Below are 66,530 nucleotides of genomic sequence, written 5' to 3'. Positions count from 1 at the left end.
TAAGTGCACAAAAGAACAAGAACAAGACCTTGAGACGTGCACAGAAAAAGAAAACAAGACCTTAATAAGTGCACAGAAAAAAAATAAGACCTTGATAAGTGCACCGAAGAAGAAAAACAAGACCTTGATAAGTGCACAGAAGAAGAAGAACAAGACGTTGATAAGTGTACAGAAGAAGAAGAACAAGACCTTGATAAGTGGACCGAAGAAAAAGAACAAGACCTTGATAAGTGCACAGAAGAAAAAGAACGAGACCTTGATAACTGCACAGAAGAAAAAAAACAAGACCTTGAGAAATGCACAGAAGAAAAGAACCTCACCTTGATATGTTTACAAAAGAACAAGAATAAACCTTTATAAGTGCACAGAGGAAGTAGAACCAGACCTTGATAAGTGCACAGAAGAAGAAGAACAAGACCTTGATAAGTGCACAGAAGAAGAAGAACAAGACCTTGGTAAGTGCACAGAAGAAAAGAAGACCTTGATAAGTGCACAGAAGAAAAAGAACAAGATCTTGATAAGTGTATAAAAAAAAGACAAGACCATGATAAGTGCACAGAAGAAGAAAAAGAAGTCCTTGATATGTGCACAGAAAAAAAGGATAAGACCTTGATAAGTGCACAGAAGAAGAAGAACAAGACCTTGATAACTGCACAGAAGAAGAAGAACAAGACCTTGAGAAATGCACAGAAGAAAAGAACCTCACCTTGATATGTTTACAAAAGAACAAGAATAAACCTTGATAAGTGCACAGAGGAAGTAGAACCAGACCTTGATAAGTGCACAGAAAAAGAAGAACAAGACCTTGATAAGTGCACAGAAGAAGAAGAACAAGACCTTGGTAAGTGCACAGAAGAAAAGAAGACCTTGATAAGTGCACAGAAGAAAAAGAACAAGATCTTGATAAGTGTATAAAAAAAAGACAAGACCATGATAAGTGCACAGAAGAAGAAAAAGAAGTCCTTGATATGTGCACAGAAAAAAAGGATAAGACCTTGATAAGTGCACAGAAGAAGAAGAACAAGACCTTGATAACTGCACAGAAGAAGAAGAACAAGACCTTGAGAAATGCACAGAAGAAAAGAACCTCACCTTGATATGTTTACAAAAGAACAATAATAAACCTTGATAAGTGCACAGAGGAAGTAGAACCAGACCTTGATAAGTGCACAGAAGAAGAAGAACAAGACCTTGATAAGTGCACAGAAGAAGAAGAACAAGACCTTGGTAAGTGCACAGAAGAAAAGAAGACCTTGATAAGTGCACAGAAGAAAAAGAACAAGATCTTGATCAGTGTATAAAAAAAAGACAAGACCATGATAAGTGCACAGAAGAAGAAAAAGAAGTCCTTGATATGTGCACAGAAAAAAAGGATAAGACCTTGATAAGTGCACAGAAGAAGAAGAACAAGACCTTGATAAGTGTACAGAAAAAGAAGAATAAAACCTTGATAAGTGCACAGAAGAAGAAGAACAAGACCTTGATTAGTGCAAAGAAGAAGAAGTACAAGACCTTCTTAAGTGTACAGAAGAAGAAGAAAAGGCCTCGATAAGTGGACAGAGGAAGAAGAACAAGTCCTTGATCAGTGCACAGAAAAAAAAGAATGAGACCTTGATAAGTGGACAGAAGAAAAAGAACAAGACCTTGATAAGTGCACAGAAGAAGAAGAACAAGACCTTGGTAAGTGCACAGAAGAAAAGAAGACCTTGATAAGTGCACAGAAGAAGGAGAACAAGACCTTGATAAGTGTACAGAAAAAGAAGAATAAGACCTTGATAAGTGCACAGAAGCAAAAGAACAAGACCTTGATAACTGCACAGAAGAAGAAGAACAAGACCTTGAGAATTGCACAGAAAAAGAAGAACAACACCTTGATATGTTTACAAAAGAACAAGAATAAAGCTTGATAAGTGCACAGAGGAAGTAGAACAAGACCTTGATAAGTGGACAGAGGAAGAAGAACAAGACCTTGATAAGTGCACAGAAGAAGAAGAACAAGACCTTGATAAGTGCACAGAAGAAAAGAAGACCTTGATAAGTGCACAGAAGAAAAAGAACAAGATCTTGATAAGTGTATAAAAGAAAAAGACAAGACCATGATAAGTGCACAGAAGAAGAAGAACAAGACCTTGATAAGTGTACAGAAAAAGAAGAATAAGACCTTGTTAAGTGCACAGAAGAAAAAGAACAAGACCTTGATAACTGTACAGAAGAGGAAGAACAAGACCTTGATAAGTGCACAGAAGAAGCAGAACAAGAACTTGATAAGTTTACAGAAGAAGAAGAAGAAGACCTTGATAATTGTACAGAAAAAGAAAAACAAGCCCTTGATAAGTGCACAGAAAAAGAAGAACAAGACCTTGATAAGTGCACAGAACAAGAAGAACAAGACCTTGATAAGTGTACAGAAGAAGAAGAACAAGACCTTGATAAGTGCACAGAAGAAGGAGAACAAGACCTTGATAAGTGTACAGAAAAAGAAGAATAAGACCTTGATAAGTGCACAGAAGAAGAAGAACAAGACCTTGATTAGTGCAAAGAAGAAGAAGTACAAGACCTTCATAAGTGTACAGAAGAAGAAGAAAAGGCCTCGATAAGTGGACAGAGGAAAAAGAACAAGTCCTTGATCAGTGCACAGAAAAAAAAGAATGAGACCTTGATAAGTGGACAGAAGAAAAAGAACAAGACCTTGATAAGTGCACAGAAGAAAAAGAACAAGACCATGATAACTGCACAGAAGAAGAAGAACAAGACCTTGAGAATTGCACAGAAGAAGAAGAACAACACCTTGATATGTTTACAAAAGAACAAGAATAAACCTTGATAAGTGCACAGAGGAAGTAGAACAAGAACTTGACAAGTGCACAGAGGAAGAAGAACAAGACCTTGATAAGTGCACAGAAGAAGAAGAGCAAGACCTTGATAAGTGCACAGAAGAAGAAGAACAAGACCTTGAGAAGTGCACAGAAGAAGAAGAACAACACCTTGATATGTTTACAAAAGAACAAGAATAAACCTTGATAAGTGCACAGAGGAAGTAGAACAAGACCTTTTATAAGTGCACAGAGGAAGTAGAACAAGACCTTGATAAGTGCACAGAAGAAGAAGGACAAGACCTTGGTAAGTGCAGAGAAGAAGAAGAACAAGACCTTGATAAGTACACAGAAGAAAAGAAGACCTTGATAAGTGCACAGAAGAAGAAGAATAAGAACTTGATAACTGCACAGAAGAGGAAGAACAAGACTTTGATAAGTGCACAGAAGAAGAAGAACAAGACCTTGGTAAGTGCACAGAAGAAAAGAAGACCTTGATAAGTGCACAGAAGAAAAAGAACAAGATCTTGATAAGTGTATAAAAAAAAGACAAGACCATGATAAGTGCACAGAAGAAGAAAAAGAAGTCCTTGATATGTGCACAGAAAAAAAGGATAAGACCTTGATAAGTGCACAGAAGAAGAAGAACAAGACCTTGATAACTGCACAGAAGAAGAAGAACAAGACCTTGAGAAATGCACAGAAGAAAAGAACCTCACCTTGATATGTTTACAAAAGAACAAGAATAAACCTTGATAAGTGCACAGAGGAAGTAGAACCAGACCTTGATAAGTGCACAGAAGAAGAAGAACAAGACCTTGATAAGTGCACAGAAGAAGAAGAACAAGACCTTGGTAAGTGCACAGAAGAAAAGAAGACCTTGATAAGTGCACAGAAGAAAAAGAACAAGATCTTGATAAGTGTATAAAAAAAAGACAAGACCATGATAAGTGCACAGAAGAAGAAAAAGAAGTCCTTGATATGTGCACAGAAAAAAAGGATAAGACCTTGATAAGTGCACAGAAGAAGAAGAACAAGACCATGATAACTGCACAGAAGAAGAAGAACAAGACCTTGAGAATTGCACAGAAGAAGAAGAACAACACCTTGATAAGTGCACAGAAGAAGCAGAACAAGAACTTGATAAGTTTACAGAAGAAGAAGAAGAAGACCTTGATAATTGTACAGAAAAAGAAAAACAAGCCCTTGATAAGTGCACAGAAAAAGAAGAACAAGACCTTGATAAGTGCACAGAACAAGAAGAACAAGACCTTGATAAGTGTACAGAAGAAGAAGAACAAGACCTTGATAAGTGCACAGAAGAAGGAGAACAAGACCTTGATAAGTGTACAGAAAAAGAAGAATAAGACCTTGATAAGTGCACAGAAGAAGAAGAACAAGACCTTGATTAGTGCAAAGAAGAAGAAGTACAAGACCTTCATAAGTGTACAGAAGAAGAAGAAAAGGCCTCGATAAGTGGACAGAGGAAAAAGAACAAGTCCTTGATCAGTGCACAGAAAAAAAAGAATGAGACCTTGATAAGTGGACAGAAGAAAAAGAACAAGACCTTGATAAGTGCACAGAAGAAAAAGAACAAGACCATGATAACTGCACAGAAGAAGAAGAACAAGACCTTGAGAATTGCACAGAAGAAGAAGAACAACACCTTGATATGTTTACAAAAGAACAAGAATAAACCTTGATAAGTGCACAGAGGAAGTAGAACAAGAACTTGACAAGTGCACAGAGGAAGAAGAACAAGACCTTGATAAGTGCACAGAAGAAGAAGAGCAAGACCTTGATAAGTGCACAGAAGAAGAAGAACAAGACCTTGAGAAGTGCACAGAAGAAGAAGAACAACACCTTGATATGTTTACAAAAGAACAAGAATAAACCTTGATAAGTGCACAGAGGAAGTAGAACAAGACCTTTTATAAGTGCACAGAGGAAGTAGAACAAGACCTTGATAAGTGCACAGAAGAAGAAGGACAAGACCTTGGTAAGTGCAGGGAAGAAGAAGAACAAGACCTTGATAAGTACACAGAAGAAAAGAAGACCTTGATAAGTGCACAGAAGAAGAAGAATAAGAACTTGATAACTGCACAGAAGAGGAAGAACAAGACTTTGATAAGTGCACAGAAGAAGAAGAACAAGACCTTGGTAAGTGCACAGAAGAAAAGAAGACCTTGATAAGTGCACAGAAGAAAAAGAACAAGATCTTGATAAGTGTATAAAAAAAAGACAAGACCATGATAAGTGCACAGAAGAAGAAAAAGAAGTCCTTGATATGTGCACAGAAAAAAAGGATAAGACCTTGATAAGTGCACAGAAGAAGAAGAACAAGACCTTGATAACTGCACAGAAGAAGAAGAACAAGACCTTGAGAAATGCACAGAAGAAAAGAACCTCACCTTGATATGTTTACAAAAGAACAAGAATAAACCTTGATAAGTGCACAGAGGAAGTAGAACCAGACCTTGATAAGTGCACAGAAGAAGAAGAACAAGACCTTGATAAGTGCACAGAAGAAGAAGAACAAGACCTTGGTAAGTGCACAGAAGAAAAGAAGACCTTGATAAGTGCACAGAAGAAAAAGAACAAGATCTTGATAAGTGTATAAAAAAAAGACAAGACCATGATAAGTGCACAGAAGAAGAAAAAGAAGTCCTTGATATGTGCACAGAAAAAAAGGATAAGACCTTGATAAGTGCACAGAAGAAGAAGAACAAGACCTTGATAACTGCACAGAAGAAGAAGAACAAGACCTTGAGAAATGCACAGAAGAAAAGAACCTCACCTTGATATGTTTACAAAAGAACAATAATAAACCTTGATAAGTGCACAGAGGAAGTAGAACCAGACCTTGATAAGTGCACAGAAGAAGAAGAACAAGACCTTGATAAGTGCACAGAAGAAGAAGAACAAGACCTTGGTAAGTGCACAGAAGAAAAGAAGACCTTGATAAGTGCACAGAAGAAAAAGAACAAGATCTTGATCAGTGTATAAAAAAAAGACAAGACCATGATAAGTGCACAGAAGAAGAAAAAGAAGTCCTTGATATGTGCACAGAAAAAAAGGATAAGACCTTGATAAGTGCACAGAAGAAGAAGAACAAGACCTTGATAAGTGTACAGAAAAAGAAGAATAAGACCTTGATAAGTGCACAGAAGAAGAAGAACAAGACCTTGATTAGTGCAAAGAAGAAGAAGTACAAGACCTTCATAAGTGTACAGAAGAAGAAGAAAAGGCCTCGATAAGTGGACAGAGGAAGAAGAACAAGTCCTTGATCAGTGCACAGAAAAAAAAGAATGAGACCTTGATAAGTGGACAGAAGAAAAAGAACAAGACCTTGATAAGTGCACAGAAGAAAAAGAACAAGACCTTGATAACTGCACAGAAGAAGGAGAACAAGACCTTGAGAATTGCACAGAAGAAGAAGAACAACACCTTGATATGTTTACAAAAGAACAAGAATAAACCTTGATAAGTGCACAGAGGAAGTAGAACAAGACCTTGACAAGTGCACAGAGGAAGAAGAACAAGACCTTGATAAGTGCAGAGAAGAAGAAGAGCAAGACCTTGATAAGTGCACAGAAGAAGAAGAACAAGACCTTGAGAAGTGCACAGAAGAAGAAGAACAACACCTTGATATGTTTACAAAAGAACAAGAATAAACCTTGATAAGTTCACAGAGGAAGTAGAACAAGACCTTTTATAAGTGCACAGAGGAAGTAGAACAAGACCTTGATAAGTGCACAGAAGAAGAAGGACAAGACCTTGGTAAGTGCAGAGAAGAAGAAGAACAAGACCTTGATAAGTACACAGAAGAAAAGAAGACCTTGATAAGTGCACAGAAGAAGAAGAATAAGAACATGATAACTGCACAGAAGAGGAAGAACAAGACTTTGAGAAGTGCACAAAAGCAGAAAACAAGACCTTGATAAGTGCACAAAAGAACAAGAACAAGACCTTGAGACGTGCACAGAAAAAGAAAACAAGACCTTAATAAGTGCACAGAAAAAAAATAAGACCTTGATAAGTGCACCGAAGAAGAAAAACAAGACCTTGATAAGTGCACAGAAGAAGAAGAACAAGACGTTGATAAGTGTACAGAAGAAGAAGAACAAGACCTTGATAAGTGGACAGAAGAAAAAGAACAAGACCTTGATAAGTGCACAGAAGAAAAAGAACGAGACCTTGATAACTGCACAGAAGAAAAAAAACAAGACCTTGAGAAATGCACAGAAGAAGAAGAACCTCACCTTGATATGTTTACAAAAGAACAAGAATAAACCTTTATAAGTGCACAGAGGAAGTAGAACCAGACCTTGATAAGTGCACAGAAGAAGAAGAACAAGACCTTGATAAGTGCACAGAAGAAGAAGAACAAGACCTTGGTAAGTGCACAGAAGAAAAGAAGACCTTGATAAGTGCACAGAAGAAAAAGAACAAGATCTTGATAAGTGTATAAAAAAAAGACAAGACCATGATAAGTGCACAGAAGAAGAAAAAGAAGTCCTTGATATGTGCACAGAAAAAAAGAATAAGACCTTGATAAGTGCACAGAAGAAGAAGAACAAGACCTTGATAACTGCACAGAAGAAGAAGAACAAGACCTTGAGAAATGCACAGAAGAAAAGAACCTCACCTTGATATGTTTACAAAAGAACAATAATAAACCTTGATAAGTGCACAGAGGAAGTAGAACCAGACCTTGATAAGTGCACAGAAGAAGAAGAACAAGACCTTGATAAGTGCACAGAAGAAGAAGAACAAGACCTTGGTAAGTGCACAGAAGAAAAGAAGACCTTGATAAGTGCACAGAAGAAAAAGAACAAGATCTTGATCAGTGTATAAAAAAAAGACAAGACCATGATAAGTGCACAGAAGAAGAAAAAGAAGTCCTTGATATGTGCACAGAAAAAAAGGATAAGACCTTGATAAGTGCACAGAAGAAGAAGAACAAGACCTTGATAAGTGTACAGAAAAAGAAGAATAAGACCTTGATAAGTGCACAGAAGAAGAAGAACAAGACCTTGATTAGTGCAAAGAAGAAGAAGTACAAGACCTTCATAAGTGTACAGAAGAAGAAGAAAAGGCCTCGATAAGTGGACAGAGGAAGAAGAACAAGTCCTTGATCAGTGCACAGAAAAAAAAGAATGAGACCTTGATAAGTGGACAGAAGAAAAAGAACAAGACCTTGATAAGTGCACAGAAGAAAAAGAACAAGACCTTGATAACTGCACAGAAGAAGAAGAACAAGACCTTGAGAATTGCAAAGAAGAAGAAGAACAACACCTTGATATGTTTACAAAAGAACAAGAATAAACCTTGATAAGTGCACAGAGGAAGTAGAACAAGACCTTGACAAGTGCACAGAGGAAGAAGAACAAGACCTTGATAAGTGCAGAGAAGAAGAAGAACAACACCTTGATATGTTTACAAAAGAACAAGAATAAACCTTGATAAGTGCACAGAAGAAGTAGAACAAGACCTTTTATAAGTGCACAGAGGAAGTAGAACAAGACCTTGATAAGTGCACAGAAGAAGAAGGACAAGACCTTGGTAAGTGCAGAGAAGAAGAAGAACAAGACCTTGATAAGTACACAGAAGAAAAGAAGACCTTGATAAGTGCACAGAAGAAGAAGAATAAGAACTTGATAACTGCACAGAAGAGGAAGAACAAGACTTTGAGAAGTGCACAAAAGCAGAAAACAAGACCTTGATAAGTGCACAAAAGAACAAGAACAAGACCTTGAGACGTGCACAGAAAAAGAAAACAAGACCTTAATAAGTGCACAGAAAAAAAATAAGACCTTGATAAGTGCACCGAAGAAGAAAAACAAGACCTTGATAAGTGCACAGAAGAAGAAGAACAAGACGTTGATAAGTGTACAGAAGAAGAAGAACAAGACCTTGATAAGTGGACAGAAGAAAAAGAACAAGACCTTGATAGGTGCACAGAAGAAAAAGAACGAGACCTTGATAACTGCACAGAAGAAAAAAAACAAGACCTTGAGAAATGCACAGAAGAAGAAGAACCTCACCTTGATATGTTTACAAAAGAACAAGAATAAACCTTTATAAGTGCACAGAGGAAGTAGAACCAGACCTTGATAAGTGCACAGAAGAAGAAGAACAACACCTTGATATGTTTACAAAAGAACAAGAATAAACCTTGATAAGTGCACAGAGGAAGTAGAACAAGACCTTGATAAGTGCACAGAGGAAGAAGAACAAGACCTTGTTAAGTGTACAGAAAAAGAAGAATAAGACCTTGATAAGTGCACAGAAGAAGAAGAACAAGACCTTGAGAAGTGCACAGAAGAAGAAGAACAACACCTTGATATGTTTACAAAAGAACAAGAATAAACCTTGATAAGTGCACAGAGGAAATAGAACAAGACCTTTTATAAGTGCACAGAGGAAGTAGAACAAGACCTTGATAAGTGCACAGAAGAAGAAGGACAAGACCTTGATAAGTGCAGAGAAGAAGAAGAACAAGACCTTGATAAGTACACAGAAGAAAAGAAGACCTTGATAAGTGCACAGAAGAAGAAGAATAAGAACTTGATAACTGCACAGAAGAGGAAGAACAAGACTTTGAGAAGTGCACAAAAGCAGAAAAACAAGACCTTGATAAGTGCACAAAAGAACAAGAACAAGACCTTGAGACGTGCACAGAAGAAGAAAACAAGACCTTAATAAGTGCACAGAAAAAAAATAAGACCTTGATAAGTGCACCGAAGAAGAAGAACAAGACCTTGATAAGTGCACAGAAGAAGAAGAACAAGTCGTTGATAAGTGCACAGAAGAAGAAGAACAAGACCTTGATTAGTGCAAAGAAGAAGAAGTACAAGACCTTCATAAGTGTACAGAAGAAGAAGAAAAGGCCTCGATAAGTGGACAGAGGAAGAAGAACAAGTCCTTGATCAGTGCACAGAAAAAAAAGAATAAGACCTTGATAAGTGGACAGAAGAAAAAGAACAAGACCTTGATAAGTGCACAGAAGAAAAAGAACAAGACCTTGATAACTGCACAGAAGAAGAAGAACAAGACCTTGAGAATTGCACAGAAGAAGAAGAACAACACCTTGATATGTTTACAAAAGAACAAGAATAAACCTTGATAAGTGCACAGAGGAAGTAGAACAAGACCTTGATAAGTGCACAGAGGAAGAAGAACAAGACCTTGATAAGTGTACAGAAAAAGAAGAATAAGACCTTGATAAGTGCACAGAAGAACAAGAACAACACCTTGATATGTTTACAAAAGAACAAGAATAAACCTTGATAAGTGCACAGAGGAAATAGAACAAGACCTTTTATAAGTGCACAGAGGAAGTAGAACAAGACCTTGATAAGTGCACAGAAGAGGAAGGACAAGACCTTGATAAGTGCAGAGAAGAAGAAGAACAAGACCTTGATAAGTACACAGAAGAAAAGAAGACCTTGATAAGTGCACAGAAGAAGAAGAATAAGAACTTGATAACTGCACAGAAGAGGAAAAACAAGTCGTTGATAAGTGTACAGAGGAAGAAGAACAAGACCTTGATAAGTGTACAGAAAAAGAAGAACAAGACCTTGAGAAGTGCACAGAAGAAGAAGAACAACACCTTGATATGTTTACAAAAGAACAAGAATAAACCTTGATAAGTGCACAGAGGAAATAGAACAAGACCTTTTATAAGTGCACAGAGGAAGTAGAACAAGACCTTGATAAGTGCACAGAAGAAGAAGGACAAGACCTTGATAAGTGCAGAGAAGAAGAAGAACAAGACCTTGATAAGTACACAGAAGAAAAGAAGACCTTGATAAGTGAACAGAAGAAGAAGAATAAGAACTTGATAACTGCACAGAAGAGGAAAAACAAGACCTTGATAAGTGCACAAAAGAACAAGAACAAGACCTTGAGACGTGCACAGAAGAAGAAAACAAGACCTTAATAAGTGCACAGAAAAAAAATAAGACCTTGATAAGTGCACCGAAGAAGAAGAACAAGACCTTGATAAGTGCACAGAAGAAGAAGAACAAGTCGTTGATAAGTGTACAGAAGAAGAAGAACAAGACCTTGATAAGTGGACAGAAGAAAAAGAACAAGACCTTGATAAGTGCACAGAAGAAAAAGAACGAGACCTTGATAACTGCACAGAAGAAGAAAAACAAGACCTTGAGAAATGCACAGAAGAAGAAGAACCTCACCTTGATATGTTTACAAAAGAACAAGAATAAACCTTTATAAGTGCACAGAGGAAGTAGAACCAGACCTTGATAAGTGCACAGAAGAAGAAGAACAAGACCTTGATAAGTGCACAGAAGAAGAAGAACAAGACCTTGATAAGTGCACAGAAGAAAAGAAGACCTTGATAAGTGCACAGAAGAAAAAGAACAAGATCTTGATAAGTGTATAAAAGAAAAGACAAGACCATGATAAGTGCACAGAAGAAGAAAAAGAAGTCCTTGATATGTGCACAGAAAAAAAGGATAAGACCTTGATAAGTGCACAGAAGAAGAAGAACAAGACCTTGATAAGTGTACAGAAAAAGAAGAATGAGACCTTGATAAGTGCACAGAAGAAGAAGAACAAGACCTTGATTAGTGCAAAGAAGAAGAAGTACAAGACCTTCATAAGTGTACAGAAGAAGAAGAAAAGGCCTCGATAAGTGGACAGAGGAAGAAGAACAAGTCCTTGATCAGTGCACAGAAAAAAAAGAATAAGACCTTGATAAGTGGACAGAAGAAAAAGAACAAGACCTTGATAAGTGCACAGAAGAAAAAGAACAAGACCTTGATAACTGCACAGAAGAAGAAGAACAAGACCTTGAGAATTGCACAGAAGAAGAAGAACAACACCTTGATATGTTTACAAAAGAACAAGAATAAACCTTGATAAGTGCACAGAGGAAGTAGAACAAGACCTTGATAAGTGCACAGAGGAAGAAGAACAAGACCTTGATAAGTGTACAGAAAAAGAAGAATAAGACCTTGATAAGTGCACAGAAGAAGAAGAACAAGACCTTGAGAAGTGCACAGAAGAAGAAGAACAACACCTTGATATGTTTACAAAAGAACAAGAATAAACCTTGATAAGTGCACAGAGGAAATAGAACAAGACCTTTTATAAGTGCACAGAGGAAGTAGAACAAGACCTTGATAAGTGCACAGAAGAAGAAGGATAAAACCTTGATAAGTGCAGAGAAGAAGAAGAACAAGACCTTGATAAGTACACAGAAGAAAAGAAGACCTTGATAAGTGCACAGAAGAAGAAGAATAAGAACTTGATAACTGCACAGAAGAGGAAGAACAAGACTTTGAGAAGTGCACAAAAGCAGAAAAACAAGACCTTGATAAGTGCACAAAAGAACAAGAACAAGACCTTGAGACGTGCACAGAAGAAGAAAACAAGACCTTAATAAGTGCACAGAAAAAAAATAAGACCTTGATAGGTGCACCGAAGAAGAAGAACAAGACCTTGATAAGTGCACAGAAGAAGAAGAACAAGTCGTTGATAAGTGCACAGAAGAAGAAGAACAAGACCTTGATTAGTGCAAAGAAGAAGAAGTACAAGACCTTCATAAGTGTACAGAAGAAGAAGAAAAGGCCTCGATAAGTGGACAGAGGAAGGAGAACAAGTCCTTGATCAGTGCACAGAAAAAAAAGAATAAGACCTTGAGAAGTGGACAGAAGAAAAAGAACAAGACCTTGATAAGTGCACAGAAGAAAAAGAACAAGACCTTGATAACTGCACAGAAGAAGAAGAACAAGACCTTGAGAATTGCACAGAAGAAGAAGAACAACACCTTGATATGTTTACAAAAGAACAAGAATAAACCTTGATAAGTGCACAGAGGAAGTAGAACAAGACCTTGATAAGTGCACAGAGGAAGAAGAACAAGACCTTGATAAGTGTACAGAAAAAGAAGAATAAGACCTTGATAAGTGCACAGAAGAACAAGAACAACACCTTGATATGTTTACAAAAGAACAAGAATAAACCTTGATAAGTGCACAGAGGAAATAGAACAAGACCTTTTATAAGTGCACAGAGGAAGTAGAACAAGACCTTGATAAGTGCACAGAAGAAGAAGGACAAGACCTTGATAAGTGCAGAGAAGAAGAAGAACAAGACCTTGATAAGTACACAGAAGAAAAGAAGACCTTGATAAGTGCACAGAAGAAGAAGAATAAGAACTTGATAACTGCACAGAAGAGGAAAAACAAGTCGTTGATAAGTGTACAGAGGAAGAAGAACAAGACCTTGATAAGTGTACAGAAAAAGAAGAACAAGACCTTGAGAAGTGCACAGAAGAAGAAAAAGAAGTCCTTGATATGTGCACAGAAAAAAAGAATAAGACCTTGATAAGTGCACAGAAGAAGAAGAACAAGACCTTGATAACTGCACAGAAGAAGAAGAACAAGACCTTGAGAAATGCACAGAAGAAAAGAACCTCACCTTGATATGTTTACAAAAGAACAATAATAAACCTTGATAAGTGCACAGAGGAAGTAGAACCAGACCTTGATAAGTGCACAGAAGAAGAAGAACAAGACCTTGATAAGTGCACAGAAGAAGAAGAACAAGACCTTGGTAAGTGCACAGAAGAAAAGAAGACCTTGATAAGTGCACAGAAGAAAAAGAACAAGATCTTGATCAGTGTATAAAAAAAAGACAAGACCATGATAAGTGCACAGAAGAAGAAAAAGAAGTCCTTGATATGTGCACAGAAAAAAAGGATAAGACCTTGATAAGTGCACAGAAGAAGAAGAACAAGACCTTGATAAGTGTACAGAAAAAGAAGAATAAGACCTTGATAAGTGCACAGAAGAAGAAGAACAAGACCTTGATTAGTGCAAAGAAGAAGAAGTACAAGACCTTCATAAGTGTACAGAAGAAGAAGAAAAGGCCTCGATAAGTGGACAGAGGAAGAAGAACAAGTCCTTGATCAGTGCACAGAAAAAAAAGAATGAGACCTTGATAAGTGGACAGAAGAAAAAGAACAAGACCTTGATAAGTGCACAGAAGAAAAAGAACAAGACCTTGATAACTGCACAGAAGAAGAAGAACAAGACCTTGAGAATTGCAAAGAAGAAGAAGAACAACACCTTGATATGTTTACAAAAGAACAAGAATAAACCTTGATAAGTGCACAGAGGAAGTAGAACAAGACCTTGACAAGTGCACAGAGGAAGAAGAACAAGACCTTGATAAGTGCAGAGAAGAAGAAGAACAACACCTTGATATGTTTACAAAAGAACAACAATAAACCTTGATAAGTGCACAGAAGAAGTAGAACAAGACCTTTTATAAGTGCACAGAGGAAGTAGAACAAGACCTTGATAAGTGCACAGAAGAAGAAGGACAAGACCTTGGTAAGTGCAGAGAAGAAGAAGAACAAGACCTTGATAAGTACACAGAAGAAAAGAAGACCTTGATAAGTGCACAGAAGAAGAAGAATAAGAACTTGATAACTGCACAGAAGAGGAAGAACAAGACTTTGAGAAGTGCACAAAAGCAGAAAACAAGACCTTGATAAGTGCACAAAAGAACAAGAACAAGACCTTGAGACGTGCACAGAAAAAGAAAACAAGACCTTAATAAGTGCACAGAAAAAAAATAAGACCTTGATAAGTGCACCGAAGAAGAAAAACAAGACCTTGATAAGTGCACAGAAGAAGAAGAACAAGACGTTGATAAGTGTACAGAAGAAGAAGAACAAGACCTTGATAAGTGGACAGAAGAAAAAGAACAAGACCTTGATAGGTGCACAGAAGAAAAAGAACGAGACCTTGATAACTGCACAGAAGAAAAAAAACAAGACCTTGAGAAATGCACAGAAGAAGAAGAACCTCACCTTGATATGTTTACAAAAGAACAAGAATAAACCTTTATAAGTGCACAGAGGAAGTAGAACCAGACCTTGATAAGTGCACAGAAGAAGAAGAACAAGACCTTGATAAGTGCACAGAAGAAGAAGAACAAGACCTTGATAAGTGCACAGAAGAAAAGAAGACCTTGATAAGTGCACAGAAGAAAAAGAACAAGATCTTGATAAGTGTATAAAAGAAAAGACAAGACCATGATAAGTGCACAGAAGAAGAAAAAGAAGTCCTTGATATGTGCACAGAAAAAAAGGATAAGACCTTGATAAGTGCACAGAAGAAGAAGAACAAGACCTTGATAAGTGTACAGAAAAAGAAGAATGAGACCTTGATAAGTGCACAGAAGAAGAAGAACAAGACCTTGATTAGTGCAAAGAAGAAGAAGTACAAGACCTTCATAAGTGTACAGAAGAAGAAGAAAAGGCCTCGATAAGTGGACAGAGGAAGAAGAACAAGTCCTTGATCAGTGCACAGAAAAAAAAGAATAAGACCTTGATAAGTGGACAGAAGAAAAAGAACAAGACCTTGATAAGTGCACAGAAGAAAAAGAACAAGACCTTGATAACTGCACAGAAGAAGAAGAACAAGACCTTGAGAATTGCACAGAAGAAGAAGAACAACACCTTGATATGTTTACAAAAGAACAAGAATAAACCTTGATAAGTGCACAGAGGAAGTAGAACAAGACCTTGATAAGTGCACAGAGGAAGAAGAACAAGACCTTGATAAGTGTACAGAAAAAGAAGAATAAGACCTTGATAAGTGCACAGAAGAAGAAGAACAAGACCTTGAGAAGTGCACAGAAGAAGAAGAACAACACCTTGATATGTTTACAAAAGAACAAGAATAAACCTTGATAAGTGCACAGAGGAAATAGAACAAGACCTTTTATAAGTGCACAGAGGAAGTAGAACAAGACCTTGATAAGTGCACAGAAGAAGAAGGATAAAACCTTGATAAGTGCAGAGAAGAAGAAGAACAAGACCTTGATAAGTACACAGAAGAAAAGAAGACCTTGATAAGTGCACAGAAGAAGAAGAATAAGAACTTGATAACTGCACAGAAGAGGAAGAACAAGACTTTGAGAAGTGCACAAAAGCAGAAAAACAAGACCTTGATAAGTGCACAAAAGAACAAGAACAAGACCTTGAGACGTGCACAGAAGAAGAAAACAAGACCTTAATAAGTGCACAGAAAAAAAATAAGACCTTGATAGGTGCACCGAAGAAGAAGAACAAGACCTTGATAAGTGCACAGAAGAAGAAGAACAAGTCGTTGATAAGTGCACAGAAGAAGAAGAACAAGACCTTGATTAGTGCAAAGAAGAAGAAGTACAAGACCTTCATAAGTGTACAGAAGAAGAAGAAAAGGCCTCGATAAGTGGACAGAGGAAGGAGAACAAGTCCTTGATCAGTGCACAGAAAAAAAAGAATAAGACCTTGAGAAGTGGACAGAAGAAAAAGAACAAGACCTTGATAAGTGCACAGAAGAAAAAGAACAAGACCTTGATAACTGCACAGAAGAAGAAGAACAAGACCTTGAGAATTGCACAGAAGAAGAAGAACAACACCTTGATATGTTTACAAAAGAACAAGAATAAACCTTGATAAGTGCACAGAGGAAGTAGAACAAGACCTTGATAAGTGCACAGAGGAAGAAGAACAAGACCTTGATAAGTGTACAGAAAAAGAAGAATAAGACCTTGATAAGTGCACAGAAGAACAAGAACAACACCTTGATATGTTTACAAAAGAACAAGAATAAACCTTGATAAGTGCACAGAGGAAATAGAACAAGACCTTTTATAAGTGCACAGAGGAAGTAGAACAAGACCTTGATAAGTGCACAGAAGAAGAAGGACAAGACCTTGATAAGTGCAGAGGAGAAGAAGAACAAGACCTTGATAAGTACACAGAAGAAAAGAAGACCTTGATAAGTGCACAGAAGAAGAAGAATAAGAACTTGATAACTGCACAGAAGAGGAAAAACAAGTCGTTGATAAGTGTACAGAGGAAGAAGAACAAGACCTTGATAAGTGTACAGAAAAAGAAGAACAAGACCTTGAGAAGTGCACAGAAGAAGAAGAACAACACCTTGATATGTTTACAAAAGAACAAGAATAAACCTTGATAAGTGCACAGAGGAAATAGAACAAGACCTTTTAAAAGTGCACAGAGGAAGTAGAACAAGACCTTGATAAGTGCACAGAAGAAGAAGGACAAGACCTTGATAAGTGCAGAGAAGAAGAAGAACAAGACCTTGATAAGTACACAGAAGAAAAGAAGACCTTGATAAGTGCACAGAAGAAGAAGAATAAGAACTTGATAACTGCACAGAAGAGGAAAAACAAGACCTTGATAAGTGCACAAAAGAACAAGAACAAGACCTTGAGACGTGCAAAGAAGAAGAAAACAAGACCTTAATAAGTGCACAGAAAAAAAATAAGACCTTGATAAGTGCACCGAAGAAGAAGAACAAGACCTTGATAAGTGCACAGAAGAAGAAGAACAAGTCGCTGATAAGTGTACAGAAGAAGAAGAACAAGACCTTGATAAGTGGACAGAAGAAAAAGAACAAGACCTTGATAAGTGCACAGAAGAAAAAGAACGAGACCTTGATAACTGCACAGAAGAAGAAAAACAAGACCTTGAGAAATGCACAGAAGAAGAAGAACCTCACCTTGATATGTTTACAAAAGAACAAGAATAAACCTTTATAAGTGCACAGAGGAAGTAGAACCAGACCTTGATAAGTGCACAGAAGAAGAAGAACAAGACCTTGATAAGTGCACAGAAGAACAAGAACAACACCTTGATATGTTTACAAAAGAACAAGAATAAACCTTGATAAGTGCACAGAGGAAATAGAACAAGACCTTTTATAAGTGCACAGAGGAAGTAGAACAAGACCTTGATAAGTGCACAGAAGAAGAAGGACAAGACCTTGATAAGTGCAGAGAAGAAGAAGAACAAGACCTTGATAAGTACACAGAAGAAAAGAAGACCTTGATAAGTGCACAGAAGAAGAAGAATAAGAACTTGATAACTGCACAGAAGAGGAAAAACAAGTCGTTGATAAGTGTACAGAGGAAGAAGAACAAGACCTTGATAAGTGTACAGAAAAAGAAGAACAAGACCTTGAGAAGTGCACAGAAGAAGAAGAACAACACCTTGATATGTTTACAAAAGAACAAGAATAAACCTTGATAAGTGCACAGAGGAAATAGAACAAGACCTTTTAAAAGTGCACAGAGGAAGTAGAACAAGACCTTGATAAGTGCACAGAAGAAGAAGGACAAGACCTTGATAAGTGCAGAGAAGAAGAAGAACAAGACCTTGATAAGTACACAGAAGAAAAGAAGACCTTGATAAGTGCACAGAAGAAGAAGAATAAGAACTTGATAACTGCACAGAAGAGGAAAAACAAGACCTTGATAAGTGCACAGAAGAAGAAGAACAAGACCTTGATAAGTGCACAGAAGAAGAAGAACAAGACCTTGATAAGTGCACAGAAGAAAAGAAGACCTTGATAAGTGCACAGAAGAAAAAGAACAAGATCTTGATAAGTTTATAAAAGAAAAGACAAGACCATGATAAGTGCACAGAAGAAGAAAAAGAAGTCCTTGATATGTGCACAGAAAAAAAGGATAAGACCTTGATAAGTGCACAGAGGAAGAAGAACAAGACCTTGATAATTGTATAGAAAAAGAAGAATAAGACCTTGTTAAGTGCACAGAAGAAGAAAAACAAGACCTTGATAAGTGTACAGAAGAGGAAGAACAAGACCTTGATAAGTGCACAGAAGAAGCAGAACAAGAACTTGATAAGTTTACAGAAGAAGAAGAACAAGACCTTGATAATTGTACAGAAAAAGAAAAACAAGCCCTTGATAAGTGCACAGAAAAAGAAGAACAAGACCTTGATAAGTGCACAGAACAAGAAGAACAAGACCTTGATAAGTGTACAGAAGAAGAAGAACAAGACCTTGATAAGTGCACAGAAGAAGGAGAACAAGACCTTGATAAGTGTACAGAAGAAGAAGAACAAGACCTTGAAAAGTGCAAAGAAGTAGAAGTACAAGGCCTTCATAATGGTACAGAAGAAGAAGAAAAGGCCCGATAAGTGGACAGAGGAAGAAGAACAAGTCCTTGATCAGTGCATAGAAAAAAAAGAATAAGACCTTGATAAGTGGACAGAAGAAAAAGAACAAGACCTTGATAAGTGCACAGAAGAAAAAGAACAAGACCTTGATAACTGCACAGAAGAAGAAGAACAAGACCTTGAGAAATGCACAGAAGAAGAAGAACCTCACTTTGATATGTTTACAAAAGAACAAGAATAAACCTTGATAAGTGCACAGAGGAAGTAGAACAAGACCTTGATAAGTGCACAGAGGAAGTAGAACAAGACCTTGATAAGTGCACAGAAGAAGAAGGACAAGACCTTGATAAGTGCACAGAAGAAGAAGAACAAGACCTTGATAAGTACACAGAAGAAGAAGAATAAGAACTTGATAACTGCACAGAAGAAGAAGAACAAGACCTTGAGAAATGCACAGAAGAAGAAGAACCTCACTTTGATATGTTTACAAGAGAACAAGAATAAACCTTGATAAGTGCACAGAGGAAGTAGAACAAGACCTTGATAAGTGCACAGAGGAAGTAGAACAAGACCTTGATAAGTGCACAGAAGAAGAAGGACAAGACCTTGATAAGTGCACAGAAGAAGAAGAACAAGACCTTGATAAGTACACAGAAAAAGAAGAATAAGAACTTGATAACTGCACAGAAGAGGAAGAACAAGACTTTGAGAAGTGCACAAAAGCAGAAAAACAAGACCTTGATATGTGCACAAAAGAACAAGAACAAGACCTTGAGACGTGCACAGAAGAAGAAAACAAGACCTTAATAAGTGCACAGAAAAAAGATAAGACCTTGATAAGTGCACCAAAGAAGAAGAACAACACCTTGATAAGTGCACAGAAGAAGAAGAACAAGACCTTGATAAGTGCACAGAAGAAGAAGAACAAGACCTTGATAAGTGTACAGAAAAAGAAGAATAAGACCTTGATAAGTGCACAGAAGAAGAAGAACAAGACCTTGATTAGTGCAAAGAAGAAGAAGTACAAGACCTTCATAAGTGTACAGAAGAAGAAGAAAAGGCCTCGATAAGTGGACAGAGGAAGAAGAACAAGTCCTTGATCAGTGCACAGAAAAAAAAGAATAAGACCTTGATAAGTGGACAGAAGAAAAAGAACAAGACCTTGATAAGTGCACAGAAGAAAAAGAACAAGACCTTGATAACTGCACAGAAGAAGAAGAACAAGACCTTGATAAGTGCACAAAAGAACAAGAACAAGACCTTGAGACGTGCACAGAAGAAGAAAACAAGACCTTGATAACTGCACAGAAGAAGAAAAACAAGACCTTGAGAAATGCACAGACGAAGAAGAACCTCACTTTGATATGTTTACAAAAGAACAAGAATAAACCTTGATAAGTGCACAGAGGAAGTAGAACAAGACCTTGATAAGTGCACAGAGGAAGTAGAACAAGACCTTGATAAGTGCACAGAAGAAGAAGGACAAGACCTTGATAAGTGCACAGAAGAAGAAGAACAAGACCTTGATAAGTACACAGAAGAAGAAGAATAAGAACTTGATAACTGCACAGAAGAGGAAGAACAAGACTTTGAGAAGTGCACAAAAGCAGAAAAACAAGACCTTGATAAGTGCACAAAAGAACAAGAACAAGACCTTGAGACGTGCACAGAAGAAGAAAACAAGACCTTAATAAGTGCACAGAAAAAAAATAAGACCTTGATAAGTGCACCGAAGAAGAAGAACAAGACCTTGATAAGTGCACAGAAGAAGCAGAACAAGACCTTGATAAGTGCACAGAAGAAGAAGAACAAGACCTTGATAAGTTTACAGAAAAAGAAGAATAAGACCTTGATAAGTGAACAGAAGAAGAAGAACAAGACCTTGATTAGTGCAAAGAAGAAGAAGTACAAGACCTTCATAAGTGTACAAAAGAAGAAGAAAAGGCCTCGATAAGTGGACAGAGGAAGAAGAACAAGTCCTTGATCAGTGCACAGAAAAAAAAGAATAAGACCTTGATAAGTGGACAGAAGAAAAAGAACAAGACCTTGAGAATTGCACAGAAGAAAAAGAACAAGACCTTGATAACTGCACAAAAGAAGAAGAACAAGACCTTGATAAGTGCACAAAAGAACAAGAACAAGACCTTGAGACGTGCACAGAAGAAGAAAACAAGACCTTGATAACTGCACAGAAGAAGAAAAACAAGACCTTGAGAAATGCACAGAAGAAGAAGAACCTCACCTTGATATGTTTACAAAAAAACAAGAATAAACCTTGATAAGTGCACAGAGGAAGTAAAACCAGACCTTGATAAGTGCACAGAAGAAGAAGAACAAGACCTTGATAAGTGCACAGAAGAAAAAGGACAAGACCTTGATAAGTGCACAGAAGAAGAAGAACAAGACCTTGATAAGTACACAGAAGAAGAAGAATAAGAACTTGATAACTGCACAGAAGAGGAAAAACAAGACTTTGAGAAGTGCACAAAAGCAGAAAAACAAGACCTTGATAAGTGCACAAAAGAACAAGAACAAGACCTTGAGACGTGCACAGAAGAAGAAAACAAGACCTTAATAAGTGCACAGAAAAAAAATAAGACCTTGATAAGTGCACCGAAGAAGAAGAACAAGACCTTGATAAGTGCACAGAAGAAGAAGAACAAGACGTTGATAAGTGTACAGAAGAAGAAGAACAAGACCTTGATAAGTGGACAGAAGAAAAAGAACAAGACCTTGATAAGTGCACAGAAGAAGAAGGACAAGACCTTGATAAGTGCACAGAAGAAGAAGAACAAGACCTTGATAAGTACACAGAAGAAGAAGAATAAGAACTTGATAACTGCACAGAAGAGGAAGAACAAGACTTTGAGAAGTGCACAAAAGCAGAAAAACAAGACCTTGATAAGTGCACAAAAGAACAAGAACAAGACCTTGAGACGTGCACAGAAGAAGAAAACGAGACCTTAATAAGTGCACAGAAAAAAAATAAGACCTTGATAAGTGCACCGAAGAAGAAGAACAAGACCTTGATAAGTGCACAGAAGAAGAAGAACAAGACGTTGATAAGTGTACAGAAGAAGAAGAACAAGACCTTGATAAGTGGACAGAAGAAAAAGAACAAGACCTTCATAAGTGCACAGAAGAAAAAGAACAAGACCTTGATAACTGCACAGAAAAAGAAAAACAAGACCTTGAGAAATGCACAGAAGAAGAAGAACCTCACCTTGATATGTTTACAAAAGAACAATAATAAACCTTGATAAGTGCACAGAGGAAGTAAAACCAGACCTTGATAAGTGCACAGAAGATGAAGAACAAGACCTTGATAAGTGCACAGAAGAAAAAGGACAAGACCTTGATAAGTGCACAGAAGAAGAAGAACAAGACCTTGATAAGTACACAGAAGAAGAAGAATAAGAACTTGATAACTGCACAGAAGAGGAAAAACAAGACTTTGAGAAGTGCAGAAAAGCAGAAAAACAAGACCTTGATAAGTGCACAAAAGAACAAGAACAAGACCTTGAGACGTGCACAAAAGAAGAAAACAAGACCTTAATAAGTGCACAGAAAAAAAATAAGACCTTGATAAGTGCACCGAAGAACAAGAACAAGACCTTGATAAGTGCACAGAAGAAGAAGAACAAGACGTTGATAAGTGTACAGAAGAAGAAGAGCAAGACCTTGATAAGTGGACAGAAGAAAAAGAACAAGACCTTGATAAGTGCACAGAAGAAAAAGAACAAGACCTTGATAACTGCACAGAAGAAGAAGAAGAACAAGACCTTCAGAAATGCACAGAGGAAGAAGAACCTCACCTTGATATGTTTACAAAAGAACAAGAATAAACCTTGATAAGTGCACAGAGGAAGTAGAACCATACCTTGATAAGTGCACAGAAGAAGAAGAACAAGACCTTGATAAGTGCACAGAAGAAGAAGAACAAGACCTTGATAAGTGCACAGAAGAAAAGAAGACCTTGATAAGTGCACAGAAAGAAAAGAACAAGATCTTGATAAGTGTATAAAAGAAAAAGACAAGACCATGATAAGTGCACAGAAGAAGAAAAAGAAGTCCTTGATATGTGCACAGAAAAAAAGGATAAGACCTTGATAAGTGCACAGAAGAAGAAGAACAAGACCTTGATAATTGTACAGAAAAAGAAGAATAAGACCTTGATAAGTGCACAGAAGAAGAAGAACAAGACCTTGATAAGTGTACAGAAGAGGAAGAACAAGACCTTGATAAGTGCACAGAAGAAGCAGAACAAGAACTTGATAAGTTTACAGAAGAAGAAGAACAAGACCTTGATAATTGTACTGAAAAAGAAAAACAAGCCCTTGATAAGTGCACAGAAAAAGAAGAACAAGACCTTGATAAGTGCACAGAACAAGAAGAACAAGACCTTGATAAGTGTTCAGAAGAAGAAGAACAAGACCTTGATAAGTGCACAGAAGAAGGAGAACAAGACCTTGTTAAGTGCACAGAAGAAGAAGAACAAGACCTTGATAATTGTACAGAAAAAGAAAAACAAGCCCTTGATAAGTGCACAGAAAAAGAAGAACAAGACCTTGATAAGTGCACAGAACAAGAAGAACAAGACCTTGATAAGTGTACAGAAGAAGAAGAACAAGACCTTGATAAGTGCACAGAAGAAGGAGAACAAGACCTTGATAAGTGTACAGAAGAAGAAGAACAAGACCTTGATAAGTGCAAAGAAGTAGAAGTACAAGACCTTCATAAGTGTACAGAAGAGGAAGAAAAGGCCCGATAAGTGGACAGAGGAAGAAGAACAAGTCCTTGATCAGTGCATAGAAAAAAAAGAATAAGACCTTGATAAGTGGACAGAAGAAAAAGAACAAGACCTTGATAAGTGCACAGAAGAAAAAGAACAAGACCTTGATAACTGCACAGAAGAAGAAGAACAAGACTTTGAGAAATGCACAGAAGAAGAAGAACCTCACCTTGATATGTTTACAAAAGAAGAAGAATAAACCTTGATAAGTGCACAGAGGAAGTAGAACCAGACCTTGATAAGTGCACAGAAGAAGAAGAACAAGACTTTGATAAGTGCACAGAAGAAAAGAAGACCTTGATAAGTGCACAGAAGAAGAAGAACAAGATCTTGATAAGTGTATAAAAAAAAGACAAGACCATGATAAGTGCACAGAAGAAGAAAAAGAAGTCCTTGATATGTGCACAGAAAAAAAGGATAAGACCTTGATAAGTGCACAGAAGAAGAAAAACAAGACCTTAATAAGTGCACAGAAAAAAAATAAGACCTTGATAAGTGCACCGAAGAAGAAGAACAAGACCTTGATATATGCACAGAAGAAGAAGAACAAGACGTTGATAAGTGTACAGAAGAAGAAGAACAAGACCTTGATAAGTGCACAGAAGAAGAAGAACAAGACCTTGATAAGTGCACAGAAGAAGAAGAACAAGACCTTGATAAGTGTATAGAAGAAGAAGAACAAGACCTTGATAAGTGGACAGAAGATAAAGAACGAGACCTTGATAAGTGCATAGAAGAAGAAGAACAAACCTTGATAATTGCACAGAAGAAGAAGAACAAGACGTTGATAAGTGTACAGAAGAAGAAGAACAAGACCTTGATAAGTGCACAGAAGAAGAAGAACAAGACCTTGATAAGTGCACAGAAGAAGAAGAACAAGACCTTGATAAGTGTATAGAAGAAGAAGAACAAGACTTTGATAAGTGCACAGAAAAAAAAGAATAAGACCTTGATAAGTAGACAGAAGAAGAAGTACAAGACCTTGATAAGTGCACAGAAGAAGAAGAACAAGACCTTGAAGAGAAGACCGAAGCAAAAGTTGAAATAGGAAAGTCTGAAGAGAAGTCTGAAGAAATGGATGTGGATGATTGGAGTGACCTGAATAGCAAAGCATGGGATGAACTCGATGAACCCATGGAAATTATATCTTGAAAACCTTTCTCATTAATTAATTCACCAAAGTGAACTTATTAATTGTTATTTGTTTTATTCAGAAAATAATATTAAGCTATAAAAGGATGCTATGTTTGTCTTAATTTTTTCAAAATCTTTTATTGATGCTCGAAGTGTAAGTAAAAAAGACATTATAAAAATGATTTAATTAGTTACAACTAGAAAGGATAAGCGTAGGAGGAAGAAGAGATCTGCAAATAAGAAGAAGAAGAGAAAAGTGAATCGAGAACATAAAATCACTTTAAGAAAAAGCTTTCAGGCCAAGGAGCTTGGAATAAAGCAATTAATATAATTGGAAAAACATTAATTAAAGGTGCTATAGTACCGCGCTTGTTAATGAAAGTAGCAGGATAACTTATAAAGGAGAAACGCAATCGTAAACGTTTAATTTGGTGAAAGTAAATGGGTGGAACAGCAGCAACAATAGCAATAGATGAGGGGTTAGACGCAGCATTCCAAGATGATAATGAGCTTGATAATGCTCTTAAAGTTATAGGTGGTAAAGGAAAGTATAAAAGAAGGAAGATTAAATTCCCAAGGAGAAGAAATCTAAAACTCAGCTAAACAAGCTATTAAGGAAGGGTTGAAGCAGGGAGGGAAAGCAAAAGCACGAAATGCGACAAAGAAGCATTAAAACGGGTAGCTATTGAAAGTGCTAAATCACTTGCAAAGGGAGCAGCAGCAGCAGGAGCTGGGGTAGCCGTAGATGCAAGCATTCAGAAAATTAGAGGGTCAGGGAACAGATAAAAGGAATGAAGTCACGGTCTAGAAGAAGAAAAAGCTCATGAAACAAAAGACAAAAAGAAAATCAATTAGTACAAAGGAATTGAAGATACCCTGTACTTTAAAACGAAAATTTTTTCGAGATATTTAAGAAATGTTTAAAGCAAAGATTATAAAAGCGTTTCTATTTATCTTAAGGTTCTTAGCAAATATTACTCAATGTACACTTTTTAGAGGAAGGAGACGAGATAGGATGGGTATGAGGTGTTCCATGCAAAATAAAGGAAGCTTCTTTTCAAAATGATAGTGTTACATAGCAATAGAGTTGATGTAGTTACTTAATAACAACTATGATGTAAAGTTACTAATTCAAACAGTGGACCATTGTGGAAATGATTTTTCAAACTGCATTCTGATTGGTTGATACGATTTTCACACATTCGAATTGCTGACATGATTTTTCAATGTGATATATAAGGAGTTGATTTGGATTTTAAAAACTCAGTTGAGACTTGTAACTGTGAAGAGCAGCCGTGTTTTTGAAGCTCTTCAGATTAGTGAATCAGTTGAGACTTGTAGCTATGGAGAGCAGACGTGTTTTTGAAGCCCTTCAGATTAATGAATCAGTTGAGAGTTGTAGCTGTGGAGAGCAGACGTGTTTTTTGAAGCTCTTCAAATTAGCAGGAAGCAATGGCAACTCCAAAGAAGAAGGGTGAAATGTTCAAAGTGCATTTTCATAATAATGAAAACTCTAACATGCACACAGATTTCAACATTGCATACAGTGCAGAAGATAGATGGGTGTTGACTACCGAGGATGTGTTTAAAGACAAACAAGTGAAGAAGTCTATGACATTTGATATTGACGCTCTCAAGTCATTGCTAAAAATTGTTAATGAATCATTCACACTGACAAAAGATGAGAATATCCAATATCATGATGAAGACAGCGCAACATTGATGGAGAAAACCATCAAAGTGTGATAACCAAGACATATGCAGGGCAAACCACAAAGATTCTAACTCTCTTAACACATGTACTGCAAAAGAGAGATGATGAAGCAGTTGACAAATTGGAGATTTACATTTCCAAGTATGGAGAGGGGGAATGCAAACCATGCGTGGCAGTTCGCAGATGGAAAGGTGATAAACCATCAAAGATAAGCATCACATTGAAAGAGCACATGCTTAAAGATTTCAGAGTGAAAGCAGAGTATATTCTATCATGGATTGATTCACAGGTAAATTCCAATAAGTTGAAGAGAGCATACCACACAGAAGAGCAAGAAGAGGAGGTGGTTCAAAGCTGATGAGAGTAAGCATGTTGATGATGAAGGTGTAGAAGTTGATCAACCAACCAATGATGATAAAGGTAAATCAAAGAAAGGCAAAGGTGTTAGAAAATTATCAATTCCAAAAGGGTTGGTGAAACAAAAAGTACGCAGTTTGGATGAGCGTAATGAGAAGCTGTCAGATTGCATTCAAGAAGCATATAAAGTGATTCTAATGAAGTATATTAGACTGAAAGGTGCAGAGTTTTGCCAAAAGAGATGTTCGCCCGACAACCTACACAATAATGATTGCATTGAAGTTAACGTCTTTAAGTTTGTAACATTCCATGTTTCATAAGCAAATGATAACATGCTCAACGAGGGGAGAGAACAGTTCAAAAGCAGCATGATTGGTGAACTGAAGAAGAGTAAGAAATTTGCCAGTTTGAAATCATACGACACACATGTACATACAATCCTTGATAGTGTGTATGATGGTATGACGCAGAGGAAAGGTGCTGTCTATAACATAAAGGATGCATCGACATTTCTACTCAATGTTCTTCTGAGGATGATATATTCACTAGTTGAATCACAATAACTTTACAAACAATCGTTGTTGTTGTAGCACATTTTTCTATATAAGCAAGTTGTTGTTGTAGAATAAGTTCGCTTGTTGAATATAAAAATGAATTATGATTTAAGATTCAAAGCGCCTTTTTCATTGATTCTATCTGGTGTAAATGGTAGCGGTAAAACAACGTGGGTTGAAAATTTATGAAAACATTATAATGAAATCATCAACAATGGAAGAGAGTACCTAAACTTGTTGTGGAACTCAGGAACAGAACAGCCGGATCTATTCAAGCGCGTTGAGAAGATTTTTGATGGTCATACTAGATTTATTACGAAGTTACCTGAAAACTTGTACACAGAAATTGAAAAAATGAATAAAAAATGACAATAATTATAGATGACTTAATGCATGAAATTAGTAATTTAAAAGACATTGGGAAATTATCCACCAATGAGAGATCACATTTAAATGTTAATGTAATTGTCATGATGCAGAATCCGTTCCCAAGAGGAACTGAGATGAGAAACCTTGCACTCAACACACAATATCAAGTATTATTTAAGAATCCAACAGATAGAAGACAGATAAGATTTCTAGCACAACAAACTATGCCTACATGCTCTAATACATTCTTGAACATTTATAATGATGCAACTGCGAGGTTATATTGATATTTATCATGTGATTTCACACAATCAATAGATGAAAATTTACGGTTGCGGACGAACATATTTCCTTAGGAAGCTCCTATGATTGTCTTTAGACCAAAAAACTATAAATAGCATCGCAATATGATTAAACCAAAGCGGTATTTATCACAATCGCAACAATGGGTGATTATGAAAAATTAGTTATGATACCAATGGAGAAATATAAAGTTGATTATAAGTTGAAGCGTGCAGGTAAAGTTATTAATTCTGTTAAAGCAGATGGTAAAGCAATCGAGCCTCTTAAAGAAGATGGTAAAGCTGCGAGTTCCAAATCCAATAAAGCAAAAGACAAAACTAAAGTAAAGAATAGAAGAAGAGGGGAAAAGAAACCGATAAAAGGCCGATCAGTTAGAAGCGGAAAGAAGAAGAAGAAACACGTAGCTAATGATGTTGGACAAGATCGGTTAATAGAGATGTTAATTGATTTGATATAATTATAAAGTCAAATACAATCGTTGTATTATATGTTATTTTTCTTTCAATAAAATTGACATTGAAGCGTTATATTCAAACCCTGCGATCCCCGGATCTTTGGGTGGGTTGGACCGTGCATATCGTGAATTTAAGAAATTAATTCCAAAGTTAACAAGAAAAGATGTTCAAGAATGGAGTAAGACAAGTCTACAATGCCTGCCAAAAGTCTTGGAACACTGACATCAATTTTCAAGGTCAAAACCAATCATCCCCCTCTCCCCCACGGAACAATGTTGGTTTACTATCAAACGGGTTAGGATTTTAGGAAGCACTTTCTTTTGCGCTTCTTTAATGATATTTCTCTAAATCATCAACATTGTTTGAGGGGGGAGGGGGCGGAAGTAGCAATTTTTTTTCATGAAAGGAATGAAAGATATCAAATGCAGCGTAAATAGGTGGGTGTTCCAAGTACTTTTGGCAGGCATTGTAGCATATTCCCTACATAGATCAAGTAGGAGAAAATTCAAACGTGAAAGGATAATGACGAATAACATTGATTATGTTTGGGAATGTGATCTAGTTGATATGGCACATCTGAAGAAGGAGAATGATAATGTAACATTCTTATTAACATGCATTGACACGTTTAGTAAATATGCTTGGGTTATGCCTTTGAAACGAAAAACTTCAAGTGAAGTTATTGAAGCATTCAAAGAGATCATGGCTCATGGAAGAAAACCAAAAAAATTACGATCTGATTAAGGTAGTGAGTTCATAAACAAGGATTTCCAGCAATTATTAAAGAAGCAAAACATTGCATTTTACACTGCAAACAATGAAGTTAAAGCTGCAATTGTTGAACGATTTAATAGAACATTGAAAGGACGCATGCATCGCTATTTCACAGCAAAGAATACATTAAGATATGTTGATAATCTTCAAGACTTTGTTTCATCATATAACAACACATAACATAGATCTATAGGCATGCACCCTCCGCGGTTAATGCTGAAAATGTTAGGACAGTGAGGAATAGGTTGTTCCCAGAGGTAAGAAAAAGGAGGAGGAGGAGACTAAACAATTACAATGTTGGTGATTATGTGCGAGTAAGTTTGAAGAAGAAAATGTTTGAAAAGGGGTACTAGGAGAATTTTACTGAGGAAATATTCAAGATTGCAAAGGTGTTTAACACTAGAAGTTCTACAATGCATGAAGTTGAAGATTTGAATGGTGAAAAGATATCTGATCGTTTTTACGATGATGAATTACAAAGAGTGTATTTACCCAAAACATTTTCAGTTGAGGAAATATTAAAACGCAAAAGAAAAAAGGGGAAAAATTTCTATTTAATAAGGTGGCGTGGATACCCGCCAACATTTGATGAGTGGGTTGAAGAAGGACAATTGGAAGCAATATGATTGATGAAGAATTTGATTTGGTGCTCCCATCTGGGTTTAGCAATGATGTCAATAAACTAGTTGATTATAGAGTTACATTACCACATGTGATGAAGTTTAATCCTAAACGAAGATAGGAAATGGCATTGCTCCAGATGACTTCACCTGATAGAGGGTTGGGGAGTTTACATGATCAATATTGGTTTACTCTTTCATACAAATTTTTATTGATAACTGATCCAGATGGCCGAGTAATTAGACTTAATTGAAACGGTAATCGTATGCAAAAAATTTATCTCGGCAAAGAAGCAATGGAAACGAAAGACAATATAGCAATCTAAAAAGAATTTAAGCGGCTATTCAATGAAAGAGTATTAAGCTATAAAGAATTTGGTTATACCATTAAAGACATCGTAGAAGTGCATTTATTCAATGGTCGAATTGAATTTCTCATTACAGAAGATCTTGGAAAAGCGGGGTATTGGGATGTCCCTGGTGAGAGAGCAACAATGTTACAATCAGCAAGTATTGTAATGAATTTTTCAAGACCATTAGCATATTTCCTAGGTCTAGAGGAAGACCTCGAGTTAACACCACCCATTTGAAGACAAGTGTTATTTCTTAGCAAATATGATTAATGACTTTCATTTAACGTGCTCGCTTGAAGAAGATGGTGAAGGCTTTAGTTCAAATATTAAGCTGAAAGAGCCACTTCATCTACACGGGAAATGGGAAGTTGCATTAGTAGAAATGATTTCAGAGTTAAGAAATAGAATTGAATTAAATGAAGCAAATACCTCTGCGAATTATTGGGGTTATAATATGTTTTTGTAGTTGGTACTGTAAAAGCTGGTTATGATGATGTGAATGTGAGAATTGCAATTTCCGATGAATACACTAAAATGTGGAACCAAGCCGCTGATAAAAGAGGGCATTATACTGTTTTAAGAAAACTAGCAGGAGCTCTTAGAAATAAACCAGCATCAGGCACAGCACATGAATTTACAATGGGTGAAATAGTATCAATGTTAAATGAAGACATCAAAGATCATGAGGAAAGTATGAAAACAAGGGTTGAGGAACTTGGACTCCATTGAGAAGGTGTTCCAAAGTTATTAGTGTTTAATAATAGGAAAATAAAGATTGAATTCCCCAAGTATATAAAGATGATTTGTATTGGCAAAAATCTTTGTAAGCTACTTGATTCATTAACATCCTCGAAGAATTTAATACCAACTAAAACATTTTGCGTAAGCGAAAAGCTGTTCCAATATTTTGTCCTTTCATTGGGAAGTATCAGGACCGCTGCTCCATGAATATCGGTTTAATGGGCTTGAACCTCTTTCATATGTTGTTAGTGATGAAGACTTTCAAGTTAATTCAGCTGAGAAAAATATGTTTATATATTGCACGCTACTTGACTATAGAATAGTTGGATCAATTACTACACCATTACTACGATTTACGCCTCTCAAGATTGACAAGCATACGATTGATTTGATAGACTTTGAGAACTTATTCTACTATCCATTGTTGTATAACGACATTAACGAGTTTCGTACAAAAGTTTTGAATGCGTTGGGGCAAGAGATAAAGTTTTATAACACAAGACCAACATTCTTGTTACATTTTAGTCGAAGAGATGTATAATTATCCAATTTACAAATCATCACAGAATTACAAATCTCTTCCTCTATATATCTATGATAAAAAATATGGAAGAGGATCATTGAGGAAAACATATCATTTCCCAATAAACAAATTGGGGAACATATCATTTCCCAAAAAAATCAATTGTATATTCAATTCACAAACAACAACAAGGTAGAGGTGTTGGTTCTATGCTTAAAAAGGTAAATCCATTTGTGAGAAAGTTGTTTAAAAAAACCAAACCTAAACTTCAAAAAGTTATTAAGAAGGCATCTCCCAAGTTGAGAAAAGTAGTAAAGAGGAGGGTAAAAAGGCCATCAATAAAATTATTGCAGGGGAAAATGTTAAAGATGCTGTTACAAAAGCAGCACAAAGTTCAATTGATAGAATTGAAAAGAATGTTGCAAAGGAGATAGAAACTGGTGTTGATGCGGTTGCAAGTGATGTTGCTAAAAAGGTTATTGCAAACCCCACCATTAAAAAGGTTATTGTAAACCCGGTTGTTAAGAAAGCAATTGATGCTGATGGTGGTGTGATCAACGCAAGTGTTGCTGTTAAGAAGAGTGGTAAGAGAAGTAGGCGGCGGGTAATAACCTCTAAGGTATATACTCGTAGACATGGTAGACTAGATAAAACTATAAAAGGAGATGGTGGTAGTGGAAATCGTAAGCGTGTTCGAAGAGCGCAAACAACGAGCCGTCAATTGCGAAAATCTTTGTTGAAGAAATTATTGAAGAAGAAGTTGATGATAAAATGAGTCTTACAGTAAGTTACATGGACTGCCCAAATGAGAGTCTTGATCTATTTTCTAAACCATCAGTTCAAAGTGAAGTGTTATACTTTAAAGAAGTTGAATATTCCCCACAAACAGCATCACTCAATGCATCAAAACAGACAGTTCTTTTTGACATTGCAGCACAAAGCGATCACATGATTGATTTGAATCATTCTTATTTTTTTACAAGCCTGTCATTGAAAAAATCTGACGGTGCAAACATTGGAAAGACTGAAATATTGGTGTTATTAATAACATTAGACAATCGTTATGGAAACAAATAGAACTGGTTTGTAATGACACCCCTGTAACAGAATCAAATGCAATGTATGCATATCAATCATTTATGGAAACAGTTTTAACATATGATGAAACTAGAGCTAAGAATTACTTGATGTTAACAAACTTTGTTGCTGATGAGCCAGGTAGGGAGGATAAATCACATCCAACTAATATTGCTGCGCAGAAAAATTCTGGGTTGAATGCTAGATCCAAACCATTTGATGCTGGATTCAAGATAATATTTTTTGGACTTGTTGAGAATAGTGCATATAACGGCGCTCTTGCAAAAAACCCATTCAATTTTGGACATCATAGGCTTAACAATGTTCAAGTAACAGTTGATAATCAGGAAATGTCACCACCTCTAAGGTTGGGGTATGCTACACAAGACTACCTTGATGCATACAATCGCCTAACATCAACACTTTGTAACTATCCAAGTCTAATTGGATGCAATTCATTTGATCAAGGATTAACCATATATGGCTTTGATTTAACCCCTAAATGAAATTGTGATGATGAGCAATATTTGATGAAGAGGGAGGGTAATCTGCGAATCAACATAAATTTTGGAATCGCACCAACAACATTGTTAAATATTGTTATATTAGGACAGTTTGACAGGGTAATTCAAATTGATGCACACAAGAACGTAATTCGTGATTGGTAAAAATGAATGATGTTTCTATAAACTATTTACTTAAGAGACGTGAAAAACTTTCTAATTTCCATGGTGTGTTTGGGAAAGATGAGATAAAAAATATCAAGATTCACACCCTACCATGCTCATTCATTTTCAATGAGGATGATTTCGCTGGTCGAGGAACTCATTGGGTTGCTGTTTACATCGACGAGGATAATACATTGGATTTTTAGGATTCTTTTGGTGAAAAACCTAAAATTAAAGAGTTGAAAGATTTTTTTAAACCATTCAACCTCAATTATAACAAGATTCAAATTCAATCAGATGAAAGCGCAACGTGCGGGCAGCATTGCATATTATTCTTAATTCACAGATCAAGAGACATGTCAATAACTTCCATAATAAATAAATATTTTAATAAAAATTGGAAGTTACAGAATGACTTATATGTCTATTATTATGTTAAGAGACGTTATGGATTATAGATTTACTGTTGTTGTTCAATTATGTTGTTCAAATTATTAGCGTTCTAATTATTGATTGTTCATTCTGACTGTGCTTAATGTCTGGTGTCCGTGCGCGAGTGTGTTAAATCCATCGTTTAGGATATATCTTTTATCGTCGAATGGGTTTGAAGATATTTTCATTCTCTCAGTGCTGTGAAAGACATGTCTGTGCGATTCAATGTTCCTTTGTTGATGTCTGAATATTCTTTCCTCCTTTAAAATCTCAATGTAATTTTCATGTACTATCTCCCGCTTAACAACATTCTTCTTGATGCCTTTTGCTTTCTTTATTCCAACTCCATCCTTTATCATACAGCTGTACATCTTTGATCTCAAGCCGATAAACTCTTCCATTGCTACCCCGCCTAGTTCATCTTTCATTTTCCCAATGACCTTTTTATTCTCTGTTGAATAATTTTCATGCTCTTTGTCATAATTACTGAAATCAAACTTGTCTGCATGTTCTTTCAATATTTTATTTACAGCATCTTGAGGCATTGGAATGTGGTATATGAAGCTGTCGGTGTCCATGTAACATAATTGTGTGTTTGGTAGTTTGGGTTTTGCGAATTTGTAATGGAAATCATACATCAAGATCTTGCTAATGTCCAGTATGCTAAAACCAACGTAGATGGGCTTGCGTAGTGTGACGGTTTTCTTCTTTTTCATCACAATAAGCGTGTTTTCGTTGATTTCAACAACCCTATAGAAAATGGGGTTTCGCACCCATCTTATTAATTGTTCTTTACCAGTGCATATTTCATACGTGCTGTGGTTTCTTACATTTTCCATTGTCTTCCCAAACACTGCATTATTCATTAGCTTGAAGAAGTTTTTCTCAAAATCATTCTTGGCGTTGGTTTTATTTCTGTGTGTTGAAATCAATGTAATCTTTCAACCACGTGCTCTGCTTGAACTCCACAATGTTATGCACCTTTGTTACGACCAATCCAAGATCAAATCACTGTCTCAATGCATCGCCGTGAATGATGTACCTTTTTTGTCATACAAGTTGGGTATTAGTTTTGGAGTTGTTTTATATTTCTCATTGTTGAACAGTTTTTGATGCATTTTAGTTTGGAATTCCGAAAGCATTTCCTCCTCAACTTTTAACCTCTCAGGTGCTAGAGGTAGATCCGAGTGGGCATCGTGCAGGTGTGTTGGATACTGCAAGTCAACTTTGAATAAATATCCAATGTCTTGGTTGGGATTTGACAATATTTCAGCAACATTTACATTTTGCACATTGTCAAGCATTTTGAATCCTCCATATGGCAGCGGTTGTGACATTGCCCATCCATACAAGTTGTTAGCATCGAGGTACATAAGTGTGCTGTTTTCATCAGTCTTTGCATGTCGTTTGATTGCTACTGATATCCCACCTCTAATCTCCTGCTCAACCATGAGATAGATGTCGCTCTTCTCCTTTGATAATAGTTCAAGAGAGACATCTGTTTTGAGGAGCATTGCGTCCCATGCTAATCCTGGAAGTGATATGTAGCATGCGGGATCCAGAGAGTAGGATTCAAGGCTTTGGCGTCTAAATGATTGGAAGACATCTGTGAGTATTAAGACATCTGTTGCTAAGTACAATTCGTGATAGTCCTTAAATGTTTGACAGTTGAAGAATTCCCATACTCGTTTCGCATGTTCATATTCATCATCAGTGATGTGGGAATCATTCAGTTTGCTATAGAAGCAATCTTTGGTTGGTAATGAAGTGTTTTGTAGTTTTGATGCATCATTCATCCAATCATATGGGTACACACCCTTTCTTGTGATCATGTCAAACGCTTTCTCTACATGTCGAATTTCTATGTCGCTCTGAGGTTGTTGGGAATTACCAAGTCTTTGTTGCAGATATTCCCTCACAGATTTAAATTCGTCTTTTGGAAGATTTCCTGCAAGTGTTGCTAGGCTAGAGCTAAGGAAGCTAAGTGAGTCAATGTACTTAAGTCCTTCAATTTTTGCCGAGATGATCTTTTCAGTGCTTGTTGCAATTATGTGGGTGTATCGATTATCCAGATTCCATAGAATGTGATGCATGTCATAGCCTTTGAGGTTGTGGAAAACTATTGGAATCGTGTGGGTTTTGGCGATTATGTTTAAGTTGTTTCGATTGCAGTGGCTGCATGCGGCACCTCTATACTGTCCTGTGATGTGGCAGTGATCCTTCACCTTGCACAAATTTGCATCATTCATGTTAAAGGATGTGGTGCAGCAGTAACAATTGGTTGCTTCGTTGTAGTTCTTTAACTGTTCCTCAGTAAGAGCAACCATTGGTATTGTTTTCTTGAATATTTCCCTTATTTTCCAATTGTAATAATCCATTTGTAAAAGAAATTGCTCTATGCAATCTTCCCCTGTGTACATCTCTACAGTGTGAGACCATTTAGTGTCAATGGATTCAATGTGGAATGCATAGCTAATCGGCACGTGTTCTTGGTATATTGTCGAACCATTTGGGATGTCTTTCAATATGCATTCGAAATCGGCATAAATGAGAAATGGTAAAATCATTTTGTTCTTAAAGTTTTGGAATTTTAGTTCATTATCCTCTGGGTATTTTACTGCCTGGATATATTCGTTGGGAGTGCAAAATTCACTGTGTTTCTTCACATGTTTTTAATCCACGTGTAGTGAACATCCCCATTCTCATTCCCTAGCAACAGCAAGTTCACGTGTTTGGTTTTCTTCTCCTTGGTTATTCTAAACGGTATGATTGGTGATTTCTTATACTTTTTATTCTTCTTCTTACTGTCGGTGTTATTTAAGGATATGTTGTTGCTTGTTTCAAACTTTACCAGCATCGTCTCGTTTCCTGGGTTTACAGGGAATTTTAGGCAGCTTGTGTCCAACTCGTGTTCGTATGGTTTGTATTTAGTAACTCTTGCAACGTTCTTTACTGCTGGATGTAGAGCTGCTAGGATTGACCATAGGAAACACTTTTCATCTGTGTTTTGCACGTTGACAATTTCATTTTTAGCAACAATCCATTCAGGTGCTTGTAAAAACCCCGCTGAGATACCACCACCACCAGCCATTGGTCTATAATCAAACATTTTCACTTGCATCCTTCCAAATTTGTTCAAGACCCAACCACTTCCATTTTGAATAAACGTGTCAATGCCATTGTTCAAAGTTTCTCTGATTTGAGTTGCTTGATCGTTAATGTCATTTGGTGCACGTCTAAGGAGTCTGTACATTTCTGTTCTAAATGTTGTTGGCGGATCTGTGATTGTGTCTTCCAACATCTTTTTGAATTCGACATCTAAGAATACATAGTATTTCACTCCTTGATTGTAATTTTGGAATGCTTCTATAACATTGTCTATAATGTTTCTCGTAACATCGTGAAAGTTGTCTATATTGTCAATATTTTTTATTGTATACCCTGGATTGTTTTGATTTGCTGCTCTTGCATTTGGTCTGGCACCTCCAACAATTGTGTGATCATTGCGCATAAATCTCAAATGATTGTTCAGTTTTTGTGCTCTGTCAAAGAACTTTAAGCAAATTCTGCATTGGTATTTGCTCTCTTTTGTGTTATCTTCAACACCACCGTCCACCCTATCGATTTGTTAGTTAATCTGTTGCAATCTTATGCGTATAACGTCATTGTCTCTTTGTTGTTGTTGGGGATGTTCTGAAGGTTGTGTTGTGGAGGTTGGTGAGGAGGTTGAGAAGGTTGTGGAGGTGGAGGACCTCCTCCTCTTCATCTGATGAGATGGTGATTGGTGTTTGTAATGGTGGATAAATTAGCGGAACGGGTGATAATAGGGGTGACCATGGTGATTGTGATCTGATAGGTGATGTTTGAGGTGATCTGTGTGGTGATGTGGGGCCAGCGTTGATTCTGGTGATGTGGGGGGGCGGCGTTGATTCCGGTGATTGCGCTTGTTGTGACCGCTCCTCCACCTCCATCCTCAGGGCTGTTCCGAGGAGGGTTGCCGCTCGCATTCGTCTCCTCCTCCTCCTCCTCGCCAACCTCTCTCTGCGGTGCTCCTCCTCAATGTCCGTATCATCGGATGTTGTTTGCGCTTCGGGGAACATGTTTGTTAGTTCCCTGAAAAAAAAAACCCTAACATCACAACCTGTATCTAAAAATTACCAAATCCAACCACTAATGTTGTTGCATCACTCGAAAAGAATGATGGTTGTAAAAATTAAAAGTTTTAAATTAAAAAAATGTTGAAGTAAAAATGTACTCACCGCGTCCTCCGATTTACTGATCTCATTGAACTTAGGATATACCCAATCCTCCTCAATCCTATCTTTCTAGCGTTATTTGCTACCATATCGTCGCTTTGGTACTCCTTTGTAATCTAAACATTTAATGTAGTGGTATTTACTAAATTGTTATATGATTGGAATAAATCAGGAAATAAATCAGGGAAGGAAATGAAAATAAAAAAATTCAAAAATTTAATTGTTCCTAATTATTGGTTAGTGTAACAAACGCTCCCCGTGCACATCTTTAGACCTCAACAAGATGACTATTCAATACTCATGTGTACAAAGTCAATGGAACTAAGGTCGGTACTAAGCATTGAACGGGGGATTGTAAGCACACAAACACTATAATCTAAGGTATCTGAAGCGACGTCTCTTGGCACAGCTATACCTAATTTCAAAGAGTTCTGAGTCGTGGAGACCAGCCTATTTCGCTTCAGGTGGGCAATAATTTTAAAAAATGTCTTAAAAAGAATATAAGCTATCGCAAGTAATTAAAAAATTGACTATTAACAATAAAAAACAGGTATAAGTAATTAAAAACAAGTATAAGCGTCTAAAACATCGATATTTAATAAAATAGTGTTGAAAGTAGAGGTAAATCACCTGTTAAATTCATTTTGAAAAGTATGTATGTCTTTCTGTAACTACGATAATCGCAAAAAGAGGTGGATTGCTTGTGCTTCAGTCTTTTATGCCGGTGTATATGTGCTTAAGTTCCATTATTCGAAGGTTGTTGGGTTGAAGGATATGTTGTTGCTTGTTTTAAACTTTACCAGCATCGTCTCGTTTCCTGCGTTTACAGGGAATTTTAGGCAGCTTGTGTCCAACTCGTGTTCGTATGGTTTGTTTTTAGTAACTCTTGCAACGTTCTTTTCTGCTGGATGTAGAGCTGTTAGGATTGACCATAGGAAACACTTTTCATCTGTGTTTTGCACGTTGACAATTTCATTTTTAGCAACAATCCATTCAGGTGCTTGAAAAAACCCCGCTGAGATACCACCACCACCAGCCATTGGTCTATAATCAAACATTTTCACTTGCATCCTTCCAAATTTGTTCAAGACCCAACCACTTCCATTTTGAATAAACGTGTCAATGCCATTGTTCAAAGTTTCTCTGATTTGAGTTGCTTGATCGTTAATGTCATTTGGTGCACGTCTAAGGAGTCTGTACATTTCTGTTCTAAATGTGGTTGGCGGATCTGTGATTGTGTCTTCCAACATCTTTTTGAATTCGACATCTAAGAATACATAGTATTTCACTCCTTGATTGTAATTTTGGAATGCTTCTATAACATTGTCTATAATGTTTCTCGTAACATCGTGAAAGTTGTCTATATTGTCAATCTTTTTTATTGTATACCCTGGATTGTTTTGATTTGCTGCTCTTGCATTTGGTCTGGCACCTCCAACAATTGTGTGATCATTGTGCATAAATCTCAAATGATTGTTCAGTTTTTGTACTCTGTCGAAGAACTTTAAGCAAATCCTGCATTGGTATTTGCTCTTTTTTGTGTTATCTTCAACACCACCGTCCACCCCATCGATTTGTTAGTTAATCTGTTGCAATCTTATGCGTATAACGTCATTGTCTCTTTGTTGTTGTTGGGGATGTTGTGGAGGTTGTGTTGTGAAGATTGGTGAGAAGGTTGAGAAGGTTGTGGGGGTGGAGGACCTCCTCCTCTTCATCTGATGAGATGGTGATTGGTGTTTGTAATGGTGGATAAATTGGCGGAACGGGTGATAATGGGGGTGACCATGGTGATTGTGATCTGATAGGTGATGTTGGAGGTGATCTGTGTGGTGATGTGGGGCCAGCGTTGATTCTGGTGATGTGGGGGGTGGCGTTGATTCCGGTGATTGCGCTTGTTGTGACCGCTCCTCCACCTCCATCCTCAGGGCTGTTCCGAGGAGGGTTGCCGCTCGCATTCGTCTCCTCCTCCTCCTCCTCGCCAACCTTTCTCTGCGGTGCTCCTCCTCAATGTCCGCATCATCGGATGTTGTTGCCGCTTCGGGGAACATGTTTGTTAGTTCCCTGAAATAAAAAACCCTAACATCACAACCTGGATCTAAAAATTACCCAATCCAACTACTAATGTTGTTGCATCACTCGAAAAAAATGATGGTTGTAAAAATTAATAGTTTTAAATTCAAAAAATGTTGAAGTAAAAATGTACTCACCGCATCCTCCGATTTACTGATCTCATTGAACTTAGGATATACCCAATCCTCCTCAATCCTATCTTTCTAGCGTTATTTGCTACCATATCGTCGCTTTGGTACTCCATTGAAATCTAAACATTTAATGTAGTGGTATTTATTAAATTGTTATATGTTTGGAATAAATCAGGAAATAAATCAGGGAATGAAATGAAAGTAAAAAAAAAAAATCGAATTGTTCCTAATTATTGGTTAGTGTAACAAACGCTCCCCGTGCACATCTTTAGACCTCAACAAGATGACTATTCAATACTCATGTGTACAAAGTCAATAGACTAAGGTCGGTACTAAGCATTGAACGGGGGATTGTAAGCACACAAACACTATAACCTAAGGTACCTGAAGCGACGTCTCTTGGCACACCTATACCTTATTTCAAAGAGTTCTGAGTCGTGGAGACCATCCTATTTCGCTTCAGGTGGGCAATAATTTTAAAAAATGTCTTAAAAAGAATATAAGCTATCGCAAGTAATTAAAAAATTGACTATTAACAATAAAAAGCAGGTATAAGTAATTAAAAACAAGTATAAGCGTCTAAAACATCGATATTTAATAAAATAGTGTTGAAAGTAGAGGTAAATCACCTGTTAAATTCATTTTGAAAAGTATGTATGTCTTTCTGTAACTACGATAATCGCAAAAAGAGGTTGATTGCTTGTGCTTCAGTCTTTTATGCCGGTGTATATGTGCTTAAGTTCCATTATTCGAAGGTTGTTGGGTTGAAGGATATGTTGTTGCTTGTTTCAAACTTTACCAGCATCGTCTAGTTTCCTGGGTTTACAGGGAATTTTAGGCAGCTTGTGTCCAACTCGTGTTCGTATGGTTTGTATTTAGTAACTCTTGCAACGTTCTTTACTGCTGGATGTAGAGCTGCTAGGATTGACCATAGGAAACACTTTTCATCTGTGTTTTGCAAGTTGACAATTGCATTTTTAGCAACAATCCATTCAAGTCCTTTAAAAAACCCCGCTGAGATACCACCACCACCAGCCATTGGTCTATAATCAAACATTTTCACTTGCATCCTTCCAAATTTGTTCAAGACCCAACCACTTCCATTTTGAATAAACGTGTCAATGCCATTGTTCAAAGTTTCTCTGATTTGAGTTGCTTGATCATTAATGTCATTTGGTGCACGTCTAAGGAGTCTGTACATTTCTGTTCTAAATGTGGTTGGCGGATCTGTGATTGTGTCTTCCAACATCTTTTTGAATTCGACATCTAAGAATACATAGTATTTCACTCCTTGATTGTAATTTTGGAATGCTTCTATAACATTGTCTATAATGTTTCTCGTAACATCGTGAAAGTTGTCTATATTGTCAATCTTTTTTATTGTATACCCTGGATTGTTTTGATTTGCTGCTCTTGCATTTGGTCTGGCACCTCCAACAATTGTGTGATCATTGTGCATAAATCTCAAATGATTGTTCAGTTTTTGTGCTCTGTCGAAGAACTTTAAGCAAATCCTGCATTGGTATTTGCTCTTTTTTGTGTTATCTTCAACACCACCGTCCACCCCATCGATTTGTTAGTTAATCTGTTGCAATCTTATGCGTATAACGTCATTGTCTCTTTGTTGTTGTTGGGGATGTTGTGGAGGTTGTGTTGTGAAGATTGGTGAGAAGGTTGAGAAGGTTGTGGGGGTGGAGGACCTCCTCCTCTTCATCTGATGAGATAGTGATTGGTGTTTGTAATGGTGGATAAATTGGCGGAACGGGTGATAATGGGGGTGACCATGGTGATTGTGATCTGATAGGTGATGTTGGAGGTGATCTGTGTGGTGATGTGGGGCCAGCGTTGATTCTGGTGATGTGGGGGGTGGCGTTGATTCCGGTGATTGCGCTTGTTGTGACCGCTCCTCCACCTCCATCCTCAGGGCTGTTCCGAGGAGGGTTGCCGCTCGCATTCGTCTCCTCCTCCTCCTCCTCGCCAACCTTTCTCTGCGGTGCTCCTCCTCAATGTCCGCATCATCGGATGTTGTTGCCGCTTCGGGAAACATGTTTGTTAGTTCCCTGAAATAAAAAACCCTAACATCACAACCTGTATCTAAAAATTACCCAATCCAACTACTAATGTTGTTGCATCACTCGAAAAAAATGATGGTTGTAAAAATTAATAGTTTTAAATTCAAAAAATGTTGAAGTAAAAATGTACTCACCGCATCCTCCGATTTACTGATCTCATTGAACTTAGGATATACCCAATCCTCCTCAATCCTATCTTTCTAGCGTTATTTGCTACCATATCGTCGCTTTGGTACTCCATTGAAATCTAAACATTTAATGTAGTGGTATTTATTAAATTGTTATATGTTTGGAATAAATCAGGAAATAAATCAGGGAATGAAATGAAAGTAAAAAAAAAAAATCGAATTGTTCCTAATTATTGGTTAGTGTAACAAACGCTCCCCGTGCACATCTTTAGACCTCAACAAGATGACTATTCAATACTCATGTGTACAAAGTCAATAGACTAAGGTCGGTACTAAGCATTGAACGGGGGATTGTAAGCACACAAACACTATAACCTAAGGTACCTGAAGCGACGTCTCTTGGCACACCTATACCTTATTTCAAAGAGTTCTGAGTCGTGGAGACCATCCTATTTCGCTTCAGGTGGGCAATAATTTTAAAAATTGTCTTAAAAAGAATATAAGCTATCGCAAGTAATTAAAAAATTGACTATTAACAATAAAAAGCAGGTATAAGTAATTAAAAACAAGTATAAGCGTCTAAAACATCTATATTTAATGAAATAGTGTTGAAAGTAGAGGTAAATCACCTGTTAAATTCACTTTGAAAAGTATGTATGTCTTTCTGTAACTACGATAATCGCAAAAAGAGGTGGATTGCCTGTGCTTCAGTCTTTTATGCCGGTGTATACGTGCTTAAGTTCTATTATTCGAAAGCAATCAGATTCCTCCATTAAGCCAGGTTCCCACTTGGTCGTTTGGATCGTTTGGGTCGTTGGAAAATACCCAAACGACTGAAAAGACACAGTGGGAATGGACCTGCCAATAACCCAAAATACCCGCGCATGAATGATTTTTGCAAGTGGAAACCGACAAACGACTCAAACGACTCAAACGACCCACGCTTTAGTAACTTTTTCTCCAAGAATAGGAGATTTTCTTGTAACAGCGTGTTTGACTAGAACAAGAACAAGATAGCTGAATATTTCACAGAAAGCTTTATGGAAGAAGTTCAAAAATACGAGTGCCATTATAACAATTACTGGAAATAGTTTAAAAATAAATACAAAAATATCAAATCATGGCAAGCTATTGCACTGAAATTTAGTGATCTAACATCGCCGTCTGTACAAAGTCACCAGAGGTAGAAATAGCTGACTTTGCAACATCAGTTGTTGTTTATCAAATGCTACCATCGTTCCTTCCACGCATGCCGCCAAAATTAAATGAGCGATGCATGGTGCAAGCAATGAACAGCATCAACAACAAACGACTCGAAAGACTCAAACGACCAAGTGGAAACCAATGTGTTCTTTGGGTCGTTCGTGTCTTTCAGGAACGACTCTGACGACTCAAACGACCCAAACGACCCAAACGACCAAGTGGGAACCAGGCTTTATTATCATTTCTTGTAGGGGCACGCTAAATATTTCGATTTTCGAATTATGAATTCCATCGATGGTCTTATGAATTCAATTATCCAAGCACTTGCTCTAAGGCCCAGATTATACGTCATATTTCACATGTGTCGAATTCCATTGTTACATTTTGCACATGTAAAATACGGCGTTTAATTGATCAAATACGACTGTCTAACATTAAAGTCGACTTCCATAATTAAATTCGTCAGGCTCGGTCGAATTTAATTCGAAAATACGACCCTGATACAATTTTGTGTCAAGCGCCGTATTTCACATGTGTCGAATGAAATGCATAAATCATGGATAATTAATTTCGCATGAAATTAGCTATTGAGCATGCGCAGCAGCAAAAAGCGCGTCAAGCAGAAGCAGATTTGCACAAACAAACAAAAAATGGCTGCAACCCGCGTTGGGAGAAGCAAGTGCAGGGTTTGTTCAAATGAGACAAAATATCGGTGTATACGATGCGATTGCCCAGTTTGCACTGTTTGAGGTGTAGCAGAGCCAGATGAAGAGAAGGAAGGCTGGGTGGCTCAAAGTAAAGTAAGGTATTGCGGAGAATGTGACCTTTTTGGTGGGGCTGGAGATCGAGACGTAGAAGATATGGAAGAAGATGTTCATGACTATCCATCAATCTCTCCAATAACTGGCAAAAATATGGAAATTAGGTAAGTAATCGCTTTATTATCTTGTTTCTGGTCTTTATTTTTTAGTGATATCCCACCTTTTTAGTGTATTCTCAATCTTTTCCGTATTATGACAACAGACAACTGGTCTTTTTAGGCCCACTATCACATATATAACAACATAGGCCTAAACCCCCCCCCCCACCACCCCCCCATCATATTGTGATGATGAATGGCTAATGGGAACCGATTTAAGTTTTTGTTTTGCCATTGTTAATACTGGGAAAATTTCCATTCCAGCAAGTTTGTTGGTGATCATGTCCAGTGTCAGTGTGACTGTATAAACATTTTATATTAGGGGCAGTTCAATAGTTACGTCACGCTAGGGAGGTGGGTGGTTCTTTCTGTTTTTTTGTGATGCTATATAAAAACGTCGTATACAAAAAGGTAAAGGATTGTGACGAGGGGGGATGATGGTTCTAAAAGGCAAATTTAGCATGACGTAATTATTGAACAGCCCCTTTATTGGAGTTCTCTTTTTTGCAGATCAGAAGAAGACTCTGATGATTCTGGTCACTCCAAGGAAGAAACGATTGGCAGTGATGATATATTGAATATTATCCGGAAGAAAAAACCAAAAAAGAAGGTCGGCAGAAAATCAAGATGAAATGATTATCTGTTTGGTGATGCAGTTGACATCATAGTAAACAATGAGTACTATCGTAAAAGCTGATTTTCCAAAACACAAAAAACCAACGCAATGGTGAAATATATGCCAAAATAATTGAAGAGCTAAAAGTCAGAGCTAAGGAAAAGGATGTAACTGTTGTGTTTGATGCAAAGCAATTGCGCACACGATTCAAGAGAGCAGTCTGTGAATGTAAAAAAGTTGCCATCACAATGAAGACAGCAACTGGAATTAAAAGGTTCCAGGAGGAGAAAGGACATGGAGCGTGGTTCGATCAATTGTTTTCTCTTGTAAAAACAAGAGGCTCGTGCCAACCTGAGCAAGCAATAGAGCTGCAGGCTAATGATAATGGTTCTTTTTCCAATGAAGGGACACCTGCAGTTGATGGAGAAACGTGTAAAGCACTTTTTGTGCCAGCAAAACAGGCATCGAGGAGGGGAAAGCAAAACAACATGGAAGAAATAAAGGGCATGTTGAAAGAACTCATCAAGAATGATTCAATGCAAGAATTCATATCTTTTGCACGAGAGGAGGCTGAAAAATCACGCCAACATGAAATTAAGATGATGCAAATGTTATTGCAAACTGAGACCCCAAATCAAGCAATTACATCTCCACCCCATTACCCTCAAGTTCCAGAAAACATGTCATTACCCTCGAGTTCCAGGTTTACCTCTAGCCCATTGCCAAGCCCATTGCCATATCAACAGCATAGCAATCATGCAAGAATATACCAGGAACAAGGTCGTACATATTATCAGCTTCCATAAGCAACAGAATTCTTTTAGCTTTTATGAGTATATTTAGAGAATTACCTGCCAGGAATCACTACTAAGATGTAAATAGTTAAGATCTATTTACTTGGCAGGTTAGAATTACCATATAGGTTCATTCGTCTTGAAGATCAAATTCTATATCAAAGTCAGAGGACTGTATAATTTCTTATTCGAATTTATATGCAAGATAAAGTATAAACATCAGCGAATATAATGACATAAACAACCACGAATTATTAATCAGAGAGAAGAATTAACGTCCAGAGAGAAGAAAATAACGTAAGAATTTTAACGAAGTCACCTCGGTCCATCAAGGTCTTGATTTAGTATTATTTTGAATATTGTTCTTTACGTGAATCGTTCGCATCTATCTTCCTTCATCGTGACTGTCGTTCGCATCTATCTTCCTTCATCGTGACTGTCGTCGTCGTTCGTAAGCAAGAAATCTTCTTTTCAACTGAATTCAATCAACAACAACAACAACTATACACAAAAGAAAGAGAGAAAGAGAGAGAGAGAGAGAGAGAGAGAGAGAGAGAGAGAGAGAGAGAGAGAGAGAGAGAGAGAGAGAGAGAGAGATAGGAAGGAGCGCTCACAATTTCCTACATATAAAAACTATTCAGAAATTTTTAAAGACTATACTTAAGCATCTCTTTGTTTTTCGTTCCATAGTTTATTTCCAATTGTATCTCTAATTTTAGTTGCTGTTGTTGTTTTATGGTGATCAACCACATTCCTGCTTGTTTTCATTAGCAAAATTTCTCTTATTTCAGAGCGATCACGCTTTTTATTTGTTTCAGGATTGATGCTCAGATCCAACTTTGAAGGGATTATGTCCCCATTCATCAAACAAACATTATGTAATACCATGCATGCTAACGTGGCCACTTTGTGTTGAAAAAGGCCTCCCTCGGATTTTCTCATGATTAAACGCCATCTCCCTTTCAACTGACCACAGGCACATTCGACCACCATTCTTGCCCGACTGAGTCTATAGTTAAAATTGTGCTGCTTCTCTGTCAGTACTGCATTTGTGTATGGCTTCATTAGCCATGCCTCTAGAGGAAAAGCTGAGTCTCCAATGATCAGTGGTGGGATGAGTATTCCTTGCTCGGTGTGCATCAAAGGTGGCAAGAGCTTATCATTCTTAAGGTCTGCCCAAAGTGAAGTAGACTGCAAGATGATGGAGTCATGAGAGTTGCCAGTAAATCCACAACTTCCCCAAATGAAGCGGTATTTGACATCAACAAGTGACATTAAAACTACTGAGCAGAAATTTTTGAAGTTGTGGAATTCCTTGCTAGCCTCGTTACCACCAGGAGGGCATTTCATTGGGACGTGACACCCATCAACAGCTGCCCATGTAAAAGGAAACTGCCATTGTTCTTCTACATCCAAAATTTGGCTTTGGAAATCTTCCTCTGAAGAAGGCATCAATGAACTAACACACTCTTCCCACATGCACGAAACAATTGCTTCATTGACTTCATTCACAATTGTGGAAACAGTTGGCCAAGTGCCAAGGCCAACCATTTCAGCGATTGTCTCAACATAATCCCCCCTGCCAAGTCTGTATAAACAGATTGCAAGACAAAATTCTGGAGAAATTGGGTCTTCACAAACACTGTCTCGTTCGAGTCTATGACAAATAAGATATGGGAATGCCCTATACAGCTCACCTGCCCCCTAGAGATAAAGTCAACTATGACTCTACAGGAGCTGAATCAACGAATACGAGTTGCGAACAAAGAAACAGATGATGCTGAGGCGGCAAAAGAAGCACGACCAGAGAGGCAAGCAGTCAGAGCTGCAAAGACAAAGATAAAGCGTATTGCTGAAAAAGAAGAAGAATACATTTAAGGGAGATGGGTTAAAAACATTGAAATAAAATTAACACTTTGCATTAATTTTAGGGGAGTATAGGAAATATTGGACGCTAAAGGGGTGCATCCGGGACTTTTAGGTACACGCGGAGGTAGTAGGAAGAGGAAAACTGAACTACGAACGAACTTTTGGTACTTTGTAAATTAAATATGATATGTTTTGTTTTGTTGAAAGAGAATTCGAAAAACATAAGACGAAGACTTTGATTTATGGTAGATTCTTCACGCGGCCAGGAGAGAATTTACTTTACTTTGACTGGTATGGCCAGCTAACCTGTGATCTAATCTTAGACCCCATCAATAGATTTATGGCCCTAACTTGGCGAATTGCTTAGCACTTGATAAACTGAACAACTTCACTTATAAAAATTCTATATAATAAACAAAATTGCAGCATCAGTATCCTGCTTATCAGTTACACAAATATCACTGCTGCTATGATGAATGGCTCTTCTTTGAACAACGAATTCTTCCCAAGCAAACTCTCAGTACTTGATCGACATATTTGTGAGAACATCGCTATACCAATCTAATCTTTTCCAGATCCAGTATTCAAAAAGGAACGCTGGTTGTTTAAAATTACAAAGTGTTTGTGAATGTTGCTAAAATGTTAATTAAATATGACTCTATGTTCTTGGGTGTGTAGCTGTCAATAAAATGCCCTCACCTTACTTTGTAATGAAGAACTTAATCATTCTTTATTTCTCAGAAATGACGTGTTCTTGTCATACAGTTTCTTGACACCACTAGCTTCAACTGTTTATATCCGTAGTCTACTACTTCAATTCCGTATTATTAAGACCAAGGACAGAAGTGAAACGAACAATCATTAAAACAAAAAATTGAGTTAGCTTCGTTACCAGTCTTTATTACCAGTTTGATGCACAAAAACTTTTGACATCTCAGTCTTGGTATCAGAGAAAAAAATCTTCTATCCCTGGATCGCACACGGATCCCAATAACAAAGTGGTAGAAAAGATTCATTCGTTAGCAACACAAGTAAGGCTAAGTAATAAAGGCAATTCATATTTCCTTGTTTATAAATTTTCAATATCTCGATCTTTCACTTTGATAATCTCTGAATACTGGCATTTAAATATATTTACATTTATAAGGGTCGCATAGATATCTCCGAGGATATTATACATTTGTCAGAGCTGAACTGACTCATTTCGCATCAAATGTTTCAATACATCTAAAATTGAATCCAGTTCTTCCCTAAACTGCTTGATTTGCTCATTCTTCTCTTCGACAATCTTTCGCCAGTGTGAATCTTGCCCACCTGGTACAAACATCGGTTCGACCTTGCGAAGGAGACTCCGCAGTTCACCCTCCCTGTCCGTTTGCCTTTGTTGCATGCTTGCGATTTTCATTTCCAAAACCCTAAAGCGCTGCTGTTCAAGAGGCTGGCACTCAAGCGCACCATCAAGTTCTTTTTTTAAAGCTTCTACTTTGTTATTCAAAACTTCCTCTTTGACCTAAAGTTGAGAGAAGGACTCGTCGTAGCAAACATAACTATCCCTTGTCTGCTGGACGAACTAATCTTTTGACTAAAGTCAAGCTCATAAACGCCATTAAAAACGTTGGCTTGGTTTACGTGTGCAGAGTTGCATTGCTTAAAGTCTTAGTGCTTTGGATATGGTGATCGTCACTACTGAAACCCCATACATCTACGGTTCAGTATAAAGTTTTTCAAATTTTAGGCATCTCATTTTGTCTTGTGGTCACTAGCTAAATGTATCAAAACTACTTGCGCAATTCTAAGAATATCAAACCACCAAGTAAAAAGCATATCAAACCACCTTCGCCATGTTTCGTAGTAAAGTTTTCCTTCGGTTTAACGAGCTTCCTATGTAACGAGCTACATCGTTGGTTTCCCTTTAATGTTTGGTATAACTAGTTTCGACGGCCGTATCAAATAGTACAATAAGCTAACTATTCATAGCGCTTATTCAAAATAGGATAATCATTAAAACAGTTCTCAATTGGCTTAAACATTCCCCAACAAAACATAATCACACCATCTTTTGTTTTGCTCTAGTAGTATTAACAATTGACTTTTAGACAATGTTGAAAACAATCAATAGTATAAAAAGATGATTTGAAAACCAAAGATTGTATTTTGCTTTAAATAGGGCTGAAATATGGAAATCCTACCTTTGCAGCATGTAGAAGCTCTTTATCGACACCTGACTGTGAAAGCTTTTGCTTCAGTTTCTCAATAATCATATCTTGATCAGCAACATTTCTTTGCAGCTTTGTGTTATCTTTTTGCAAATTTTTCACTAAATTTTCTATCTCAGTTTTTTCACTTTCTAACCTATTCAGTTCTTTCAAATTGCTTAATTTCATGTCTTCAATTTCTGCCCTACAGTCTAAACGAATCCGATTGAACTCCTCTTCCATACGTGCCTTTATAGTTAAATGTCTCGCCATATCATTCTCAGAATTCATTCGTAAATCTTCTATAGCTAATTTCATATCAAAATTCTCCTTTTCTATTCCCCTAATCCTGTCGGTCTCCATTCTCTCACTGGTTTGAAGTAAATCAATTTCCTCTTTCCTGCGGCGTTTTCTCTCTTTATCTTCCTTTCTGTTCGACTTTTCAGCTTCAAAGTCTTTTCTTTCGTCTCCAGGAGTAAAACCTCGTACCCTCTCCTCTTTGGCTACTGCACCTCTGCTGGGGGACTTTTTTCTTTTCATTTCAATGAGTTGCTTTTGCAAATCCTCTATATGCCCTTCATATTTTTTTGCCATGTCTTTGTACCTTAGTTCAGCGTTGCACAAAAGCCTGCTGGTCTCCTCGTCCTTATTGTCGAGTTCTTTTTCAAGACGTTTCAACTTACTTTCAAGGAAATTAATCGCTCTCGATGCACTATCTTCGTTATGTCTTTGTTCGTTTCGTGAGTCTTGCAGCAGGTCTGGTACTCCATCTGGATATCGACGTTTAATAATCTTTTCCATTTCGTTTCTCTAAAAAACAACACAGGAAACAATTTCAGGGTTTCCTAACCTATTTTCCATTAATAACTACCTACTTTTGGCTCTCGCGGATGCTGCATAAGGCTGCAAAGGAAAAATTGAAGAAAATTGAGTAGAAGCTATCGAACTTGTGGAACGAGCAAAGCAAAAATATGCAAAAATCCATTTTCACAAAGCTATTGTCACAGGAAAAGATTGACTTTGCAGATATCAATAAAAAATGGATTTGAAAAAAGCAAACATTTTACAATGTACTGAAAGCTTTTTCGTCTGACACTGCTCAGATTATACGACGTCAGAATAAGGTTCTGGAAGAACACAATGGAAAATAAATACCCAATTGTGGATCGAAATAGGTCAATCAGAAAAATGCGAGCATGTTGTAGGGCTAGATAAACCGTTAAAACAAGTGATTCAGCCACTTGACAACATCTTTTAGTTAACCCATATTGTGCCTATGTCGACATGTTTTAGATAATTGGCAGAGCCTGGTCGCCTTTTCATCTAGCGGTTTTGAAATCAATCTATTGAAATACGAAAAAACTGCTATTGTGTAGACAGAAGAAGTTGATGATTTCCTTAAAGCCAAGCGGTACCGAATGGACAACTATACCGGTCATGTGCTCGCATTTTTCTGATTGGCCTATTTTGTTCCACAATAGAGTAATTACTTTTCTTCTTGTTCTTTCGGAACGTTGTTCTGACGTTTTATAATCTGAGAAGTGTCGGAAGAAAAAGTTTTCAGTATGCTTTGTTTGCTTTTTCAAAACCATTTTTAAATTTGAAAACGCCAAAAAACTTTTAATATCAATAAAACGTATGTCTTTTTGGTGACGCAATTAGATTTGCTGAACCTGAGCAGTTAAGACGTTATGAAAATGGCAATGTTTGGTATATGTACTTGTCTCTCTAGATCCTTGATCAGGTGATGGTCATTATCTGTCTTCCCTTTCAAGGCCGAAATTTCCTTGCGCAACATCACATTTTCACTTTCAGCCGATTTTAGCTTCTCTACAAATTCATTTGACGGGACATTTTGCCCCTTGGTTCTGGCAGCTTTCAATTGCTCGATTTCACGATGTAGCTCTTCAACTTGCTTCGATAGCCGGTCACGCTTCAGCTCATTCTCCGCCATAGCACTTTCTATTTTGAAAGAAACAAAAGGGTTTATCAGGCAAAGAGAAAAGGGAAGAAGTTTTCCTCATAAACATTCCTTTTTTATGGTAATAATAACATGAATCAAATTTTGTATCATCTGAAAACACGGAACTGGCTTTAAAAAAGCGGATATGCATTTTGTTCCCTGGCTAATGTAGGTGACCGGTATTAATGAAACCACTTATACCGGTCACCTCTGTGCAACGGCCACCTCCAGATCTGCGGCTAGTGAATAAAGTCTCTGCTGAATTCATAGTAAAACTCTCACACAAAAACCTCCACACAGCGACCACCTCCAATCAACAGCCTCTTTGGAGTGCCTTGGTGCCTTATTTCACTTCCATTAACGGTAAAGCAGGTAACTTTTTGCAAAGAAATTAAAGAAAGATACAAAAAAATTCGGTTATGTTTAGAAAGTATGTTTATTTTTTAAAAATCATTAGTTTTTCAATTTTCTGACAAGTTCATCAACGAGCAATTTATACATTTTATTCAGCCAGTGCAAGCCTTTTTATGACCCCTTGCTTGATACATCAGAGGTATTTCAATTCTTAAGTCACCCCAAAAATTTATTTGTATTCAGTGACAGCGCATGATATCGTAGATCATGTCTTTGTAACATAAGTGAAACAAGTGTATAAATTGCTTCAATCACCCCTCTTCCTTCTTCCGACTTGTTTCTGATAAAAAATTGGGAAAAAACCTCCCCATAGCAGTCACCTCTGAAACAACAACTTATACAAGCTTGGCCCCTAAAAGTGGCCGATTTTAGAGGTCCCACTGTATTTATGCAAAGCAGGAGAGAATAGAAGAAGAGCAACTTTTTATGACAATGGTAGAATAATACGCAGTATAAGAATACTTTGTGCTGTCATCAAACGTGACACGAGTTGCGTTTCTGCTGTTTATTGAAGATGCGAAAGACGTTTTAAGAACTATAGACGTCTTTTCGCATCTTCAATAAATTCTGTTGTCTTTAAACTTTCTCTTCAACCCTATCCAGTGTTGGGGCTGCGATGGCCCCCCTGGTGTGGGCAGTCCTCTCTCATTCTTCAAGTCCTCTGCACTTTGTGATGGAGCTGCGATGGCTCCCCTGTGTATCTGGTAAAAGAGAGGGGAAGTGTGGGTGAATGACTCGGTCTTGGGTGTTGGCTTGAAAGCACGACCCGATAGCTCAGCGGTAGAGCACTTGACGTACAAAGTCAGGGGTCGTGAGTTTGAGCCTCGCTCGAGTTGGTTATTTTCCCGCACTCTCTATTAATTAACTATAGAGTTGCACAGTAACAAGATTAAGCGAAATATTAGCAGACAAAAGATTAACAAACTGTCCTACTCAGCCTTCGATTCTCTTCAATTAAATTTGACTGTGAGGTTTTCTTCTCGCTTTCCTTCTTCTTCATTTCTTGAAAAAGTCTTTCATTTTCTAACTGATAGCCATTCAACAACAACTCTTGCTCTTTGATTTCCTTCTGCAATCGCTCTATTTCTTTTGATGCTTCCTTTTTCAAAACAAAATATAATGCATATGTATTCAACCAATATCAATACTAGCTGAAACTCCTTGTATATAATGTTTATTCACCAATAATCATCGCAGTAACAGCCATCTTTCCTGCTCAATTAAACACAACCAAAAAATTTAAATTGAGTAAATTTCTATCAAAAGATCTAGCTGCTGTAATTTCAAATTTTCAAACAGCAAAAATGTTTTCAGAATTAAAAATCATTTCCAAAGCAAGCAGTTAAAGAGCTGGCCTAAAAAAAGAAGAATCAGAGTCTCAGACTAATGCTGTTTGAAGAGAAAAGGAGATCATGCCTTCAGAGAAAGCAGTGCAAAGGAATTGTGCAAAGCCAATCTTTATGAAATGAAGTTCCTGTTTTTTGCCTTTATCCAGACTATCCAGAAGTTAAGCTTGACGAAATAATGTCATCATGATCTTCCCTGAGAATCCTCTGCGAATAGAGGATAAATACAATCCATTTTGATACAGTCAAAATAAAGACAGAATAGTAGCAAATCTCAGTCTTGAAATAAATATCAAGAGCACTTGTTTGGGCTTTATGATAACAAAACCGTTTGGGCTTTATGATGCTGGGGCTTTATGACAACAAAACCTAGCGCTGTTTGTTGCTTTTGCTCAAACTGTGTTTCGCTCACCTCATTTATATCATCATCACTATCTCGCCTGATTCTCAACTCTTGTGCCTTTTTCAACTGCTTTTCAAATGTTGCAACCTTTTGCTGTAGCATTTCTGTTTCGAATTCTTGACGCAGTCTGATCTCCTTTTCATTTGAGACTCGTTTCAATTTATCAACCTCTTTATGCAATTGCTCATTCTCGTCCAATAATTTATTGAACTCGGCTCGAAGCTCGTATAGTTCTGTCTGTAGCTGACGTTCTCGCGTTATTTCTGCGATTCTTGTTGAAAGCGCTTCTACACGATTAGATAAACAAGGTCAAAAATAGAAAATATTGACACAATCATATATAGAAACTCAAATGAAGAAATTTTCATTTTATATCAGCAGGATATTCTAGGCATAGAGTTTTTTACAATCACAATCAGCAAATATCAATGGCATTTCGCGTAGAATAATGCAATGGAAACTATAAGAGGAACGGTACTATTAGTATAGAATTTAAAAATTTTAAGTTATTACACATGTAAAAGTAATTGATAAAATGCATCATGGATCGAGCAGCTTAAGAGGCTAGCCAAAAAACATTTTCATTGGCTTGAAATTTATAGAAATAATGTGTAACAATTGCTGCTAGCACAATTAGTCAACAAGTAATTTAACATTTAAGACAATTGTAATGAGGTAGTTCCTGTTCCTTCACGGGCAAAAAACTCGGTTCTGTAAAAATACAGAATGAGGGGTTGCAAATAACAAATAATTTAACAGGAACAGAAAACTGAAGAATAGTTTGTATCGCAGCTGTACTGATGAGACGAAATTAGATATTAGCAAAATGAACAAAAGGTTAGGGCTGATACCTCCCTCGTGCAGCGATTGCTTTTTAAATCTGGGGAGCCGTGACAAATCGCTTGAAACGTTCTCCGATCTTTTTCCTGATGGCAATCTCGAAAAACTTGATTTAGCTTTTGTCGGCTTACTGGATTTATTCGTCGACTCAAAAGCCAGGTCACCATCCATACTTCCCTCGGATGTAAAAAGAGACATCTCAAGGCAGAAAGTTCATAAATACACAGGCGGCAAAAAAACCACAAAAATAATTAACAATGGCAGAAAAAGTGCGCTATTATAAGCAGCATAAAAAACAAATTAAACAGCTTTCAAAGCAAAAAAGCATTTTCAAGCATTTTCGTGACTTAATACTGAAACTACACAATCAATACCTTTCTTGATGAATTTGCAGAAGACACTGATCCTTTTAAAGTTCTTTTGCGTATTTCATTTGATTTCATAAGCTTTTCACTCTTGCCACTCAGTCCTTTATATAAGCAAAGAAATGTTGCAATTTAACTGCCGAGTTTAGATGGATAGAAAACTGAATGTACTGCGAAATTCTTATGCTTATGGTTTCTAATAAACTGAAACAAAAGCTTTGACTAGAAATCTCGTGTATGTTATAAGTTTCTACAAAACAGAAACAAAAGTGCTTTTATTAGAAATCTCGTGTATGACATAAAATATCTAATGGAGAACTAAACCTGAAGAAGAGTTCCTAGAATCCTGGGATAGATCTCTTCTAGCATATTTCTTTGAATTACTTCTTGATTTGCCAGAACCAACCTCCGAAGACATGCTTTCCGGAGGTTTAACTAGCGCCTTTTCTTTAGCTTTTTCGATGCGAACCTTTGCGATTTCCTTTATGCTTCTCAAACTTTCTGAAGGCGGTGAATCACTACTGTAACCCGACAGTCTAGAATCACATGACTTTTCTTCATCAAGATCTGCAAAACGATCAGTTTATCAGCGCCGAGGTTTGTTGGGAAATCTTTTGCATGAATAGTTAAACATGTAACTTTCAATGGTTAATTTGCTTAAATCAATTATCAGATCATTCCCCAAGGCACTAATGCGTATCAGCGCCTTCTTTCATGCCATTTATGACACGTCTCCTCACAAAAATAAACAGTAGCTAAACTTTTCACCTCTAATGCCTTCTTCGTCAGAACGTTTACTTGCTTCGTTGGAATGAATTCCATCTTTCTCTGCACCCAGTCCTTCTATTTCTATAAGACCTAAAAGATTTATCTTTAAAGATAGAACATAGGAACTAAAACTCTAAAAACTATATAATGGGCAAATGACGCAGCTTTATGCGATTAAATTCACAAGTTAACAATCCTCTTAGCAATTTTCTCAAGAGAATACGAATGAGGGTAAATGCATCGAACCTGGTTGCTCGATATTTCCGGACGAAACTGTGGCATTATTGATTACAGCCGAAGATGCCAGCGAATCCATCAGATCAACTGCAGATGGACAATAAAATAAATTGAGATTATATTAAATATTCAAGATGAGAATTCCAAAACAAGCATATTGATCGGTAAAGTTGTGCTAAATTAAAATACGTAATAATTTTACAGATTTGTATCTATACCTTTGGCGAGAAAACGATTACTTGCACCTTTCAATGTTCCTCCCTGTAGAACCATTTGCTCTTCCTATTGAAAAATTGAACAGGAGGAAACAGAACGCGTAATGATACTCAAGACATATCACGTGGTTAATGCAAAATCGTAAAAGACAAACATAATATATGTCTCAATTTACATTGCTTGTGTACTTGATGAAAGTCAACCCTATACAAAGTATACCGAACATGTGCGCCCATTTATCTCAATAGTTATATATTACCGACTTACGGCAATAGCAAACGAAATTCCATACGGTACGCCTATCGATACAAATTTTCATAAGAAAGACTTTATCTGCCTTAAGGTAAACGAAAATTTGCAAGACCAAGCGAAAAGTTGCATTGGCTTCCAACTAGCGCCATAGCGGGCTTCAATCAATACAAAGTCAAGAAGGGTTTAGTTGCAAAGTTGAAAACCTTCTTGATTGGATAATATATTACCCGAATTTGTCTTAAACTTTTGGGAATATCGACTAAATAAGTATCTGATTTCTTGCTTCATGATTCAATAGTCGGAAGAAAAAAGTGTACCACATCTTCAATAAAGTTATATAAAAAAACAACAGTGCCCACCTAAGGGCCAAGCAAATAAGTAAGCAATCTGCGATGAAAAATACACCCGAAAATGGCTGATCATCACCAATGACCTCAACATGACTTCTAGATAAATTTTCTGCTAGCAAGATGATTTTCGATGCATAAAAAAGAATCTTACTTACCTCGTAATTTTTTGGCCCAGTGGACCGCATAAATTCGTCATTTTGTTGCAGTCCTAAAATGAAAAGAGTATGCATTTAACTAGTCAAGTTGATGGCAGATGGTTACGTCACTCCAAATTAATAGCAACTGATAGTCACCTTTGTTTAAGAACTAAATAATATAGAGGTAGATTTAAAAGTTTTCCAGAAGCTCTCTTCAGTGTCATTCCAAACACACTCTTTTGAATTACCGATCAGTTTCTTACAAATTAAGATAAATGTAAAGGTTTCTCACCTTTCTGTTGAAATCCCAAGAATATAAATAAAGGAAAGACCTACATGTTTGCACAGTCCACATGTTGCCATTCAAATGTTTGCGCAGCCCTCAAGAGCATGGGTATATGCATCAACAGAAAATGCTAGCCTGTGCTCCAGGGCCCTAACTTGAAATGGAACACAGGCCAAAATATGCCCATACCGCACAAAAGGAACAGCCTTCAAATACATTTACTTGGGTTACCTGATAAACGATTGACTTCTTTGCTTGCGTGGATATCATGTCTTGCTGTTGAAGTTATGTCTGGTCCTGAAGCCGCCATGTCATCACTTTCAGGCAAAAAAATACCCTCAATATTTTATGGGAACAGTATTTTTGCCTAAATATAGGAACCGTTAACTACTAAGGGAACATCCATAAAGTTTATTGAAGATAGCGGTAACCTTGAACCTAAACAACTTACATGACAAATGTTAATGGAAAGAGGATAGCGATTGGAGTCCAAATCTATCTAAGATATGGGATTGAAATACTCGAGATGCCATCATTATCCAGGTCCAAATCCTGAAACTTTAATCATTTCCTATTTTGCAAATGACGCTATTTAAATGAACTTTTGTCTAGGCAAGAGGGATTGTGCTTACACAATTTACTGAAAGATGATCAGAATATTTGAGTTCTTGGTAATTATCTTCATTTCTAGCATCTGTAAAGGCCGAAGAGGATAATAGAGAGAAAATAAAGCAAAATTGCAGGGGGAGGGGGGATTGCAGGGAGGAGGGGGGATTGCAGGGAGGAGGGGGGATTCAAACCTTGATATTCAACTTAGAGGAGTGATTTCATGGTTTGTCTTATGTACAAGAAATAATTCAAAAACAAACTGCTTGACATGCAAAAGTTGATAACTCGGTAAATGACCAAAATGGCAAATGACTATCTTTGCATCTATGTTTGATCCAGACGACGTAACAGGCTAGTTAACAGTCCACATACAGTAAAATGTGGGGGATGTTAATATCTGGCTTGAGATTACTTCCTATCACGAAAGTACCAATTAAACAAAATCTATTGCTAGCAAATAAAGGCCATGGTAGACAAGTCTCAAAATGAAGTCTTGAAAAATCATCAATGGTAACCATTCAAAATATTAAAAGCATTATGATCCAGTCCTAAGAAAGAAAAATCATTCTTTTACAACAAAAATCAAAATTTCAAAACTCTTCTGACCTTGCCTCCTTATCTGAGTTTGTCTCATCCAATGCTTTGTTTAGCTGGCTGAAGTCCAAGGTGCCAGAAACGTCAGCAGCAAGTTTGCGAAAAAACTGTTCTTTGTCAGCCATTTCTTCTAGAGTGTCCATTCCATGAAGAGTTTGGTCTGCATACTTATTCACTAATTGCATTGTATCAGTTTTACTTGTTTCAGCTGCAGAGTAACTCTCATTGATGAACCCTATCAAAAATGGGTATGGGTATTAGAAATGGGTATTAAAAAATACACAGCAAACAATACTTGCATCATAACAGCTGCAAACATTATATAGAGGTTTATTCCCATTACCTTTATACATACTTCAGGTTTAGCCACTTGCTACCAAGAAAATAAATGTTCAAGCCAAGTTTTTTCCAGAAAGTTTTGTGAAACAAGCAGTTGTAGAAAACGCCATTAATAAGCCAGTACATTTGGTTGTGCAAATTTTCTGCTTGGCAATCTCAGTTGACCCTTTATTATGATGGTGACTTTCCATGAATGAGACATTTCTCTAAAGCACAGCCCCCTTTGTAACTTTTTAGGGTGGTACCCCAGGTAAAGTACATTGAAATCAGACAACAAGGCCCCACAAGTTTAATCATGAAATCCACAGAAAGTAAAAAAGACAAAGATATTTCTTAAGTTGAGTTACCATGTTCTAGGCTGTCTTTACTGATTTTGACATCATCCTGTGTTTTTAGTGCTGACAGCACCTAGAGAAGCGGCATTTAAAATTTGAGAAAGTTTAATGATAAACGTTTTAACTGCTTTAAACTTACAGACTTCATCTGAAAGTTTGATATCAAATGTTTGCTGCTCAAGATTAGGAGCCGTTTAGCTTGTCAACGAAAAATAAAGCAGTGGAAAACAATGCTATTTCTACAAATTACCTTGCTATCTTCATTATCATTGTCTTTTTCATATTTGACTGAATATGATTCATTTTCTTCAGTAATGCTATCATATGGCCTCTTTTCAACTGGAGAAGGAGATTTGTCAAAACTTCTTGTGTCAGGTAGAGAGAACTCATCAGATGCCTTCACTGACTCTATTGTTTGTGATCTTTCAATGCCTTGTCCTCTTTTATGTCGAGGAGACATCACTGAGTGGGAGTCATCAGACATTGGCTGCAGAAAAACTATTTTTAGCATTGCAAGCTTTAAGCTGGCTCTGATCTTCCATGTGGAGAATATGAAGAAATTGTATAAAAAAGGAAGCAATTTTACTAGGTTTCTTTGCAAAGAAATTATCTTAGAAAGATCTATTAGTCTCAATATAAAACAAATGTGTATATAAATATATGTAGACAAATAACATAAATACGACAATGCACATAACAAACAATGTATCTTTCCAATATCTCTTTTCCAGTTTTCAAACTTGCAAAATTCAAAACTGGAATATAAGGTAGAGCTGGCCTTAAGACAGAGGGGAGCCAAGCTCCCTTCTCTGAGATGAAAAGAACAGCCCCTCAGAATAAAATTTAGGCCCTCCCCCCCCCCCTAAATGAAATTTTCTATATGGGTGTATCTGTGTTTTATCAATCATAGCTTCAAGATTAAAAAAATAAAATCCACGGGTAAGGATAGCAGGTAATTAAGTACTCCCTCCAAATGTGCTGGAAATCATACAGTAGGTTGTAGTGCCCTTGCAGCACTGTGGCAAAGCATTTGCTTCCATGTGCCCCCTGTGCTATATATAAAAGCAGGTTACAAATTTATCTTTTCTGATTGTTCTTTCCAATTACATATTATTGTTGTTTAAGGCAAAATATGAGCCACCGATATCCACTAAGGTATCAAAAGTATTGCATCACCTCCAAGGAGGTGAAATGGCGCATTAATGATCGAAAGCTATTGTTATGCAAATTAATTCTGTTTTTTAAGAGTGCGAATGGCAATTGATCGAAAGCAGAACAACCACCAATCAAAACATCAATCTATTTAGAGCATTTGTTTGAAAAATGACACTAGCAAACAATTTTATTCTAGTAATTCTTTTTCAAAAATGGTTTCCATTTACTCAGGTAACTTTTTCTTTTATATTTATGCAAAACACACATTATCTTTCTTTGGACGGATTTTGAGCTGCAACACCTTGCTCAGTGTCGAGTTCCATGTCTTTTATGGTCCTTGGGTGTAAACGCAGTGAAATAAAACAGACAAATTCTTTCCCCTCTAACATCAAATTACTTTTGGTCACCCACTTCTTGGTTTCTTTTCTACTGTAACACTCTAAAGAAATCTTTTTTGATTTTCAACAGCTGTTATGCGGCTGTATCTAACTTTGTCAACATTTTTTTTTAAATTAAAAACCTCCTCCTCTTAAATAATTTATAGCGACTCACCTCTCATTTGACAATTTTGCTTCCCTGACAATTTGACAATTAAAAATAGGCATGGTCTACATTTTTAGAAACAAAAATGTTTTTGCACAATTAATATATTTCTAACTAAGTTTTCTATGGTGTAAGCAAAATTTACAGATTTTCTCCGCCGAAACTGGCTATAAATGCGCTTATTTTATCCAATTCATGCATTCAAATGTTTTGTATTGTCAAAAAGTTGGCAAAAAGTGCCGCTATTTTGAACAAGGTGGTGCAATACTTTTGATACCCTAGTGTACAATATTTCCATTCAATGCTTGAGGAAGAGAAATTGTTCGTAAACTTAAAGTAAGGCTATACCAGTTTCTTTAAAAAGGAATACGCGTATGTGGCTAGAGAGGCAATCGCCCTCTAAGCTAACAACAAATGAATGACTATTTCAGTTAAATTATATGCTCTTAGATTTAGCTAAATATTTCGGTAGACACATTGGTTAAAAACAATTAGGCTTACTATAAAATACGTATCAAAAAAGACACAAACTTACTATGGTGGTAGATCTAAATAAAGTATTAAAAAGGCGTAATACTATTCGTGATTGAAAAATTATATGCTCTTAGATTTAGCTAAATATTTCGGTAGACACATTGGTTAAACCCAGTCTGCAGAGTATGGCATGTGCACACCGGAGATATTTTTGTGCAAAACCTCTTGCACACCAGGTATTTTTGGGTGTGGCAACTAAGATGGGTGTGGCTTGGTGTGGTCCCATAGAAAATGTCAGCTGATATAAACAAGCACAGTTGTATTTGAGATATCATGAATCTTACTTGACAAATATACAAAAAAAAACTTGCGCTATCTTCAACAGTATACTTCACACGCATTTTTACGGTGAAATGCAATTTCACAAATTTTAACCACAACAGGGGAAAATAGTCGGTGCACACCAGCACACCAGACATTTTTAGTGGTGCACACCGGCACACCAGGCTTTTTGCTCGTGCACACCGGAGATCTCGTCGAAAAGTGCCATACTCTGCAGACTGGGTGCACACCAGCACACCAGCCATTTTTAGTGGTGCACACCGGCACACCAGGCTTTTTGCTCGTGCACACCGGAGATCTCGTCGAAAAGTGCCATACTCTGCAGACCGGGGTTAAACACAATTAGGCCTACTATAAAATATGTATCAAAAAAGGCACAAACTTACTATGGTGGTAGATCTAAATAAAGTATTAAAAAGGCGTAATATTATTCGTGATTGAAATTTGTGTACCTCGTTCATAAACCTCTCAAATTCTTCATCAAAATCCTTTCCCGCCATGTCTCGAAGCTTATGACCCGCCATATTTGATTTGATATGAATCAAATCAACAACAACAAGGCGCGAAACGTCTCTCTTTAATTATGAGTCGAGCCGAAGGAGCATTTTGTTCCGCAAGTTATAACAAACCTACAAAAAGGGATGTTTGGGGGTCCGGAAACCGTAGAGCCGCATGAAATTTTCGCAAAAATCGTAAACCCGTGCAATATTTTTCTTAAAACCAAATAACCGCGTAAAAATTGGGTAAAGCCGAAATGATGCTAAATTGTAATGCAATAGTACCCTGAGAATTATCGTAGATAGGATTAATATGCAGATTTTGTTTCATGCATGCAAGTTGTAGAGTTAAAGATGTGAAGCCCAAAAAATATACCTGGAATTGAGTATAAACTGAAATTAATGGGGTTGACACGTGGCTAGCCCCCTCAAAAATTCAGGCATTAATTTGAGGGATTTCATCACTGCGCAAAACAGCGTAAATCACAGGGTGTGGCTAAGTTTTGACTGGACCTATTTTGGACGGAACAAAAATTTTAAATTATTTTCAGGAATACCTTCAGTGTAATTTAGCCGAACCACTGCTACTACTGGTTATGTATACATCTTACCAGAAAGTATCAAAGCTGACAAACAGAGTAGCAAACCTGATAACGGGAAAGTTTTTCTTCACTTCCACCCTATGGAGTCAATATAGTATTCTTTGGGAATTGGGGAAACAAAGTGGAATACAATTTACTGTGTTTGTAATTTAGGTATTCATTGATCCTTCATAGGCAAATCAACTGTTTCTAGCTGTTTCTTTTCATAAAAAGCTGTCATTTAGAGACTAGATCTCTAATCTTGTTACATATTTCAATGTGTCTAAGAACTGTCAAAAACATAGCCTTACTGTATATTGCATATTCTTTAACGCAATATGATGTTTGTTTTCTTGATCTATATAATACCAATCTGTAACTGCTGCTATTCTTCCAAAACTACGCCTGGCTAACATTATTCTATGCGAAGCGATAAACAACTATTTATATGTCAACATGAATATGCCGGTCTTGACCATGTTCGACCCAAGACCTACTGTGCACTATTTTCTGCAAGACCGAAATCGTAGAGTAAGGGATACAGGAAAAGCAGATCGACAAGCGTGGTTTCGCAAAGTATTTGAAAGTGAGACACAAGACGAAGAAATGAACGAGAAAAAGCCCATGAAGCGTAGTTTTTAGACATCTTTACTGACAGAAGAGATGCTTTATTCTACATAAATGTTTTCTTTGTTCGCAGATATGTAAGCATGCTATCATGTTTTAGATAAAGTTTTGTTGGTTTATCCTAGGGTATGTTTACTGCTTGTTTTATAGCAGAGTCTTGACGGCCTCATCATCAAGTCCTTAGCCGATTCGGCCATGGGTGCACCCATTTCCAGAAAGCTACGTGCCAACTCTCCCGGGTCTTTGCCATTTTGCTAAGATCTGCTCCAGACATCCCACTTCTGTCTCTCAAGTTGTTAAATCAATTTCCTTGTGGTCTTCCTCTACCTCTCTTTCCTTCCATTCTGCCTTCCATTACTGCTATTGCCCGTACCGTGTGCCCAAAGAACTTCCTTCTCTGGACCATTTCCACAAAACTTTGTAGCTTCTGACCTGCAATCCTTTCACCTCCTGCAAAATATACTCGTTCGTGTTTTTCTTTTTTCAAGTAATTCCCAGCAATCTTCTATGAGATTTCATTTCAAAGGCCCTTAGCTTCTGCTCATCACTCCTATTCAGTGTCCAGCTTTCACAGGCATATAGTAGCGTTGCTACCGCAACAGATCGCATCAACAGTAATTTGTTAGCCAGTCTGATATTCCTCGCTCTCGAGATGTGATCCAGTTTGGCAAGTGCACTAGCTGCTTTGCCTTTTCTTATTCTAACCTCCATTTTAGACTTGCCGTTGTAACCAATTCTAGACACCAAGTACGTGAAGTTGTTTACCTGTTAAAAAACTGCACTCCATCCACTTTCACATTCACTGTCTGCTTCTCCGTGTGCTCCCGCTTGCCAACCACCAACACTTTGCTTTTTCCGTTCTGATTTCCATGCCATATCTCTTTTTCATGCCGTTTCTTCAAGTCTTCTGTTATTTCTCTCAATTTTAGCTCATCTTGTTCTAGCGAGTCAATGTCATCAGCAAAACGCAAGTCCGTTACTGTTCTTCCTCCGCACTTAACTCCGCTTTCATGCCTTTCCAACGTCTCTTCCAAAATTCTCTCCAGAAACAGATTGAGTAAGATTGATGACAGCAAGCAGCCTAGACGTACTCCTACTGTTGTCCGAAACCAGTCAATGAATTGGTCGTCATTTTTGATCCTGGATCTCGCTTTGTCGTGAAGCTTTTTAGTTGTTCTGTTACGCCTTTTCCAATGTTGTATTTCCCCATAGTATTCCACAGAGCATCGTACCAGACTCTGTCAAAAGCTTTACGGAAATCTATGAAGTTGTGAAAGATCATACTTCCGATACCCCTTGCCTTTTCGTTTAGAATTCCTAATGTTGTTATCGGTTGTAGCGTGCTCCTTCCGCTCCTAAAGCCTACTTGGCTGTCACTTCCACTATCATTGGTGTTATCCTTCTCTGGATGATCTTCAACATAACCTTTGATGCGTGACTTATTAAACTTATTGTTATTAAACTTTTTTCATGCGCAAACTCGTGCTGAGTTGGCTGAGTTTTGCCACGTCCTATAGCTAGCATACGGATTTTCAAATTGAAATATTTTATGAAGTGCGTTTTTGAATAACTGTATATTATTATTGTTGATAGAGTTGGTTTTAGTTGAGTTCCACTCGTAACTTGATTCCATTATCTCATTTGATTCTCGATGATAGTTTGTATTCATTTGTCTTTATTCTGAAAACATCCGAATCAGTTTGGAGCTTTGAAACTAAAAAGTGAATTGATTTGGTAAATTTATTCATGAATTGGTACATTCATGAAGTATGGAAACCTGAAGCTTTACTACTTCTTATAAAAAGAGAGCAAAAATGAAAGGAATGCGCAGGCCAGTTATTCTGCGTAGCATCGATTGTGTGTGTGGCATTATAAGAAGAATAATCAGATATCTTTGACACCATAGATGAGTTTGAATTGTTGTCATGGACTTCAAACCTCCGATCATTTTTATTTAAAATCCTTCTTGAAGCATTCGAGAGCTGTAATTCATGTCTGGACAAAGGCGATTAAGTTGATATTAACTATTAAGTATTTGATTCAGTATCACACGAAAAATTGTATCGAGAAACTCAGAGTATTCTGTATCAGTCTAAAGTTGTATGGTATTACAATAGTTTTGGAAAATTAATAGACGAGTCACACGGCTTGATCAAGATATCACCCAATCATCATTGTAACGAGATAACCATCATAAAATTCGCTTACTCACCAGCAAAGAAGATCTGAATGCATGATGTTGCAAGGAGATCTTGCCACAATAATGTTGCGTGGCTGACTCTTCTTGCTTTTGTGTCTTACTGACATTTGAACTGTTTTAAATCAATGCAGTTAGGATGTGAGAAGAACGTATATGCATAGCAAACCATGAAGAAGTGGAATGCCAGCTTTCATCATCAAAACAGACTATGTGATTATCTTTGGAAAATTCGAATTCGAATTAAGCTACTTTTGCTGGCCGTAAGAATGAGGACATAATAGGCCATGGCTTTCCAATCCCTTTAACAGCTTTTTTTATTAAAACAACTAAATATTGTCATGCTTTGGTGTGTATGCTCGACATTAATAGCAAGTATTGTATTCCTCTTTAACATTCTGCTATTTCTGACCTCAGGATTCCACTGTGAAAGACTTCAAATTGGTAAACACCTTCTCGAGCAGTGCTTTCATAAAGGTGTTTGGGCTACGTTCACACTACTCCGTATTCGTTTCGCTCCGTTTTCGTTGATCCCAACGATGTCCGTTCACACTTATCTGTTTTCAAATGAATACGATTTGAATACGGTAAGTGTTCCACTGCTCCAAAAAAACGCTGTTGGTTTGGTGGCCTCATTTTTGAAAAGAGGCGTTCACGAATCCTCAACAAATTGGCGTCATTATGAATGAAATTAAAAGCAAATCGTGAAAAACATTGTTGTAGCAGCTACCAGTCCATTATGAATTCTC

General features: G+C 37.1%; 3 protein-coding genes across 3 annotated transcripts; all 3 read right to left on the bottom strand.

The window, feature by feature from the left end:
- Positions 1-32,571: 32,571 nt before the first annotated feature.
- On the bottom strand, positions 32,572-34,524 carry LOC148958489 (uncharacterized). The gene has a single exon (XM_089112692.1). The coding sequence runs from the start codon at positions 34,522-34,524 to the stop codon at positions 33,733-33,735; it is 792 nt and encodes a 263-aa protein (XP_088968818.1). The 3' UTR covers positions 32,572-33,732.
- A 6,399-nt stretch (positions 34,525-40,923) lies between these two features.
- On the bottom strand, positions 40,924-42,326 carry LOC148958488 (uncharacterized). The gene is made up of 3 exons (XM_089112849.1): positions 42,322-42,326; positions 42,098-42,175; positions 40,924-41,605 (listed from the first exon to the last, which is right to left on the bottom strand). The coding sequence occupies exons 1-3, from the start codon at positions 42,324-42,326 to the stop codon at positions 40,924-40,926; spliced, it is 765 nt and encodes a 254-aa protein (XP_088968975.1).
- A 6,420-nt stretch (positions 42,327-48,746) lies between these two features.
- Positions 48,747-62,478, bottom strand: LOC135685532 (centrosomal protein of 162 kDa). The gene is made up of 17 exons (XM_065201508.2): positions 62,332-62,478; positions 59,616-59,852; positions 59,378-59,438; positions 58,704-58,926; positions 57,720-57,805; positions 57,221-57,273; positions 56,466-56,529; positions 56,257-56,334; positions 56,011-56,100; positions 55,567-55,809; positions 55,252-55,346; positions 54,889-55,054; positions 54,047-54,324; positions 53,222-53,387; positions 51,632-51,873; positions 49,906-50,721; positions 48,747-49,226 (listed from the first exon to the last, which is right to left on the bottom strand). The coding sequence occupies exons 1-17, from the start codon at positions 62,401-62,403 to the stop codon at positions 48,900-48,902; spliced, it is 3,297 nt and encodes a 1,098-aa protein (XP_065057580.2). The 5' UTR covers positions 62,404-62,478; the 3' UTR covers positions 48,747-48,899.
- Positions 62,479-66,530: the final 4,052 nt, after the last annotated feature.

This window comes from Rhopilema esculentum, chromosome 15, assembly GCF_057945365.1.
Source record: "Rhopilema esculentum isolate cy_ngs chromosome 15, ASM5794536v1, whole genome shotgun sequence".
Lineage (NCBI taxonomy): Eukaryota > Metazoa > Cnidaria > Scyphozoa > Rhizostomeae > Rhizostomatidae > Rhopilema > Rhopilema esculentum.
The sequence above is the reverse complement of the archived record's forward strand: the minus strand, read 5'-3'. Positions and strand labels throughout refer to the sequence as shown.

Coding starts and splice junctions, on each gene's coding strand:
- LOC148958488 (XM_089112849.1), bottom strand. Junction 41,606..42,097: donor GAGGAGCACCGCAGAGAAAG/GTTGGCGAGGAG, acceptor GTTCTTCGACAG/AGCACAAAAACTGAACAATC.
- LOC135685532 (XM_065201508.2), bottom strand. CDS start 62,403: ATGGCGGGTCATAAGCTTCGAGACATGGCGGGAAAGGATTTTGATGAA. Junction 55,810..56,010: donor TGACGAAGAAGGCATTAGAG/GTGAAAAGTTTA, acceptor ATCGTTTTGCAG/ATCTTGATGAAGAAAAGTCA. Junction 49,227..49,905: donor AGCTTCTACATGCTGCAAAG/GTAGGATTTCCA, acceptor TCTCAACTTTAG/GTCAAAGAGGAAGTTTTGAA.
- LOC148958489 (XM_089112692.1), bottom strand. CDS start 34,524: ATGAATAATGCAGTGTTTGGGAAGACAATGGAAAATGTAAGAAACCAC.